Source organism: Ranitomeya imitator, chromosome 2 (genome assembly GCF_032444005.1).
Source record: "Ranitomeya imitator isolate aRanImi1 chromosome 2, aRanImi1.pri, whole genome shotgun sequence".
Lineage (NCBI taxonomy): Eukaryota > Metazoa > Chordata > Amphibia > Anura > Dendrobatidae > Ranitomeya > Ranitomeya imitator.
Window position 1 is genome coordinate 558000900 of NC_091283.1, and position 72089 is coordinate 558072988.

General features: G+C 45.6%; 1 protein-coding gene across 1 annotated transcript; it reads left to right on the top strand.

The window, feature by feature from the left end:
• Positions 1 to 27870: 27870 nt before the first annotated feature.
• Positions 27871 to 34825, top strand: LOC138666728 (avidin-related protein 4/5-like). The gene is made up of 4 exons (XM_069754913.1): positions 27871 to 28011; positions 28963 to 29212; positions 30154 to 30268; positions 34780 to 34825. Exons 1-4 carry the CDS (start codon positions 27871 to 27873, stop codon positions 34823 to 34825), a joined length of 552 nt encoding a protein of 183 aa, XP_069611014.1.
• Positions 34826 to 72089: the final 37264 nt, after the last annotated feature.

Sequence of the window (72089 nt, forward strand, 5' to 3'; positions counted from 1 at the left end):
GCCCCAGGAACAGGTTAGCATAGGACGGCGCAAAGGCCGCCCCCATGGCTGTTCCCTGGAGCTGCAGGAAAAAGGACCCCCTAAACGTGAAGAAGTTATGAGTAAGGGCGAAGTTGAGAACCTCCAACAGGAAGACGACAAAATCTGGGGACCAACTGGACGTGGATAAATAGAATTGAGTAGCCGCCAAGCCGTCGCAATGGCGAATGCTTGTGTATAAAGATTCAACATCCATGGCCCCCATGACCATGTCGCTCCCCAATTTCAAGTCATCCACTCTACATAACAATTGATTAGTGTCCTTTAGAAAAGAGGGAAGTTCCTCCACCAGGGGTTGTAAGATCGAGTCAATCCATTTATTTATCTGTTCAAGATAGCTGCCATTCCCCGACACTATAGGACGCCCAGGTGGAGTAGACAAGTTCTTGTGTGTCTTGGGAAGTAGGTAAAATGTCGGTATTGTGGGTTCAACCACCACTAAGGCCGTATATAGCTCCTTAGTGATGACCCCCCTTTCTATGCCCCTTTGAAGGATCTCCCTGAGTTGTGAACAGTAGGCGGACAAGGGGTTATAAGTCAACTTTTTATAACATGTAGAGTTAGATAGCTGACGTGTGGCCTCCTTCTCGTACATCACCTTAGGCCATATCACAATGTTACCCCCCTTGTCCGCCGGCTTGATCACAACATCAGGGAGATCCCTAAGCTGTTTGAGGCGTGCTCTCTCCTGTCTTGTCAAGTTATCATTTTTAATAGATTGGGGGATCTTCGTTAGTTCTTCACTGACCACTTTTACAAACGTATCAATGGCGCTACAACTCGATAAAGGAGGAAACTTCTTAGATCGTACTCGGATCGCTGGTGGAATCCTACCTCCTTCCTCTGTCTGATGCTCCCTGGACAGCTCCTCTAGGATTCTCAGGGCCGATTGCTCGCTTTCTGTAGGAAACAATTCATGAAGACTATTATCAAAAAAATGTCGTTTGAATAATAAAGACCGGGCAAATAAATGTAGATCTTTAATAACCTTAAACCGGTCTATACCCGTAGTCGGTGAAAAAGATAGTCCCCTTTCTAGAAGCGAACAATCAGCCCGAGACAAAGAGTGTTTACTCAAATTTATTACCTTATTATCATCCCTTGGGGCTTCGAGATGACGTGCTTTTTGCCTCCTATAGGGATGATAATTCTGTCTTCTAGTTCTATTGTAAGGTGTTCCCGACCGTGTAACTGCAGACATCCCTGAACCATCAGACTGCGAGCCGTATGAAGAGAGAGACGTGCTAGATGCACTGCGTGATATGGGATGTTGTTGAACAGATGGTTTTCTCCATAAATATACACTTTGAGACTGATAATCTTTCAGATCTCTATTTAATTTAGACGTCTGTGTATCACTAATCCGTTTAACAGTAGATTCCACCGCTTTCTCCATCTGTGTATCATAGTTCTTAAATTGCTCCTCCGAGCATTTACCACGTAGTTCAGATAGAGCCAAATCAATCTCTTTATCCAGGCCCTCTATGGTCTTAGTATTAAGACCAATCAGTAACTTCATCAGAACTCCTGAGCAGGCTCCACAGGCCTCCTCCCATCTAGCTATAAACTCCACGTCATCCACCGGAAAGGTTGGCACAACCCGAACACGGAGGCCCCTGGGGATCATATTCTTCGAGAGGTATTTCTCCAGGAACAATCTGTTCCACCAGAGTCTTGTGCGTTGTAATAGCATTTTTTTCATGGATTCAAACAATATATCGCCACTGTGATCTTTGGCCGGTACGCCACCTGTCCCATCGTGTCCAAAAACCTGCTCGATTTGTCCCAGCCAGGATTGTTCCCTGGCCCTAAAATCCATAATACCTAGGAACGTGCCTGTGCAAAACACAGAAAAATATAGTGAAACAATAAAGGTATTCGATGGCAACATCACGTAAATCTCCAATGTATATATCTCTGTTACCAGAAAATGGATATAATTACGCCCAGTCGTTAAAGCAAACACTAAGAGAGGTGTGGAAACCACAGAAAAAACGACCAATACTGGGTATATCACATATAAAGATAATTTTTATTAGTACAAATACAACAAATTTAAAAGCATACTAGTTCCTGGACAACAAAGAAACATAGTGAACTAATGGTGGCGGTCGCCGCAGCAAGTCGCCACTGTACAACAGGACGTGTAGACCTAAAAGACCCCAGGCTACCATATGGTAGAAACACTCATTAGTAGATACAAATACACGTAAATAATGCAAGCTAGAAAGTTATATTGTGTGCCCGCGCTGTAAGTCAAAAGATCATGTAGTAAAATGCTGTATCCAAAGTATTACCACAGTGGGTTTAATGTCCAGATGTGCTATATAGCGCAGGACCACACCGTATTAACCAACCAATAAAGCAGCAAAAGAATCCGTGTAACAATGACTGCCTACCATAATATTATCTCTCTCCCATGGCCGAACACGACCATTAATCCTATCATACACTTATAACTGCCAAAACTGTAGCAAGGCGGCATGGCCATAAACACAGCTGTACGTTACCTGTAGCAGGGAGGTCAAAAAGTAGCTTAGGTCCGGTGCACACGTCTGCCCGACGCGCGTTTCGGAGCGGAAGCTCCTTCGTCAGGGGGCGTGTCGGCTAGTGCTGATGCCGGGGTTTTTATGCGACCAGATCGGTAGTTGCTGAAGCCGCCGCCGGAAGTGACGCAGGCGACGCTATGGGAACCGGCAACTGCAGTCAGCGGTGGCGTCATGCAGAGGCGTCGCCAAAAACCAAGGCAACCGCCCATGCATGATGACGCCACAGGCCGCCCAGAGTGACCGGGCAAAGCGCGCATGCGTGCAGGCAGCGTCCCAGCAACTACCACAGGTCAACCACAATGGATAAACAAATCATATGGGACAAAAATAATAAATCGAACCCACAAAAGAAAATACATAGAAAAACACACTAATGAAAAAGGGAAACTGGGAAAACATATATGTAAAAAGAACAGATAAATTAAAAATAAAGAAAAAAAGGAAAAGAAAACATCCCATCGCTTGTGATCACCGCAGAGTCCACAAGAAATGCCCACATTGATCTTAGTGTTAGCTTTAACGACTGGGCGTAATTATATCCATTTTCTGGTAACAGAGATATATACATTGGAGATTTACGTGATGTTGCCATCGAATACCTTTATTGTTTCACTATATTTTTCTGTGTTTTGCACAGGCACGTTCCTAGGTATTATGGATTTTAGGGCCAGGGAACAATCCTGGCTGGGACAAATCGAGCAGGTTTTTGGACACGATGGGACAGGTGGCGTACCGGCCAAAGATCACAGTGGCGATATATTGTTTGAATCCATGAAAAAAATGCTATTACAACGCACAAGACTCTGGTGGAACAGATTGTTCCTGGAGAAATACCTCTCGAAGAATATGATCCCCAGGGGCCTCCGTGTTCGGGTTGTGCCAACCTTTCCGGTGGATGACGTGGAGTTTATAGCTAGATGGGAGGAGGCCTGTGGAGCCTGCTCAGGAGTTCTGATGAAGTTACTGATTGGTCTTAATACTAAGACCATAGAGGGCCTGGATAAAGAGATTGATTTGGCTCTATCTGAACTACGTGGTAAATGCTCGGAGGAGCAATTTAAGAACTATGATACACAGATGGAGAAAGCGGTGGAATCTACTGTTAAACGGATTAGTGATACACAGACGTCTAAATTAAATAGAGATCTGAAAGATTATCAGTCTCAAAGTGTATATTTATGGAGAAAACCATCTGTTCAACAACATCCCATATCACGCAGTGCATCTAGCACGTCTCTCTCTTCATACGGCTCGCAGTCTGATGGTTCAGGGATGTCTGCAGTTACACGGTCGGGAACACCTTACAATAGAACTAGAAGACAGAATTATCATCCCTATAGGAGGCAAAAAGCACGTCATCTCGAAGCCCCAAGGGATGATAATAAGGTAATAAATTTGAGTAAACACTCTTTGTCTCGGGCCGATTGTTCGCTTCTAGAAAGGGGACTATCTTTTTCACCGACTACGGGTATAGACCGGTTTACGATTATTAAAGATCTACTTTTATTTGCCCGGTCTTTATTATTCAAACGACATTTTTTTGATAATAGTCTTCATGAATTGTTTCCTACAGAAAGCGAGCAATCGGCCCTGAGAATCCTAGAGGAGCTGTCCAGGGAGCATCAGACAGAGGAAGGAGGTAGGATTCCACCAGCGATCCGAGTACGATCTAAGAAGTTTCCTCCTTTATCGAGTTGTAGCGCCATTGATACGTTTGTAAAAGTGGTCAGTGAAGAACTAACGAAGATCCCCCAATCTATTAAAAATGATAACTTGACAAGACAGGAGAGAGCACGCCTCAAACAGCTTAGGGATCTCCCTGATGTTGTGATCAAGCCGGCGGACAAGGGGGGTAACATTGTGATATGGCCTAAGGTGATGTACGAGAAGGAGGCCACACGTCAGCTATCTAACTCTACATGTTATAAAAAGTTGACTTATAACCCCTTGTCCGCCTACTGTTCACAACTCAGGGAGATCCTTCAAAGGGGCATAGAGAGGGGGGTCATCACTAAGGAGCTATATACGGCCTTAGTGGTGGTTGAACCCACAATACCGACATTTTACCTACTTCCCAAGACACACAAGAACTTGTCTACTCCACCTGGGCGTCCTATAGTGTCGGGGAATGGCAGCTATCTTGAACAGATAAATAAATGGATTGACTCGATCTTACAACCCCTGGTGGAGGAACTTCCCTCTTTTCTAAAGGACACTAATCAATTGTTATGTAGAGTGGATGACTTGAAATTGGGGAGCGACATGGTCATGGGGGCCATGGATGTTGAATCTTTATACACAAGCATTCGCCATTGCGACGGCTTGGCGGCTACTCAATTCTATTTATCCACGTCCAGTTGGTCCCCAGATTTTGTCGTCTTCCTGTTGGAGGTTCTCAACTTCGCCCTTACTCATAACTTCTTCACGTTTAGGGGGTCCTTTTTCCTGCAGCTCCAGGGAACAGCCATGGGGGCGGCCTTTGCGCCGTCCTATGCTAACCTGTTCCTGGGGCTGTGGGAAAGGGACCTCCTACAGTCAGATGGTCTGTCTTCTATGGCGCGCGTTCTGCTTTGGACGCGCTACATAGACGACATTCTTATCATCTGGCAGGGCAGTGGCGAGTCTTTTGCCGAATTTGTGACCACTCTAAATGACAATTCCCTCAACATCAGACTGACAGCGGTATGTAGTAGATCGAGCATTGAATTTCTAGATGTGACCCTTAGGAGAGACTGCACAGACACAGTACAAACAACGGTTTATAGGAAGCCAACGGCGACGAATATGTTGCTCCATGCTTCCTCCTCGCACCCGACCCACATGATACACGCGGTCCCTATTGGGCAATTTTTACGTATACGCCGCATTTGCTCCACAGACTCAGAGTTTGAAACCCAGGCCAAGGACCTTTGGTCCCGGTTTAAAGAAAGGGGATACAGCAATCGGGCTATCAAAAGAGCATATTTTAGAGCTAAATATAGCAATAGAAATGAATTGCTCTATGGTAGCCGGATTGGAGGCAATGAGTCTGAAGTTGTGAGGTTTATTACCAACTACAATTCTAGGGCAGGAGCAATAAGAAATGTGTTTGAACGTGCTTGGCCGATCCTAAGAACGGATGTGACTTTGGCTAAATTATTGCCCAATCGGCCATCCATTACGTTTCGGAGGTCTAAAAACATACGTGACCATTTGGTGCGCAGCCACTATGTGGACAACTCGCCTAGGACGTTTTTGGATGATCCACGTAACAAACCTAGGGGTGGCTGTCGCACCTGTGGTAGATGTGTGGCGTGTTGTAACATCTCTAGAGAAGACACGTTTGTTGATTCAAAAACTTTAAAATTACAAAATCTATTACATGTACATCAAGGAACGTTATTTATTACGCGGTTTGCCCTTGCCCACTAATTTATGTGGGGCTAACTACTCGGCTATTGAAAACAAGGGTGCGCGAACACGTCCTTGGGATTGAAGCAGCTGTGCATGTAACTGATTTGAATTTGTTAAAAACGATACCCAGGCACTTTAAGTCACACCACAACTGTGACAGCAGTGTCCTGCGAGTTAAAGGGATTGACAAGATAGAGACGGGTATTAGGGGTGGTAATATCTCCCAGAGGTTGGCACGGCTCGAGACGAGGTGGATGTGGACCCTTAATACAGTCCACCCCCATGGATTAAACGAAAGTATTAGTTTTGCGCCTTTTCTGTGATCTTGGCTCTTATATTGGTGTTGGCGGTACTCCGCACGATGTTGCTCCCGTACTTGATTTTAACTTTCTATTATTTTATCTTTAGTGTTTGATTTTATCCGGTTATGTCGAATGACTCTGCTATGGGGTTCAGGCTCTTCCTGTTTTCTGGATATTGTGGAAGACTCATGAAGATTTGGACTAGAAAGACATCATCGCCCTACATGACCACTTTGTATATATCTTTGTATTTGTATGTGACATGTATAGATTTAAGATGTACTTTATATCTCTCCTTTTTTTGTTATGTATTAAGTGATACCCGTTACCTGCGGTAATATGCCTGTATATAGTGTCCATATGTCCAGGGGCGCCTTTATATCTAGGCACAGGGATTATACATGTCCTTTTGATCACGTGTCATGACCATCTATGGTCTTGGATCAATGTGGGCATTTCTTGTGGACTCTGCGGTGATCACAAGCGATGGGATGTTTTCTTTTCCTTTTTTTCTTTATTTTTAATTTATCTGTTCTTTTTACATATATGTTTTCCCAGTTTCCCTTTTTCATTAGTGTGTTTTTCTATGTATTTTCTTTTGTGGGTTCGATTTATTATTTTTGTCCCATATGATTTGTTTATCCATTGTGGTTGACCTGTGGTAGTTGCTGGGACGCTGCCTGCACGCATGCGCGCTTTGCCCGGTCACTCTGGGCGGCCTGTGGCGTCATCATGCATGGGCGGTTGCCTTGGTTTTTGGCGACGCCTCTGCATGACGCCACCGCTGACTGCAGTTGCCGGTTCCCATAGCGTCGCCTGCGTCACTTCCGGCGGCGGCTTCAGCAACTACCGATCTGGTCGCATAAAAACCCCGGCATCAGCACTAGCCGACACGCCCCCTGACGAAGGAGCTTCCGCTCCAAAACGCGCGTCGGGCAGACGTGTGCACCGGACCTAAGCTACTTTTTGACCTCCCTGCTACAGGTAACGTACAGCTGTGTTTATGGCCATGCCGCCTTGCTACAGTTTTGGCAGTTATAAGTGTATGATAGGATTGATGGTCGTGTTCGGCCATGGGAGAGAGATAATATTATGGTAGGCAGTCATTGTTACACGGATTCTTTTGCTGCTTTATTGGTTGGTTAATACGGTGTGGTCCTGCGCTATATAGCACATCTGGACATTAAACCCACTGTGGTAATACTTTGGATACAGCATTTTACTACATGATCTTTTGACTTACAGCGCGGGCACACAATATAACTTTCTAGCTTGCATTATTTACGTGTATTTGTATCTACTAATGAGTGTTTCTACCATATGGTAGCCTGGGGTCTTTTAGGTCTACACGTCCTGTTGTACAGTGGCGACTTGCTGCGGCGACCGCCACCATTAGTTCACTATGTTTCTTTGTTGTCCAGGAACTAGTATGCTTTTAAATTTGTTGTATTTGTACTAATAAAAATTATCTTTATATGTGATATACCCAGTATTGGTTGTTTTTTCTGTGGTTTCCACACCTCTCTTAATAAAAGTAACATCGTAGTTACCTTGATTAGGGAACTCATTGATGCTATAGATGTTCTCCCGCTTTCCTCCAGCCTTTTCCTCAATAAGGTCACGTACAATAAAGACCACGCTGTTCCTTGCCCGGATAGATGGCTCCAACGTCACTCGGATGGTGTTCTTCACATAACTCATCTTCAAAGCTGTCGGTACAAACGACCACAGAAAAAAACAGAATTCTCTGCAAAAGGGTCTGGATTGCTCCAGAAAACCTCACTCCAGACAGCTGTTTCGGGGTTTTTGCCCCTCATCAGTGTGGAGTAGGAAACTGGCTATCAGGAGCCGTGCCTAGTAGACAGTCTATAAAGGCACGGATGATTGACCTCATGGAGACCAAAACATCCAACACCGCGGAGACACCATCACGTGATTCTCAACGCAGCGATACAGAACACTGCCCCCAAATATGCAAATGCATGTAGAGGAGCTGCGGAGACACCATCACGTGTTTCTCAACGCAGGCAGTGAATAGCCAGGCCTTTCCCCAGGAAGAGCAGCATCCAATAAAGGAAAACATCCAATAAAGGAAAACCACCTATGCCAAGTATGGTATCCATCCACAGACAGCTGTTTCGGGGTTTTTGCCCCTCATCAGTGTGGAGTAGGAAACTGGCTATCAGGAGCAGTGCCTAGTAGAAAGTCTATAAAGGCATGGATGATTGACCTCGTGGAGACCAAAACACCCAACACCGCGGAGACACCATCACGTGTTTCTCAACGCAGTGATCCAGAACACTGCCCCCAAATATGCAAATGCATGTAGAGGAGCCTTTCTACTAGGCACTGCTCCTGATAGCCAGTTTCCTACTCCACACTGATGAGGGGCAAAAACCCCGAAACAGCTATCTGTGGATGGATACCATGCTTGGCATAGGTGGTTTTCCTTTATTGGATGGTTTCCTTTATTGGATGCTGCCCTTCCCTTGGTTGTTCCTTCCCGGGGAAAGGCCTGGCTATTCACTGCCTGCGTTGAGAAACACGTGATGGTGTCTCCGCAGCTCCTCTACATGCATTTGCATATTTGGGGGCAGTGTTCTGGATCACTGCATTGAGAAACACGTGATGGTGTCTCCGCGGTGTTGGATGTTTTGGTCTCTACGAGGTCAATCATCCGTGCCTTTATAGTCCTGCGTGTGTGGCATCTGTCTCATTTTGTGCCACAGAAAACCGAGTGTGTAACATTGTGCCTGATTTTCCTTGCAGTCTCACCCACCTATAAAGGGATATTTAAATCCTACAGAAGTTTGAGTTCACCTTGTAAGTTGTTTTACAGTAACAAATACCATTGCTCTGGTTACGTTTTTAAAACAATGAAGAAGTCTGGTGGAAGAGGTCGTTGTCGTGGGCGTTCATTGCCAGCTGGTAATGATGGTAGTGGGGGTGGAGCATCAGGTGGTCGTGGGAAAAACAATATAGCACCTAAGTCTCGAGCTGTGGAGCCAGGTTCGTCGTCTGGCTACACAAGGCCTCGAACGCTCCCTTTTCTGGGAGTAGGAAAACCGCTTTTAAAGCCGGAGCAGCAAGAGCAAGTTTTGGCTTTCCTTGCTGACTCAGCCTCTAGCTCTTTTGCCTCCTCTTCTGAAACTGGTAAATGTAAAAGCAGCGCGTCGTTAGTGGATGTTCACGCTCAGGGACAAGTCGCTCCATTGTCCTGTTCAGCAAAAACAACAACAGAGAAGGATGCGTCAGGCGACACAACGGGTTACTCCATGGAGCTCTTTACACATACCGTTCCTGGGTTAGAAAGTGAAACAGTTAACAGGCCATGCCCATTACAAGTTGAATCGGACATGGAGTGCACAGATGCACAGCCACAGCCAGATTACTATGCTGTTCCTTTGACTCAGACCACCACATTGCCCCGCAGTGTACTGATCCAGAATCAGACCCTGATGAGACTATGGTGCCCCGTCACAAACGCTATACCACCGGCTTACACGGTAACACAGATGAAGTTGCACATGAGATAGAAGAGGAGGTCATAGATGACCCAGTTGTTGACCCCGATTGGCAGCCATTGGGGGAACAAAGTGCAGGCGGCAGTAGTTCTGAAGCGGACGAGGAGGGGCCGCAGCAGGCATCAACATCGCAACAGGTTCCATCTGCCAGACCCGTATCTGGCCCAAAACGCGTGGCAAAAATAAAAACCAGTTGGAGGACAGCGTGGCCATCTGGTTAAAGAAGCTCAGTCTGCAATGCCTGAAAAGGTATCCGATGGTAGAAAGAGTGCAGTCTGGCATTTTTTTTAAACAACATCCAAATGATCAGCGCAAAGTCATCTGTCAAAAATGTTCAACTACCTTAAGCAGAGGTCAGAATCTGAAAAGTCTAAATACAAGTTGCATGCATAGACATTTAACCACCATGCATTTGCAAGCCTGGACTAACTACCAAACGTCCCTTAAGGTTGTAGCACCCTCAGCCAATGAAGCTAGTCAGCAATGCTACATCCCTTCCATCACTGTAAGGCCACCATTTTCCGCACCACCTGCAGTATCTGTGCAGGTTTTGTTGCCAGGCCAAAGCAGTCAGGGTCAGGGAATCACCAGTTTCATAGTAGGAAACACTGCATCTAGGGCACCGGCAAGAATACCGTCTCCAACCATCTCTCAGTCTGCCATGTCCACCGGCACCCCCGCTAGTTCCACGATCTCTAGCTCTCCAGTCCAGCTCACCCTACATGAGACTCTCTTTAGAAAAAGGAAGTGCTCATCCTCGCATCCGCGTACACAGGGTTTGAACGCCCACATAGCTAGACTAATCTCGTTAGAGATGATGCCCTACCGGTTAGTTGAAAGCAAAGCTTTCAAAGCCCTGATGGACTACGCTGAACCACGCTACGAGCTACCCAGTCGACACTTTTTTTTCCAGAAAAGCCATCCCAGCCCTCCACCAGCATGTTAAAGAGCGCATCGTCAATGCACTCAGGCAATCTGTGAGCACAAAGGTGCACCTGACAACAGATGCATGGACCAGTAGGCATGGCCAGGGACGTTACATGTCCATCATGGCACACTGGGTAAATGTGGTGGATGCAGGGTCCACAGGGGACAGCAAGTTTGGGACAGTTCTGCCTAGCCCACGGTCTAGGAAACAGTTGGCTGTAGCCGTTCGCACCCCCTCCTCCTCCTCCTCGTCCTCCTGCAGAAGCGAGAGCTCGTCCACAGACCGCAGTCGCACAACCACTCCATCCGCAGCTGCCACTGTTGCACACCAGGTCTCCCATTATGGGGCAGCTACTGGCAAACGTCAGCAGGCTGTATTGGCTATGAAGTGTTTGGGCGACAACAGACACACCGCGGAAGTTCTGTCCGAGTTCTTGCAGAAAGAAACGCAGTCGTGGCTGGGCACTGTAGATCTTGAGGCAGGCAAGGTAGTAAGTGATAACGGAAGGAATTTCATGGCTGCCATCTCCCTTTCCCAACTGAAACACATTCCTTGCCTGGCTCACACCTTAAACCTGGTGGTGCAGTGCTTCCTGAAAAGTTATCCGGGGTTATCCGACCTGCTCCTCAAAGTGCGTGGACTTTGCTCGCATATCCGCCGTTAGCCCGTACACTCCAGCCGTATGCAGACCTATCAGCGGTCTTTGAACCTTCCCCAGCATCGCCTAATCATCGACGTTGCAACAAGGTGGAACTCAACACTGCACATGCTTCAGAGACTGTGCGAACAGAGGTGGGCTGTTATGTATTTGTGGGAGGATACACATACACGGGCAGGCAGTAGGATGGCAGACATGGAGTTGTCAGGTGTGCAGTGGTCGAAGGTACAAGACATGTGTCAAGTCATTCAGTGTTTTGAGGAATGCACACGGCTGGTAAGTGCAGACAATGCCATAATAAGCATGAGCATGCCCCTAATGCATCTGCTGATGCAAAGTTTGACGCACATAAAGGAGCAGGCGTCTGCAGCAGAGGAAGAGGAAAGCCATTGTCTGGTCAGGGCAGTATACAGGATGAGGTAGCGGGCGAACAGGAGGAGGAGGACGAGGAGGATGATGGGAATGAGTATTTTTTTCATGAGGAAGCTTCTCCGGGGCCACTGGAAATTGGTGGCGTGGCAAGGCCGGGTTCTGGTTTTTTGAGGGACACAAGTGACGTAGATTTGCCTGAAACTGCCCCTCAACCCAGCACAACCGCAGATTTGACAACTGGAACTTTGGCCCACATGGCGGATTATGACTTACGTATCCTCAAAAGGGACACACGCATTATTAAAATGATGACCGATGACGATTACTGGTCGTTTTTCTGAAGAGGTGGGTGTGCACGCTTTTGGTCGATGGCACTGCCACTGGGTCCCTCATAGTACAATAAAGTGTCTCTGGCGGTGGTGGCACGCAACCAACGTCAGACACACCGTTGTAACATGAGGGGCCCTGGGCCTGTACCGCCGGCCACAAGACAGTTTTCACCCCCCCAAGCTGAAACAGTGCTCTACGATTTGCAAAATTATCTCTCACAGCTCCACCAATGTTTAGTCTATGAGCTGACATCCTTCAATGCCTGGCACTGACAATAGCAATGTGTTGACATGTATGATGCTACTTAAAATAGTCAGGGGCAGTGTCCTATATTTACACCAGTAAATACTTTGCGCCAAATTACTAGGTCTGAAACTCAGCAGAGGAGCCCACCCCTGTACCTAAGTATGCCAACCTTTTGTTTTTTGTTTTTGTTGTATTGCGAGACATTAACATCTATTTATTTTTTGGGAGTACTAACTGTCAGACACTCATTACAATCGGCCTCTGCTGACAACACCAATGCTGCTTGTGTACCCCTGCAAGATAATTCCAAGTGCATAGAGCCTACTTTTGTTATGTTAGGCCTACTAAGCCTGTCTGCGGTCCCTCCTTCCAATAGTCCTCCACTGACCACACCACTGCTGCCCGTGTACCCCTGGAAGCTATTTTAAAGTGCCTACAGCCTACTTTTGTTATGTTAGGCCCACTAAGCCTGTCTGCGGTCCCTCCTTCCAATAGTCCTCCACTGACCAGACCAATGCTGCCCGTGTACCCCTGGAACCTATTTTAAAGTGCCTACAGCCTACTTTTGTTATGTTAGGCCTACAAAGCCTGTCTGCGGTCCCTCCTTCCAATAGTCCTCCACTGAACAGACCACTGCTGCCCGTGTACCCCTGGAACCTATTTTAAAGTGCCTACAGCCTACTTTTGTTATGTTAGGCCTACTAAGCCTGTCTGCGGTCCCTCCTTCCAATAGTCCTCCACTGACCAGACCAATGCTGCCCGTGTACCCCTGGAACCTATTTTAAAGTGCCTACAGCCTACTTTTGTTATGTTAGGCCTACAAAGCCTGTCTCCGGTCCCTCCTTCCAATAGTCCTCCACTGACCAGAACACTGCTGCCCGTGTACCCCTGGAACCTATTTTAAAGTGCCTACAGCCTACTTTTGTTATGTTAGGCCTACTAAGCCTGCCTGCGGTCCCTCCTTCCAATAGTCCTCCACTGACCAGACCACTGCTGCCCGTGTACCCCTGGAACCTATTTTAAAGTGCCTACAGCCTACTTTTGTTATGTTAGGCCTACAAAGCCTGTCCGCGGTCCCTCCTTCCAATAGTCCTCCACTGACCAGACCACTGCTGCCCGTGTACCCCTGGAACCTATTTTAAAGTGCCTACAGCCTACTTTTGTTGTTAGGCCTACTAAGCCTGTCTGCGGTCCCTCCTTCCAATAGTCCTCCACTGACCAGACCACTGCTGCCCGTGTACTCCTGGAACCAATTTTAAAGTGCCTACAGCCTACTTTTGTTATGTTAGGCCTACTAAGCCTGTTTGCGGTCCCTCCTTCCAATAGTCCTCCACTGACCAGTCCAATGCTGTCCGTGTACACCTGGAACCTATTTTAAATTGCATAGAGCATCCTTTTTTTAATTGTAGGCGTACTAAGTCTGTCTGCGGTCCATAACTGAAATTGTCCTCCACTGACCAGAGCAATGCTGCCTGTGTACCCCTGTAACCTTTTTTAAACTGCATTGAGCCAAATTTTTTGTTTAAGGCCTACTACCTGTGTCTGTCTGCGCCACTCAATACAGCTATTCTCCTCTGAAAAAAGCTGAGTGTCAATAGTCTGGTTTTCAGCCTATAGGAATTTGAAAACTGCATTGGGGCTACTACTTCGGTAGGGCCTACTAACGGTGTCTGCCGCTCCAAGGTGTTCCCTGACGAAGGAGTTTAGCGTCCGAAACGCGCGTCGGGGTGCACCATAATCGATCTGGCGACCAGTCCATCTATTTCATATACCCTAAAGTAAGTGACTCCATATGTGAATTATTGCACTTTATTTGAGAGTTTCTCTCCTTCCTTTGCACTTTCAGCAGTTGCACTTTCACATTCACTTTAGTTTACACATTTTTTACTTGGAATCTTGGATGCACATTGTTGCACTTTATTACGGTTTTATACACATAATTTTTTTTTTTTAATTTTTTAACCCCTCCCCCCCTTTTTTTCATAATAGTCCTTACGGGTACTTAATATAATTATATAAATAGGTCAGCCGAATAGATATGGGCACTAATTGATATTGCATACATATATATTAATTGATATTATTTTTTGTTTTTAATAATAAAATATATTTTTAATGTATACCATGTAATAAATAAAATATGAATTATTTATATTCGTTGCTGTGAATGATTTCTTGGGCTTAAAACATGTTATAAGCACGATTCTTTTAGCTCTTTCGTAGTGTTATACTACGGTGTTGACACACTTTGGTGATCCTGGGTATCGTAATTTCAGGGTTTTATATATATATTTATTATTTTAATTTGTGTGGTACCCCAGTTTAACTAGTGTGTTTCTTACTAGCTCTCGTTAAGTAGTTGTTGAAACAACACTGCATTAGGCCTACAAGTTGGGTCTGGGTTGTAGAGACGGTGTCTGCCGCTCCAAGGTGTTCTCCAGGTTGACTCTCCATAGCTTTGATCTTCTAGCTCTCGTTAAGTAGTTGTTGAAACAACACTGCATTAGGCCTACAAGTTGGGTCTGGGTTGTAGAGACAGTGTCTTCCGCTCCAAGGTGTTCTCCAGGTTGCCTCTCCATAGCTTCAATCTTCTAGCTCTCGTTAAGTAGTTGTTGAAACAACACTGCATTAGGCCTACAAGTTGGGTCTGGGTTGTAGAGACGGTGTCTGCCGCTCCAAGGTGTTCTCCAGGTTGCCTCTCCATAGCTTCGATCTTCTAGCTCTCGTTAAGTAGTTGTTGAAACAACACTGCATTAGGCCTACAAGTTGGGTCTGGGTTGTAGAGACGGTGTCTGCCGCTCCAAGGTGTTCTCCAGGTTGCCTCTCCATAGCTTCGATCTTCTAGCTCTCGTTAAGTAGTTGTTGAAACAACACTGCATTAGGCCTACGAGTTGCGTCTGGGTTGTAGAGACGGTGTCTTTTGCTCCAAGGTGTTCTCCAGGTTGCCTCTCCATAGCTTCGATCTTCTAGCTCTCGTTAAGTAGTTGTTGAAACAACACTGCATTAGGCCAACAAGTTGGGTCTGGGTTGTAGAGATGGTGTCTGCCGCTCCAAGGTGTTCTCCAGGTTGCCTCTCCATAGCTTCGATCTTCTAGCTCTCATTAAGTAGTTGTTGAAACAACACTGCATTAGGCCTACAAGTTGGGTCTGGGTTGTAGAGACAGTGTCTTCCGCTCCAAGGTGTTCTCCAGGTTGCCTCTCCATAGCTTCTATCTTCTAGCTCTCGTTAAGTAGTTGTTGAAACAACACTGCATTAGGCCTACAAGTTGGGTCTGGGTTGTAGAGACGGTGTCTTCCGCTCCAAGGTGTTCTCCAGGTTGCCTTTCCTGAGCTTCTATCTTCAGGCTCTTGTTAAATAGTTGTTAAATGGAACAACTGCATTTGGCCTACTAGTTGGGTTGGGGCCTACTAACAGTGTCTGCCGCTCCTTGCTGTTCTCCTCCACTGAACAAAGCTGTGCCGCCTGTTTACTACTGTTGCCAATTTTGAACTGCATTTAGACTACTTACTGATTTGGGCCTACTCTCTGTGTCAGCCTCTCATTACGGTTGTCCTCCACTGAACAAAGCAATGCCCCCTGGTTAGTCCTGTTACCAATTTTGAACTGCATTTAGCCCACTTTATTCTTTGGGCCTATATCTGTGTTTCCTCCTCATCCTGCCCATTGCCCAGCCACTGATAGATGAGTCTGCTGGTACATTGACCCATAACGCAACATTCCCCATGCACGCTACACAGCAAGATTGTGACCCTGCTGAAAGTCAGGTTCCTCTTCACGCATACCATACCACCTTACACGGGGACAAAGAGGAAGGTGCAGATGAAAGTGCAGGTTCCTTCATCAGGTGGGGGGAGGAATACTCGTTGGCGACGTCAGTGGCACAGGGCCCCTCATAGTGTTAATTTTTCGTAGTTTCACCATCTGGCTGTATGGCAGTCCTTTTTTTGTATGTGCAGGATGTGCACTATCATAATGCAACATATTATTTGTTGCTGTAGGTTTTCTATATACTTGTGTATTAATGCTACCATCAATAATATCGACTTTAACGTCTAAAAACTCAAATAATGCCTTAAAATTTTTGGACAAATGGTACGAACAGAAAGTCGGGACTGCAATGGGTACGCCCACTGCATGCGTGTTCGCAAATTTATTTCTAGCAGCCTTTGAAGAGACTTACATAACTAACATATCTAATCCATTTTTGAGGCATATACGATTATACCTGAGATTTGTGGATATTTTTATAATAAGGGATGGCACTGGCTGTGAGCGTCGGTCAGCCGGAAAGCACAGCGGTGACGTCACCGCTCTGCTTTCCGGCCGCTGTGCTCACAGCCAGTGCAGGAGGAGTGCAGAGAAGCAGAGCGCCGGGGACAGACAGCGGTAGGTAAGTATGTAGTGTTTGTTTTTTTTACCTTGACACTGGTAACCAGGGTAAACATCGGGTTACTAAGCGCGGCCCTGCGCTTAGTAACCCGATGTTTACCCTGGTTACCCGGGGACCTCGGGATCGTTGGTCGCTGGAGAGAGGTCTGTGTGACAGCTCTCCAGCGACCAAACAGCGACGCTGCAGCGATCGACATCGTTGTCGGTATCGCTGCAGCGTCGCTGAGTGTGAAGGTACCTTAACTCTGGGTGTGCCCCTCAGAGCGCAGGACCTGGGGCGACCATGCCCTCAGCCCGCCGGTAGCTACACTACTGTACTAAGCAAAGAATAAAGCTGTCTTGTCCATTTTACCATGCAGTGAACAGGATAAAGAAATCCCTGAATTGCTGGTGTTTGTTCATTCTGTTTCCCAAAAATTGGAATATAAAGCGATCAAAAAATGTTATGTGCCTGAAAATGATACCAACAAAAATGTCAACTCGTCCCACAAAAAACAAGCCCTCACATTAGTCTCTTGGCAGAAATATAGAAGAATTATAGCTCTTTGAATCTGGCGATAAAAAAACTACCTTTCACCAAAAAAAGCGTCTTTTAGAGTGTCACAGCAGCCAAACATAAAAACTGATATAAATCGGATATCGTTGTAATCGCACCAACCTAACGAATAAAGTTGTCTAATCACTTAGGCGAGTCTCACACGTCCAGATTTTTCCGGTACGTGAAGAAACGGTACCGGAGCTATCCTTGTGTCCATGTGTGCACGTAGGCCATCTGTGTGTCATCTGGATTAAACTCGTTCACAATACCAGGTAATAGGCCAAATGGCAACCATAAAATGAAGAAAGCCCAACATATATAGACAGATATTAATATATTTACATAAACCAGATAACAGGCCAAAAGTGCTTTAATAAAGCACAGAATCAAGCTCTAGATAACATATTCTGAAAAGCACAAATGTTAGAAAAGTTACCTGAGGGCACAATAGCCCAATCTGGGAATCACAAGAGCCCTCAGATCCTCAGTAGAGCCATAGACGCTGAGAGGAAATAGATGTGGGAAAGAACCCACGTGTATCGCCACAATAAATGTGGCTTCCTCAGGGAAGGTGATGGAGGAACTATGGACGCCGTCTGACCTGTGATCCGCCGGTGTCCATCTACAGTTTTGCACATTTCTGAAAAGGAAACCACTGAACAGAGGCTAGATGGACAGTCAGACACCCCATTACTAACCCAGCAAACAATAAAAACACACACAGAAAAAAACACTATTTGAATACAGAATCCCGCACAGTATCCCGTATCCCTCATTAACCAATTTATTAAAAAAAACCTATGCAGGTCTGCAGTAATCCACCGAATCCGATTAAGCCAAAAGTGGATACCTGAAAAATATAAAAATACAGAAATAGAAGAGACAGTTCTTTGTTCGACAATTTATTTGTAAAAATGTTAGCACTAAGTTCTGTCGTCATCCCCATTTCTTGAATCTGGCTCCAGTGAGTGTGAATAGCAGTAAAGTTTCTGCTATTCACAGTTGCCAGGTAGTGACGTTCAGCACTCATCAAACTGTTTCTCTCTATGTGTTTTTCAAGTTTCCACATTTGGAACGAAACGTCACTCTGACATGATGGGTCAATAAGCCACTGTATTTTGGACTTTTGGAGTGCTGCCTTTATCATTTGTGGATACATTGAGGTTTGATTTTGCCTGGTAGGCTTTGCATCCCCTTATAATCTTTTCCCTTGTTAATGCTGCACCTATATTTTTCTATTTATATCTATCTACCTTTGCACATCTAACACCCAAACATCTGTGATATGTATTCTACATTCTATTCCAGTATGTATCACACGGATGGTGCAGATGTAAACACAGACAAGGATACCACTGGTGCTGGACCGCTACCGGAAATATCAGGAAGTATGAAGGGTGCCTTAGGCCATGTTCACACGTTCAGTATTTAGTCAGTATTTTACATCAGTATTTGTAAGCGAAAACCAGGAGTGGGTGATAAATACAGAAGTGGTGACGTGTTTCTATTATACTTTTCCTCTGATTGTTCCACTCCTGGTTTTGGCTGACAAATACTGATGTAAAATACTGACCGAATAATGAACGTGTGAATGTGGCCTTAGGCTGTGTGCCCACGTTGAGTTTACAACGCTGCATATCTGTGCTTCTTTTTTATTCAGCGTAAACTGACCTGTGGTTTGTATTTCAAATCCGCAACAATTTGGCCGGCGTCACATTAGAGAGTTTTACGGACTTATTAGAGTCGCAAATAATACGCATTGCACACGGACCAATGATTCTCTATGGGGCAGCTCCTATCTGCCGTATTTTACGGGCTGAGAAAATCGCAGCATGCTGCGTTTGTCAGCGTATTGCGCAAAAAATCCGCCAATGAAAGTCTATGGGGCGAGAAAAATATGGACTACACACGGACCATCAGTGTGACTTGCGAGAAATATGCAGCGGTGTGGTATAGAAAAGCCGGCAATTCAATGCGGTGTATAGTAAAATCACACCGACAGGTTAGATAGAATAGAATAGATAGAATAAATATCTACACATAGTATAGGTATATATATATATATATATATATATATATGTCATTGAGACACATATATATATATTTATATTTAATACAGCGCTAGATAGCAGAAAAGCCAGTAATTCAATTGCCGGCTTTTGCTCTCTCCTTATCAAACCCGATAGGATATGAGACATGGTTTACATACAGTAAACCATATCAAATCCCTGTTAGTAGAGTCTTTGTGCAAAATTTGGGGGCTCTAGCTTTTAAAATAAAGGGTTAATTCACGGAAAAAACTGGAGTCGGTTCCCCCGCAATTTTCTCCGCCAGAGTGGGAAAGCCAGTGACTGAGGGCAGGTATTAATAGCCTAGAGAGGGACCATGGTTATTGCCCCCCCCCCTGGCTAAAAACATCTGCCCCCAGCCACCCCAGAAAAGGCACATCTGTAATGTATTCTGGCACTTAGCCTCTCTCTTCCCACTCGCCTGTAGCAGTGGGATATGGGGTAATAAAGGGATAATGTCACCTTGCTATTGTAAGGTGACATTAAGCCAGGTTAACAATGGAGAGGTGTCAATAAGACACCATGTTAGGGTTAGCGGAACGCACCAAATAATAAGATAGATTAAGGTGCGTTCGCAGCCCGGGGTCCACCGTGCAGAGATGGAACCTGCTGCCAAGTAATGACGGACTATATGGTGGTACAATGTGAATACACACACGGGTTAACTTCACCATGTGTGAAGGAAGCGAACGCTGTTAAGTCACAGGGCCGCGGTACCGCACACAAGAGCGCAAGCAAGGAGTCACCGAGCTCAGTCCCAAGACTTGGGATCCGAGTCCGTCTAGACTACTTGCGCTCGACACCGCTAATGGGGTGTCAGCGTAACGAAAATAATAATTAAAGATGCACGAGAGTGCATGCGGTGCCGCACTGATGGACGCCACTAACCACCCAGGCTTAGGTCAGGAAAGCGCTGTGAAAGCGCACGGCGCCGCACTGGTGGTCACAGCAAATAGACACTGTATGGTGTGTAATGTGCTGGTGGCTAAGTGGGGCGCTAGATAGCAATCATCCACCTTCTGTGAACAGTCATCCAATAGGGAAGGGATTTTAAAGAACGATTTTCACACACATGTTAACAAATGTACACTAGCGCATGGCCGTGCGGTCATGCGAGGCTTATATAGCTGCAGCACATTCAGGAACTTCCAATAAAGGGCCAATGGGAAGCTGCCACAGAAGTTTAGCACCTTCAAGACCTTCCTGGAGGACCAATGGTAACCGCTGCAGCATCTGAGCATGTGACCCTCGATCTCCAACGGGAGATCTCACCCTGGACATGCTCAGAAGGGAAAAAGCAGGACTTAGTCCCAAAAGCGTCTGCTCGCTGCTGCCCAGCATTGACTTCAATGGAAGAAGCAGAAAAGGCAGCAGTAATCCTATGCACAGAGTGAGACTGAGCAAGATGCTGGGAACAATGTCTCCGCTGAGCAAACTCCACCGTGGATGGAGAAGAATGGGAGACCGCAGCAGAGATGGTTTGAGATTCCCCCTGTGCAGAGGTGGGAACTCGACACCTAACACACCTATCCATTATTAATCCTATGTTCTAAAAGGGTTAAAAAAAAACCACACACATTAGGAAAAAAGCATTTTATTGAAATAAAGACACAGGGTGTTGTAATAGTTTATTATACTCTTAATCCAAATGACAACCCTCGTTCTGTAAAAGAAAAGAAAATTAAAAAGCAACAATATCCCATACCTTTCCGGCGTTCAGTCATGTGCCTCGCTGTAAATGAATGGAAAGCAGGGGAACGTAGCATCGTAGACTTGCGGTGCTGCGCCCCCTGCTGGTACGCTTTAGAAGACTGAGCAAGACGCTGGGAACGACGTCTCCGCTGAGCAGACTCCACTGCAGCTGGAAAAAGAATGGGAAACCGCAGCAGAAATGGTTTGAGATTCCCCCTGTGCAGAGATGGGAACTCGAAACCTAACATTGCCCCCCCTCCTTGGACCTCGCCATGCTCGAAGGCAGCAATGAGCTGTGGAGCTCAAATGTGTTCAGCAGGCTCCCAGGACCTGTCCTCTGGGCCATAACCCTTCCAATCCACCAAATAGAATTTTTTGCCACGTACCACCTTGCACCCCAAAATAGCGTTCACCTCGTAATCGTCCATAGACGAACCCGATGTCCCAGCAGATGTATACTGGGTTCATGTATACGGGTTTCAAAAGGGACACATGAAAGGTGTCAGTGATACCCAAGCGTGGAGGAAGGGCCAGACGGTAAACCACAGGGTTTACCTGTTCGAGGACCTTGAAGGGACCCAAATAGTGAGGTGTAAACTTAGTGGACTCAACACACAGCCTGATGTTACGGGCGGAGAGCCACACTAAGTCGCCAGGAGCAAAGGTCAGAGCGGGACGCCTATGAGCATCGGCGGAGGACCTCATTCTCTCCTTGGAGGCCTGAATGGCATCCTGAGTGCAGTCCCAAATATCCCGTGCCTCCACAGCCAGTCTGCCACACTGGAGTCGGCGGAAGACACAGGCATGGTCACAGGGACACGCGGATGCTGGCCGTAATTTAGGAGGAATGGAGTCTGACCGGTGGAGTCGGCTACGGCGTTGTTAAGCGCAAACTCTGCCCACGGTAGCAAGGATGCCCAGTCATCCTGCCTGGCAGAAACAAAATGTTGTAAATATGTGACCAAGGTCTTGTTGGCCCTCTCTACCAACCCATATGTCCTCGCCAGTAACTCAGATGTACTTTTGGAACCAAAATGTCCACCCACCCTGGACGAGTGTGCCCAAGAGAGAACCTCCGGTCGCAAATTGGATGGTACAAAAGTCTTGCCAGGAGGCACAGACTCTAGTGAAACCGGGGCCACAGTTCTCAAGCTCTCGGTGGGGACAATAAGCCGAGGCTCCTCTTCCTCCTCCACAGATGACACAACGGAGCGAGAGAGAGCGTCGGCCTGAATGTTCTTCTCCTCAGAAAGAAAATGGAGGGTGAAATGAAACCGGGAGAAGAACAAGGACCATATGGCCTGGCGAGAATTTAACCGCTGGGCTGTCTGCGGGTGCACCAAATTTTTATGGTCTGTGAAGACTTGGAAGGGAAAACGAGCTCCCTCCAAGAGATGTCTCCACTCCGAGAAAGCCAAATTCATGGCTAGCAACTCCCTGTCCCCGATGGAATAATTCCTCTCTGCAGGTGAGAAGGTCTTAGAAAAGAAGAAGCAAGGATGCTTCCGACCTTGAGCATCCTTTTGGAAGAGGACTGCTCCAGCACCAACAGATGAGGCATCCACCTCCATGATAAATGGCTTATCTACATCGGGGCGATGTAGGATGGGAGCGCTAACGAAATGTGACTTTATGGAGTTAAAGGCCTTGGAGACCTCCTCAGACCACAATTTGGGATTTGCCCCCTTCTTGGTGAGGGCAACAAAGGGAGCTACCAAAGTTGAGAAGTGCGGAATGAACTGGCGATAATAATTAATGAACCCCATAAAGCGCTGCACCGCTTTAAGAGAATGGGGTTCCTGCCAGTCCATCACAGCCTGTAGTTTGGCAGGATCCATAGCCAATCCCTGGGCGGAGATGATATAGCCTAGGAAAGGTAAGGACTACTGCTCGAACATACACTTCTCCAACTTGGCATAGAGGGAGTTTGCCCGTAGGAGGTCGAAGACTTTGCAAACATCTCTCCAGTGGGAGTCAATATCTGGAGAGTAGATGAGAATATCATCCAGATAGACTACGACCGAGGTGGAAAGTATATCCCGGAAGATGTCGTTCACAAAGTCTTGGAAGACGGCTGGGGCATTACAGAGCTTGAAGGGCATCACCAGATATTCATAGTGCCCATCCCTGGTGTTAAAAGCCGTCTTTCATTTGTCCCCTTCATGGATGCGAATCAGGTTGTAAACACCCCACAGATCGAATTTAGTAAATACCCTTGCTCCCCGAAGCCTATCGAAGAGCTCAGATATCAAGGGCAAAGGAAACTTATTCTTAACGGTGATGGCGTTAAGACCCCTGTAGTCTATGCATGAACGCAATTCCCCATTCTTCTTGTGCACGAAGAAGAACCCTGCCCCAGCAGGTGACACTGACTTCCTAATGAATCCTCTTGCCAGATTTTCCTGGATGTACTGTGACATTGCCTCCGTCTCCGGGAGAGATAACGGATAGACTCGACCCCGGGTAGGCTCATCACCAGGCAAGAGAACAATAGGACAGTCATAGGGGCGATGGGGCGGAAAGGACTCCGCCGCCTTTTTGGAGAAAACATCTGCATAAGACCAATATTGCTTGGGGAGAGAGGATAGATCTGCGGGTACCTCTGTAGTAGCAACCTGAACGCACTCCCTCTGACACCTACTCCCACAAGATTCACCCCATCCCAGAATTCTGCCTGAGGACCACTCGATATGAGGAGAGTGGTACCGTAGCCAAGGTATTCCCAACAGGACCTCATCAATTCCCTCAGGAATGATGAGCAGAGATATAATCTCCTGATGGGATGGCGACATGGACAGAGTAAAAGGGATGGTCTGGTGTGTTATCTGTGAGGGCATTGTCGACCCATTCACCACTCGTACCAGTACTGGTTGAGCTAGCATAACCAGGTGTATTGTGTGACGTTGTGCGAAGGCAGAAGACATAAAATTGCCCTCTGCCCCAGAATCCACGCAGAGCTCTACCGAGTGGGAGGATGAGCCTATAATAATTGTCCCCTTAAAAGACAATTTGGAGGCAAATGTCGCCGTGTCTAGTGTACTTCCACCTAATACCACTAGACACTGACGTTTCCTTGATCGCTGGGGACATCTGGTGGCAAGATGTCCTGACTGCTGGCAAACATGACAGACCTTGAGTGCACAAGCGGTCCGGGACTTAGATCCCGCTCGTGACACTTCCATGGCCTCATGTGACTCAGGAACCAGGACCGGAGATTCCAGAGGTTTGGCGAAAGTAGGAGCCAGCCGAAACCTCTGCCTACACTGGGCTCATTCTAACCTTCGCTCGTTAAAACGGAGGTCAATACGAGTAGAGACAGTTATTAACTCCTCCAGTGTGGCAGGAATCTCCCTAGTGGCCAGAGCGTCCTTCACGTGATCAGCCAGCCCCTTCCAAAATATGGGGATAAGGGCTTTATCCGACCACTCCAGATCAGATGCTAAAGTGCGGAAGTGGACGGCAAAATGGCTGACCAAGGACTCACCCTGAGTTAATGCCAGCAGTTGGAGCGCAGTATCATGGGTGACTTGATTTCCTAAAAAGACCTGTTTCAGAGGGCTCAGAAACAGCGGAGCACTCTGCACCACATGATCACCACACTCCCACAGCGGCGTAGCCCATTCCAGCGCCCTGTCCGACAAGAGAGACACTATAAATCCCACTTTAGCCCACTCTGTGGGAAAACGTGCAGCCAGGAGCTCGAGGTGAATAGAGCACTGACTCACAAATCCCCTACAAGATTTGCTATCTCCAGAAAATTTTTCTGGCAGCGGGAGGCGAGATAATGTCGGAACAGGGGTGGCAGTTGACAAGGTTGCTGCTGCCATGCTCGCAGCCTGTACAGCAACTGCGGTAACATCCACAGCTGAGGTTGAGCTCTCGAGAGCCGCCAACCTACCCTCCAGCTGCTGGATATACCGCAAGGATTGCTGTATGTACGTCATTACTAGCCAGACCCTGTCGCTAGTGTAATGTTAGGGCTAGCGGAATGCACCAAATTATAAGATAGATTAAGGTGCGTTCGCAGCAATCCACCGTGCAGAGATGGAACCTGCTGCCAAGTAATGATGGACTATATGGCGGTACAATGTGAATACACACACGGGTTAACTTCACCCTGTGTGAAGGAAGCAAACCCTGTTAAGTCACAGGGCCGCGGTACCGCACACAAGAGCGCAAGCAAGGAGTCACCGAGCTCAGTCCCAAGACTTGGGATCCGAGTCCGTCTACACTATTTGCGCTCGACACCGCTAATGGGGGTGTCAGTGTAACCAAAATAATAATTAAAGATGCACGAGAGTGCATGCGGTGCCGCACTGACGGACGCCACTAACCACCCAGGCTTGGGTCAGGAAAGCGCTGTGAAAGCGCACGGCGCCGCACTGGCGGTCACAGCAAATAGACGCTGTGTGGTGTGTAACGTGCTGGTGGCTAAGTCGGGCGCTTGATAGCAATCATCCACCTTCCGCGAACAGTCATCCAATAGGGAGGGGATTTTAAAGAATGACTTTCACTCACAACACACAAATGTACACTAGCGCATGGCCGTGCGGTCATGCGAGGCTTATATAGCTGCAGCACGTTCAGGAACTTCCAATAAAGGGCCAATGGGAAGCTGCCACAGAAGTTTAGCACCTTCAAGACCTTCCTGGAGGACCAATGGTAACAGCTGCAGCATCTGAGCATGTGACCCTCGATCTCCAATGGGAGATCTCACCCTGGGCATGCTCAGAAGGGAAAAAGCAGGACTTAGTCCCAAAAGCGTCTACTCGCTGCTGCCCAGCACTGACTTCAATGGCAGAAGCAGGAAAGGCAGCAGTAATCCTATGCACAGAGTGAGACTGAGCAAGACGCTGGGAACAACTTCTCGCTGAGCAGACTCCACTGTGGCAGGAGAAGAATGGGAAACCGCAGCAGAGATGGTTTGAGATTCCCCCTGTGCAGAGGTGGGAACTTGACACCTAACACACCTATCCATTATTAATCCTATGTTCTAAAAGGGTTTAAAAAAACCACACACATTGGGAAAAAATTATTTTATTGAAATAAAGACACATGGTGTTGTAATAGTTTATTATACTCTTAATCCAAATGACGACCCTCGTTCTGTAAAAGAAAAAAAATGAAAAAGCAACAATATCCCATACCTTTCCGGCGTTCAGTCATGTGCCTCGCTGTAAATGAATGGAAAGCAGGGGAACGTAGCATCGTAGACTTGCGGTGCTGTGCCCCCTGCTGGTACGCTTTAGAAGTGGGAAATCCACGCGTAAAAGATGCACGTGTTTTTAGCACGTTTGTAATCCGCACATGACTATATCAATAAAATCTGTCAAAGACAAATACCAGGAAGTATCAAAGACAAAGCAACTTTATTTAAGACATGACTTACCAACAGCAGACAAAAAACAGCATCAAAAACACGATAAAGACGCTTGTAAAAAAAAACGCGCACAAAAACGCAATTAAAAAATGAAAATAACCTAATTTACAGGATAGATGATGAAATGGTGCAGAAAATCTGCAACAACAAAAACTCACCAAAAGCCCATCACGGAACTGTAGCCTTAGGCCACATTCACACGTTCAGTATTTGGTCAGTATTTTACATCAGTATTTGTAAGCCAAAACCAGGAGTGGAACAATCAGAGGAAAAGTATAATAGAAACACATGCACCACTTCTGTATTTATCACCCACTCCTGGTTTTCGCTTACAGATACTGAGGTAAAATACTCACCAAATACTGACCGTGTGCACGTGGCCTTTATTTTTTTGTCATTTTAAAACTCTATTCACTTCTATAGTGCAGGGATGTACAGCTGCAAGGAGCGAACTTTGGTCATGCACCATTTGCCTCTGCCAGAATCACCGTGTAGCCATAATATTACTAATTTCCTATCAAGAGACTTTCCATTCAGTGATAAAACACAGCTGCAGATCTTGAAGAGGTTTGTTAAGCAATCAGCTTCACTCTTTATATGGCATCACCGTGACTCTAGTACAGGCTGTGTGCTAAACTGAAAAGTAAAATGATGGGTGTAGGTGTGCAGGGATTAGTGTTGGCTATTTTTTTGGTCACTGGACACAACAATGACGTGGTAAGTTTCTAATGCCTCATAATTGAAAGTTTTATTTGCTGAAGTGAAGGAATTGCTGACTTGCATACCTCTGCACACAGCACTGCCTTGGGGCAGAAATGCATGTCATACTGCAGGGTGTTTTTTTTTTTTTTTGTATCTTATTAACTGTATTTGTCTTCTCTCCTACATGTCAATCACCGCTTATTATGAAGGCTTTTGTGACTATTGTACAATGGGGGTAAAACCAATGTGTTAATTCTGCTGAAAAACTTTACTCCAATAGTAACAGAATTTTATTTATTTTTTTTTTTCTCTAGCAGGGCAATGGTTGTTGCTAACTCTTTACAACTGCATAATAGTAATGTACAATAGCCATATTTCCTTGTGCATAAGACCAGGCTCTCTCCAGTTTTGTAGTATGGCACCCATAGATTACTACTAGGCCCCAATGTATATCCGTATACAGAATATCTAACTTCATATGGAGACAAGCTGAGGTTTATCTGTAATGCCCTAAAGTTGTAGTGCATGTGCCTTTCAGATGTAGCCGAGCTGGTAGCTACCTTAAGTGGTTCCTACATGTAGAGTGATGCATTTATGATCTGCCAATGGAGGTTAAAGAATCTGTCATCACAATGTAAAGGGGTTGTCCACTCCAAATTAAGTCTGTGTGACTGCAAACTTATGAAATGTGCTGTTTGACATGGTACCGGTGGGTTTGTATGCATTATGTGCCTTAATCGTTTCCATACAGGGGGAAAATGCGTGAGGGAAATGTAATGCATCATAGGAGTGCTGTGGTGACGGATAGGAAATCCTTGAGGCTGACAAGGGGGTCAAGTGTCGGTATTGTCCAAGCTGAATGTGAGCAGGAGCTTGAAATGTACTATGTTGATATAACCGTAAGGCTTCTTTCACACTAGCGTCGCAATGCGTCGGGGAGAGATTCCGACGCTAGCGTTTGCTGCATTGCACAATGGGTGCAGCAGATGAATTTTTCCGGCGCATCCGCTGCCCCATTGTAAGGTGCGGGGAGGTGGGAACGGAGTTCCGGCCGCGCATGCGCGGTCGGAAAAAGCGGTCCGTCGGGAGAAAAAAAAGGTTACATGTAGGGTTTTTTTCTCCCGACGGTCCGCCAAAACACGACGCATCCGTCGCAAGACGGATGCGAAGTGTGCCAATCCGTCGCAAATGTGTCGTCAATAGAAGTCTATGGGGAAAAACTCATCCTGCAAGCACTTTTGTAGGATACGTTTTTTCTGCAAAACAACGCATTGTGACGGATTTAAAAAAACGCTAGTGTGAAAGTACCCTAAGCAGACCCGTCTTCTACCCTCTATAAGGGTTATTGAAGCAGTTCTGTTTTCCATATTTGGACATAAGGGGGACATGGTTAAACCACATGATCTGGTTCTGGGGCTTTCGGTGAAGTGAAGGAGACTTTAGGCCACGATCACATGTTCAGTAATTGGTCAGTATTTTACCTCAGTATTTGTAAGCCAAAATCAGGAGTGGATGATAAAAAAAAAAAATACAGAAGTGGTGACATGTTTCTATTTTACTTTTTCCTGTTCCACTCCTGATTTTGGCTTACAAACACTGATGGAAAATGCTAAATGTGACTGGCCTTAATGAGTCTTCCTGGAGAAGCGGAGGGAGCAGGTAGGAGAGTGGCCTCAATTTCCTGGACTACTTGGGAGTGCACCACAGAGGTTAAGTGGACCCTGGCGTCACAAACTTTATTTTTGTGCACTCAAAGGATAAATGCTCAGAATCTTAGGGGGGACTGTTGAATACTATGTTGCTGGGCTGTTAACATGCTTTTTATTGTGTTCTCTAAATTATGACTATAGAAGACACAATGTGACTTCCATAACCTCCTATGCCAGCAGGGAGCCCACTGTAATGTGACTGGAGTCTGGGTGAATACCATGGGATCAGTTCTTAAACTCTCAGCAGAAGGATCCCAGCTTAAAGGCTCACTACACTCTTCAGTAGAGCTCTATCCAGGTGCAGCAGGTGATCTAATGACCGGTAAGCTGATTGGGCTCATAGGACAAGGAGATCAACCAACCTTCACAATGACCATAAAATGGAGAGAAGGTGAGATGTATGTCTAAATTGTCTGCAAATGTTTAGTTCTTCACTTACAAGAGGTTGTCTGCTGAAGGTGCTGACTAACCTTGGGGAATGCAGACTTGTTACTTGATATTGTTTTCAATGTTACTCACCTAGTCTGTGTTGGGACTAGTCATGACCAATAATTCATGCTTGTCAATGAGGCATAACCAACAAAATAAAGTAGTGCTATAGCAGGGAAACATGAAATTTTAATTGCATTGCAGCACTAGGAAATATAAAATTAAGAATATTTGGAGCATAAACTTGCCAACTCATGTGTTCCCGGCAGCCATAATAAGGCAATTCTCGTTGCTGGGACGTATCATGGGCTGATGACCTATATTTATATGGGAAGATATTCCTGCTGTAATTAAAACTGAAACGGAGGGGTGGAGTGCTCAGTCAGTGCCTATGCATACAAAAGACTGACCATTACTTCCAAACATAAATCATGTGTGAATAGGTGCTTACTAAGGGTAGCCATCTCCATACAGGCAACAAAATAATGTAGCACTCTAACACTATAGCATGCAAATATTAAATTTGAATTGCGTTACTGCAGTAAAAAAAACACGAATTTCCACCTTCCCATATAAATCTGGGCTCAGCTCATGAGGAATAGCCACAGAATAGTTCCTAGTAGCGAAAATCTCCATATTGTGGCTGCTGAGGAATGTTCTGAACTTTTCTAGGGCAGTACCACAAATCAAACTTCATGTTTGCATGCTATAGCATTACAAAATGCTACTTTATTTGTTATATATAGATGGCTACTCATTGTTTGAACCTGTACACACCTAATTTCTGTTTGGACGGGATGGCTTTGCTTTAATGTTTAACTTGAATAAAACTGCATGCTCTTATTTTTTTGGAATATATGGATTTTGCTTCTAACTTGAGGTTTTTTTTTTTTCTTGCTGCAGGCTCAGTCACTGCTTGGGTTGGCCAGTGTTTCCAAATGTCAGATTGCCCTGTTTTGAAAACTATGTGGTTGTTGCGATCAAAGGCCACAGTAGAAGATAATTGGAAGGCAACCAGGTAAATGGCATTGTTCAATGCAGTAAATCTCAGAAAAATCTAGGGGGAGAATAACTTTCTCTCTTGCCTCAAACTGCACTATTTTGTCCAGTTGTGATGGGTCAAGTGAGGTGATTTAAAGGGATCCGGTCACCTGTTTTGGCCATTACAAGATGCAGCCACATCTTTCAGGGCTTATCTACAGCATTCTATAATGCTGTAGAAACGCCCCCGGTCTGACCTGCAAGTGAAGAGAAATTTTATTATACTCACCCGGGGAGTGATCCGGTCCGATGGGTGTTGCAGGTCCGGCGCCTCCCATCCTCTTGTAGAAGGTTGGCATCACTTGCTTCATCACTCCTTGGCATCGTGCTCCTGCATAGGTGTACTAACCACGTCACCGCGCCCTCTGACCTGAGCGTCACTGCAGAAGACGCTGAAGACGGAGCAGCGCCCGGAACGAGGAGAGGTGAATATCGCGCAGCGCTGCGCTCCCCCTCCCCACTATACTCAGGTGCTCCTGGAGCTGTGCAGTCCGTTTTCCCAGTGCTGCTGCTTCCTGTACTGAGCTGTCGCTGTTACCGCTCATTACAGTAATGAATATGCTTCTCATTTCAAAAACCTGACCTGCACATCCAAACATAGACTGAGTGTGAACAGGTGCTGAACCCAGAGTCGCCAACTCGTATATAGTTAAGTAAAAAGGGCAGCACACTGCAGCGCCAAAACATGCAAACTTGAAAACACGAAATTTGAACTGCATTACTGCGCTAGAAATATGAAAAATGAGAGCTTTTAGCGCATAAAAATGGCCATATTTATGTGTACCTCGTAGCCACTTTACGGCATCTCTCTTATACGAGGTCCTACGCTTGACCTACCTCGCTGAGAATAAACGTCTCCATCTGAATGGGTACATGTGAAACCTCTTCTTGGACTCAAATTCTTTCTGTGGAGGGGTATTGGACCTACTATAATTAAAACACCTGTGGCTAGGAGGCGGGGAGTGCACGATCAGAAGGCTAGAGAATACATTTCAAAAACCTGACCTGCACATCCAAACGTGCACTCCCCGCCTCCTAGCCACACGTGTTTTAATTATAGTAGGTCCAATACCCCTCCACAGAAAGAGAGAATTTGAGTCCAAGAAGAGGTTTCACATGTACCCATTCAGATGGAGACGTTTATTCTCAGCGAGGTAGGTCAAGCGTAGGACCTCGTATAAGAGAGATGCCGTAAAGTGGCTACGAGGTACACATAAATATGGCCATTTTTATGCGCTAAAAGCTCTCATTTTTCATATTTCTAGTGCAGTAATGCAGTTCAAATTTCGTGTTTTCAAGTTTGCATGTTTTGGCGCTGCAGTAATGAATATGCGGCTCCACCCCTATCATTACTCATTACTGTAATGAGTGTTACCATGTGACTGCTCAGTGCAGGAAAAAGGTGCCAGGGACCTGCAGGGACAGGAGCAGGTGAGTATAATTAGACAGCCCCCGCTCCCCCTCCCCTGCCGACCCCTGGGTATGACTTGAGTATAAGCCAAGCGAGGGACTTTCAGCCCCAAAAATGGGCTGAAAATCTTGGCTTGTACTCAAGTATATACGGAATCTTTATTTAAATAGAAGTATTGAGCAGTGACAATAGAAAGGCACACAATGGATGTGCACATATCAAGATATACATTAAAAAATGACAATTATTAGAGCTTTTGCATATGGTGGATAAGGTATAATTATAAAGATATGATATATATTTGCATCAAAGAAAATAATAAAAAATAGTGAAGAAATATTATACAAAGTTCATGTGTATAACTGCAATGCACAGGCAAATAAAAATATGGGTCACACTCGTGGGCTAAACAAAATAAATATATACAAAGTGTATACAAACAAGAAAATAAATGTATTACCATCTCGGTGAACAAGGTATAAAAGGATAGAATAAACGATGTTCAACTGTCAACACTATGGACAAAAAGTGCATATGTAGAAGGGTCAGCAAGGCGCTATATAATGTGCATTTTAAAGTGCCATGTGCATAGTGCTCAAAAATAATCCTAAAAGAAAAATGGAGTAATATACCTTTAAATGCCACTGGGTTGTGATACCACGCACCCAATGCGCATTTCAGAACTGAATTATTTCGTCAAGGGGTGTATTTTGGGCACGATCAGTGGGTTTTTATACACACATTTTAAATTGGCGCCGATGCCAGTGACTCCTGATGTGAATGGCGCTTGCGACGCCCAGGAGACCCAGAAGTCAAAGCCACCGCATCACATGATTGGACGCATGGGATGTGTCCCTAGCGTTGCCAAGGGCATGAAGACACTGCAACCCAGACAACAGGGCAGCGACTGCACAATCGGGGATATGGTATGGGTGAAGTTGGGGGTTTTTATACAAAAACTTTTATTAATTTCTTATGTATATCTTGATACGTGCACATCCATTGTGTGCCTCTCTATTGTCACTGCTCAGTACTTCTACTTAAATAAAGATATATCTTTTTATTATACATAGAAAGGAAAAATGAGCAATTGGAAGTACAGTACAATTTATTTCAATATATTAAAGACAAACCCCTTAATGACCACCGATGTGCATTAAAACTGCAGCTAAGGGGCCTTATTCCCTCATTACCACTTTAAAACTGCAACTGGTGGGAGAAGCTTATAGTGCCCCAGCATGAGAATATCTCTAAAGTTTCAGCTGGAGAACACAGTAGACGTACACCTGATATCTGCCAGTCAGCAGCGGAGATTTTTTTTTTTCTCCTACTACTTCATGTTGACCCCATCAGTGATCAAAAGCCAGTAATTGTCATCTCTCCCTAGTCCGATTACTGTTTTTGTTTTCATTCTTTGCTGTTAGGTTTTTTTTTTTTTTTTTTTTTTTCAAAGGTGGGGGTGAGGAGGAATGATGGTGAAATGACTGGTGTTGTCGTCATTTCTCGAGTTTGCATCAGCAGCACTCGAGCACCAGTGATACTTGGCTCATACTGGAGTACCCTGCTGCAAACTGGAGTAGCGATCACTTGCACTCGACAATAATGAAAGCATATTGAATAGGACAACCTAATGTTAATAAATTCTGTGCAGTACCTCTGGGTTACAAATCCTCACTATAGTCCAGAATAAAATCCTTGAGGGGTGGTTCCAAACTTAAGTTACTTGTGGGAGTTGCCACTGTTTAGGCACATCAGGGGCTCTCCAAACACAACATGGCATCCACTCTCAATTCCAGCCATTTTTGCATTCAAAAAAACTTTTTTCCACTTTCCATTAATTCCTGTGAAGCACCTGAAGGGTTAATAAACTTCTTCTTGAATGTGGTTTAGAGGGGTGCAGTTTTTAGAATGTCACTTTTGGGTATTTTCTGTCGTATAGACCCCCTCGGTCACTTCAAAGGTGATGTGGTCCCAAAAAAGTTTTGTAAATTCTGTTGGAAAAATTAGATTGCTGGTCAACTTTGTACCCTTCTAACTTCCTAACAATTTATACTTAAATTCTGCTGATCTAAAGTAGACATGTGGGAAATGTTTAATTTTGTGATAGAACCATCTGACTTAAGGGCATAAAAATTTAATATTTTGAAAAGTACAAAATGTTTAGGTTGTCAAATTTTTGTAAATATACACAAATTGTAGTGACCAAAGTCTACCAATGACGTACATTGTCCTGAAAAATTGTCTCAGCAGCATCACTGGGATCCATTGAATTGTTCCAGAGTTATTACCACATAGTGACACTAGTCAGATATTAAAAAAAAAAAAACCTTTGGCCTGTCAAAATGAGCTCAGTCACTAAGGGAGGGTTACAGCTCCTTTTGAACAAGGATCTGGTATATAAAAATTAATTGCCTTGTTCCTCAGCTGACGAAATATGTTTGGCTATATCTTGATCATGGTATTTTGTCCCCTTTCCTCAATTATCTGCTTTATTTTACTATGACATCTACTATGATGGCATTGTCCTATGACACTCTTCTTCTCCCTTAGGGTATGTACACACGTTGCAAATTCTCTGCGGATCCACAGCGTTTATTGCAGTGCAGAAATGCTGCAGATCCGCAATTGAGTTGAGTTACAGTACAATGTAAATCAATGAGAAAAAAATGCTGTGCACACTTTGTGGAAAATACGCTGCGGTTTAAAAGAAGCATGTCACTAATTTTTTGTGAATCTGCAGTGTTTTTGTACCCATTCCATTATAGAAAACTGCAGGGGTAAAAAACGCAGCAAATCCACAAGAAAACCGCAGCAAAAAACACTGCGGAACCTCAAACGCGACCAATCAGCAGGTGCGTTTTCTCCCAGGAGAGGCAGAAATTCCTAAGCCTAATCCGCAACGTGTGCACATAGCCTAAATGTTGTCTGTCCGTTTGAATCTAAACCATATTGCATTAAAAGGGTTGCCCAGGTTTCTTCCAAATTGGCCATGCTCTTCCCTCCCCCCCACTAATGTTTAACTTGGCCACTAATTTGAGACTCCTTAAAGTAATTTCTATCTTTTCTTTCTTTTGCAGGATTGGTGAAGATGTGTTTCATCCACAGAAATGTCTTTTAGTTTAAAAAAATAAAAATAAACATTGCTTGGCCCATGGTTCTTGTCTATTTTATCCTACAATGTCAACGTTTGTTAGAATGGTTTCAGTTCATAAGCTAACAATTTCATGGCAACCTTTTCTAATGCTACAAGGCCAGTAATGGGAGAACAATCATGAGTTCTGATCACAATGATCTTGTGACAATACTATAGCTTCCAATCTAATATGAAAAGCTACATAATTGTGCACACAAAGTTCAGGTCTATTTGTGATTTTAAAATGCCATACTTTCCATGACTCTGTGCAGGCCACTCAAGGGTCACAGCTGGCTTCAGAAGTTATGCCAGCTCCATTCAGAAGTCAAAAGACTACTGCAGCAATCTGGTTATTAGAAGAACACTAGCAAAGACATAGCTGATGTGCTCATATAGTCATCTTATCATTGCAGTGCTCCAACTTCTGAATGGGGCAGGTGCTTTGGTGCCCCTACCCTGAAACCCTCAGCTCCTCCAAGCAAAGGATTGGGTTAGACTAAGGTGTAAAGTTTTAGTGATGTTCCATGTTGTGATGGTGGCTCTGGTGCTGTTCTTGTACTACTGATTGCTCTGGTAATGTAGTCAACACTAAACCCTCAATCAGTACAAGAATGCATGACCAGCAGCAAGCTCAATACAGCTATCAATTGTAATGTCAAATCGCCTCATATACAATTGTATAGTGCATGAGACTGCACCTCCCAGTATAGCCTTGGCAATGATGGGAGTTGTTGGTGCTACCAGCCATCAGACTGGTTTCTTTAGGGTTCACACAGGACTAATGAGACTTGGTCAGTATCACAAACTTTTTTACATCCGGACACCATTTTATAAATTACATCTTCTGATTCCAGTTGTTCATTCTGTCATTCTTGTCCAGCTGCCAAGACTCCTCCCAACCATAACTTGTCTCTGTAGAACCCTTCATTTTTCTACAGCACCCCCCCCCCCCAATGGTGCTTTGCATAAAAATACCTGTCAATACTATGATCTAAATTTCTTGTGGAATATGGCCTTCACACATGCCTGCCTTAATGATCTATTACCATCCCACCATCTGCCACTATCAGCTAGAACTACAACCCATCTAGGCTTATGAGCCACAGCCTAGGCCATGGCTGGCCCTGCTGCAGTCTCCTCCCCCCCCCCCCCCCCCCCCCCCAACACTCCATCACTACTCTGTGCCCCACACCATGCTAACCTCTTTATCTTTCACATGGTCCCTGCCTCAAGATCTATTATGTGCCCCCTATTCACACTATGCCCACTCTGCTGTCTTGCCAAGTTGTGTATCCCTCAGTTCCCCCTACACAACATGGTCAGCACAGCAACCATATAGTGAGATATCCACAATAGCCATTTATACATTTAAACTTTATTTTTTATCACCAACACATGCTGCCACAGCACTCATCATGGTGATATCCACCACAGCCCCTATACAGTATGATGATCCCTACATAGTATGTCATCACAGCCCAGATGTGATGTTCCCCCACAGAACTCTGTAGAATGTGGTGGCAGCCATTCAGTTGCAAACTATTAAGTAAAATTAGGGGCAAAAAAATCATACTTGCCTAATCCTGACAGCACAACATCTGTCTCCTGTTCTCTCTGATACTGCAATGGGTGCTGGATAGTGCAATACAGTGATGTTACGAAATTTGATATGCAATCTTTTGCAGATCAGTCTGATCGTCTCTACCACCCATCTCAGTATGGGAAAATCTGCTTTTAATGCAGAGAAATTTTACCTCTGAATTGAGAATAAAAAATTGGCCCATGAGAAATTTCTCTACTGTATAAGATGCCTTTCATGTATTAATGACAAATGGGTTATTCAGATCATTAACTTTTATGGCTGAGACTAGAATAATGCAGTCCAGACACCTATCACAGAATGCAAGGTGACAATCTATGGCTGGCATGTGCTGTTCATGAACTGCAAATGCTTGTTTGACACTGCATGGTTCAATATTTGATTACGGTAACCAATTTATTTGGGTGCTGCAACTAATTGCCTCAGTTCCTGTATCTCACATCCAACGTTGGTGCCAGGACTTAATAATAATCTTTATTTATATAGGGCCAACATGTTCTGCAGCTCTTTACAGTTGAACAGTTTCAAACACAACAGTCATAGGTAACATTAACAATACAATAAAGCAAAATAAGACAACCCTGCTCGTGAGAGCTTACAATCTACAATGAGGTGGGGGAGATACAAAGTACAGGTGTGTATTTACAATGATGTTCCAGCCATCTTCAGGGGGTGGGGGGTAGATGGAGATAGTGAATGGGCTACACACACAAACACAAAATGACTTTGATTAGTTAATGTGGTAGGATGCTCTGAACAAATGTGCTTTGAGCGAGCACCTAAAACTATGCCAGTTGTGGATGGTCCTAATATCTAGGGGTAGAGCATTCCAGAGGATTGGCACAGCGAGGGAGAAGTCTTGGAGTTGGGAGTGGGAGGTACGGATTAGTGCAGAGGTTAGTCGAAAGTCATTTGCAGAGCGCAGCGGTTGGCTAGGCCAATAGACCGAAATGAGGGAGGAGATGTATGGGGTGCCGCACTGTGGAGAGCTTTGTGGGTGAGAACAAGCACTTTGAATTGTATCCTGTAATGAATGGACAGCCAGTGTAATGACTGGCGAAGAGCGGATGCATCTGAGTAATGATTAGCCAGATGGACCACCCTGGCTGCCGCATTAAGGATAGACTGGAGAGGGGAAAGTCGAGTAAGGGGGAGGCCAATAAATAGAGCATTGCAGTAGTCCAGGCGGGAGTGGATTAGGGCGACAGTGAGGGTTTTTGTTGTCTCCATGGTGAGAAAAGGGCGGATTCTAGAGATGTTCTTTTGTTGTAAGCAGCACGAGCGGGCAAGAGGTTGTATGTGGGAGGTGAAGGAGAGATCTGAGTCAAACATAACACCCAGACAGCATGCCTGCTGCCGGGATGTTATGGTGCCACCCACAGAGAGGGAAATGTCAGATTTAGGGAGGTTAGTAGAAGGCGGGAGCAGAAGAAGTTCAGTTTTGGAGAGGTTGAGTTTTAGATAGAGCAGACATGATGTTGGAGACTGCAGACAGTCAGTGGCGTTCTGTAGTACAGCAGGGGTAAGGGGATGATGTGTATAGTTGTGTCATCGGCATAAAGATGGTACTGAAAGCCAAATCTGCTGATGGTCTGTCCAATTGGGGCTGTGTAGAGGGAGAAGAGAAAGGGGGCCAAGGACTGAGGTACCCCAACAGTGAGAGAAAGTGGAGCCAGAGAACAGAGCACTGAAGGAGCGGTCAGAAAGGTAGGATGAGAACCAGGAGAGAGCAGTGTCCTTAATGCCTAGAGAATAATAGAGGGTGGTCAACAGTGTCAAAAGCTGCAGTGAGTGGTCACCGTTACATTTTGCTGTTAGGTCATTGGTCACCTTGATGAGTGCAGTTTCTGTCGAATTTATTTCAGTCTATAAAGGCACAGATGATTGACCTTGTGGAGACCAAAACATCCAACACCACGGAGACACCATCATGTGTTTCTCAACGCAGTGATACAGAACACTGCCCCCCCAAAATGCAAATGCATATAGAGGAACTGCGGAGACACCATCACATGTTTCCCAACTCAGGCAGTGAATAGCCAGGTCTTTCCCCGGGAAGGAACAACCAAGGGAAGGGCAGCATCCAATAAAGGAAAACCACCTATGCCAAGCATGGTATCCATCCACAGACGGCTGTTTCGGGGTGTTCTGGATCACTGCATTGAGAAAGACGTGATGGTGTCTCTGCGGTATTGGATGTTGTGGTCTCCACGAGGTCAATCATCCGTGCCTTTATAGACTTTCTACTAGGCACTGCTCCTGATAGCCTGTTTCCTACTCCACACTGATGAGGAGCAAAAACCCCGAAACAGCTGTCTGTAGATGGATACCATGCTTGGCATAGGTGGTTTTCCTTTATTGGATGCTGCCCTTCCCTTGGTTGTTCCTTCCCGGGGAAAGGCCTGGCTATTCACTGCCTGCATTGAGAAACACGTGATGGTGTCTGCGCAGCTCCTCTACATGCATTTGCATATTTGGGGGCAGTGTTCTGGATCACTGCGTTGAGAAACACGTGATGGTGTCTCCGCGGTGTTGGATGTTTTGGTCTCCACGAGGTCAATCATCCGTGCCATTACAACCTCGTGGTTCATCATTTTCTGAAAAGTTTCCCGGAGCTGCCGGATCTGCTAGTGAAAGTACGCCATCTGTCTGCCCATTTTAGAAAGTCGGCTACAGCTTCCGCTGCCCTTGTCGTGCTTCAGCAGTGTTTGCAGCTTCCAGCTCACCGGCAGGTGTCTGATGTCCCCACGCGCTGGAACTCTACGCTGCATATGCTGGAAAGGATTTGTGAGCAGAAGAGGGCAGTTGTTGACTACCAACCACAACAAGGCCATCGATATTCAGTTCAGACTCCACACATAAGACCTCAGGAGTGGACATGGATGTCCGACATATCTACCTTCTGCCAAAACTTTGAGGACTGCACCAAGATGATGAGCGGCGATGATGCCATCATTTGCATTACCATCCCGCTTCTCAGCATTCTGAAAACCTCTCTGCTCACAATAAAAGAGGATGCATTGCAGGCAGAGCATGAGGACATGGAGCAAGGAACCATATAGGGGGATTACACTCAGCCCAGCCTCATGTCTTCTCAACGTTGATTGGTAGTCAATGAGGAGGAACAGGAGCTACTTTCATGTGCTATAGACAAACACAGCTGTCATACCGTCTGATCGAGGGGATGGCCCGAGGACAGGGAGGAGAAGGATGAGGAGGAGGAGGACAGCAAGATCAGTCATCCTGTTGGTGAGGACACGGAAGTCTTGCCTGTTAGAAGTCTGGCACGCATGGCTGACTTTATGTTGCGCTACTTTTCACATAACCCTCGCATTATGAAAATTTTGGGTGACACTCATTACAGGTTGGTGACACTTGTAGACCCATGCTACAAGGGAAAATTTCAATCTCTTCTACCAGAGGTAGAGAGGTGTACTAAAATGTTGCAGTGCCAGAGGGCCCTTGTAGCGGAATTACTTAGAAAATTCCCATGTGAGAACGCTGGCAGCAGTAGTCAGAGTTTGTTGTACAACCAAGGAGTCCAAGCGAGAGAGACAGAAGTACAATTCAGCTCATGCAGGGGAACAATGGCCAAGTTCTGGGACAGTTTTCTCAGACCCTCCTGTCGTGATGGCACAGAGGCTAGGGGTGCTGTCACAAGAAGTGCAATGTTTGGGAAGATGGTCATGGAGTACCTTGCAGATCTTGCAAACGTCCTCCATGCCTTTTAATTATTGGGTTTCCAAGCTGGACACGTGGCTTGACCTGGCTCTCTATGCCTTGGAGGTGCTGGCCTGCCCTGCTGCTAGTGTTCTGTCAGAGTGGGTTTTTAGTGCCGCTGGTGGAATTATAACAGATAAGCACATCTGCCTGTCAACTGAAAATGCTGACAGGCTGACTCTTATAAAAATGAACAAGGGCTGGATTGAGAAAGACTTCTGTACGCCACCAAGTGAAAACAGCGACACATAACCTCAAATACATTCTCTCTTTTGGGGAGGTGTCTTCTCATGCACGTCTTCACAACCACAAGTGGGTATACGCTTTCAGATTTGGTCTCCTTATCCTCATTCTCATCATCCAGGACCACTAGATGACAAGGGTGAACGTGCTCTGCACTGTTATAGGCCGGTGCATTTTGGGCAAGGCACGTAGTGTGATGGCACTATTTTATTTAGTAAAAACAGGACCCCACATTGGGGAATTGGACTGATTACGGCGATAAAGGGGCAGGACGGCGTATTTGGAACCTGCACCTGTCCCTGCCACTATAAGGGGCCTGGCTTTGCCTTATCTCGGGGGGTACGTATGAAGGTTAGGAGGCCCGAGCCGCCAGCGTATCCCTGTCTCCTATGCAGGCCCTATAGTGACCCCCACTCCCCCCAAGAGAGGTGGACTGCACCAGTGAATAACTATACAATAAACAGGAAAACAGACAATGTAAAGGAAAACCAAACTTAGCTTAATGCTGCAAGGCACAGCACAGCAGAAAGAAACACCAGATACAACGGACTCGGCTGTAGAACAGCAGTTCCCAGCTAGCTCCTACTCCTGGCTTGGTCGCTGAAGAATGAACTAACACCGACAGTCAGCTGATGAACCAGGTGACCTCTTAAAGGATGGAGGGGGTGGTCATCACAAGCATCAGCTGAGCCAGCAGCAATGCAGTAACATCAAGGCCACCGGTGGGAAGAAACTGCATTAACCCCCGATGACCAGAAAGGAAAAAAGGTCTTAAACTGAGGCAAACCAGATCTGCCACAGATCCAAACATAGATCGTGACAGTACCCCCCTTTCAATGAGGGGCCTCTAGACCCTCAACACTAGACCTCACCAGTAAACAACCTACAGTGAGAACGTCTCGATTCACCAGAGTTCACCTCCTCAGTCACCTGACCCTTAGGTTTACGGTGGACACAGCACATTGGAGATGACAACGTAGGCGGCACAAATCTCCAGAGCGCCGACCTGTGGAATGAGTTGTGTATGGGCATTACAGAGGGTAACTCCAACTGGTAAGTTTTCGGACCGACAATGGCTGACACACGGTATGGCCCGATTACCCACGAACTCCAGATTCCAGTTCCACACTTCCACCTGATATTTTTGGTGGACACCCATGCGTAATCATTCACACACAGCTCCGGACCTGAACGTTTATATTCACGCATGCGTCTGCCACAAGATGGTGAACTCTTTATAGAACCAACAACAGAGGTGTCCCCCTATGTCACCAAACTCAAACCCCCACTATGCACCGAGGGAACACCCCTCTCCTCCGACCCCTCCTCCTAAGACGTCTCTGACATACCGGGTTAGAATGTAATGAGGGTAGAGTCTTGCCCCTACTCCCTTTAAACACCTCTAATGCCCCCACAGAAGAAGAAGGGGTAGGTTGTAGAAGGATGGCAGAGATCGTAGCTCCTGGACAGCAGTCCTTACACGACTGACCCCAGCTGACTACTTCTCTGGACCACCAGTCTATGACCGGGTTGTGTTTGCTCAACCAAGGGAGACCTAAGACAATGGGAGTTGGTATGTTCTCCAAGAGGTAGCATGACAGGAACTCTTCATGACAAGCCCCTATATGCAAATGTATCTTGCCAGCGACTTGGGTAATGCTTCCCTGGCTGAGCGGGACAGAGTCAATGGCCTGAACGCTTAGGGGTCCAGCTAGCGACCTACTCATCAGGCCATGGTTCTGGACAAAATGAGCATCCACCAAATTGACTCCTGCTTCATTGTCCACAAGCACCGGAATATTCTCAGTTACTCCACTTACAACCACCTCAGCAGGTAAGGTACACTGAGACGAGAAAATGGAGGAAATATACACTCCCTGGTCGCTTCCTTCCACACAACCAGGGGAACGTGGCTTTTTAGATGGAACAGATATCTTGGCGCGAGCTGGGCAGACATTAATAAAATGACCAGTCTGCCGACAGTAAAAACATGCCCCCACACCACGGTGAACCCCAGACAACCCCGTTTGGGAAGCAACTCCTCCCACCTGCATGGGTTAATCCACCTGGTCAGGTGTGTCCTCCTCCCTAGCAAGGACTACCGGGGGCACATTTGGTGTATGCCTCTCCCTCAAACGTCTATCCACCCGAATGGCAAGGGACATGGCGTCCTCCAATGACTTGGGAGCGGCGTACTGTACCAGAGTATCTTGCAACTTAGGGGACAGACCCTGCACAAAATGACTCCTAAGGGCTGGGTCATTCCACTGTGTGTCAGTGGCCCACCTCCTGAACTCTGAACAGTACTCCTCCGCCGGCCGAGCCCCCTGCTTGATCTTACGGAGTCGGGATTCCGCCAAGGAGATGCCGTCCGGGTCACCATATACCAGTGCCAGAGCCACAAAAAACTCGTCCACTGACCGTAGAGATGGGGAACCGGTCGGCAGGGAGATGGCCCAGGATTGGGGATCACCCTTAAGAAGGGAAACGATGATTCCCACCCGTTGTTCCTCACTCCCTGATGAACGAGGGCAGAGCCTGAAGTATAACTTACAGGCCTCCTTAAAAACCAAAAATGTATCTCTCCCACCAGAGAAATTGTCAGGAAGAGATAACTTGGGCTCAGGATGAGCATTTACCTGGGCCGAAGCCCAAAACCCCACCAACTGCTGCAGCTGCTGCACCACCTCACCACGCAGCACCTTAAACTCGTCGGTGAGGGTCTGAAGCAGTTGGGCAAAGGCCTGCATTTGAGCCATAGCTCATCAGAAAAAATTTGAAGGTCGGTGTTAATGTCACGCCGATTACGGCGATAAAGGGGCAGGACGGCGTATTTGGAACCTGCACCTGTCCCTGCCACTATAAGGGGCCCTGGCTTTCCCTTATCGTGGGGGTACCTATGAAGGTTAGGAGGCCCGAGCCGCCAGCGTATCCCTGTCTCCTATGCAGGCCCTATAGTGACCCCCACTCCCCCCAAGGGAGGTGGACTGCACCAGTGAATAACTATACAATAAACTGGAAAACAGACAATGTAAAGGAAAACCAAACTTAGCTTAATGCTGCAAGGCACAGCACAGCAGAAAGAAACACCAGATACAACGGACTCAGCTGTAGAACAGCAGTTCCCAGCTAGCTCCTACTCCTGGCTTGGTCGCTGAAGAATGAACTAGCACCGACAGTCAGCTGATGAACCAGGTGACCTCTTAAAGGGTGGAGGGGGTGGTCATCACAAGCATCAGCTGAGCCAGCAGCAATGCAGTAACATCAGCGGCCACCGGGGGGAAGAAACTGCATTAACCCCCGATGACCAGAAAGGAAAAAAGGTCTTAAACTGAGGCAAACCAGATCTGCCACAGATCCAAACATGGATCTTGACATGGACATTACAATACATTGGGCCTACTTCTTAACTTTGTCTCCTGCAATGTGTCCTTTAACTGCCACTAGATCACCTGGGTGAAGTGCTCTGTACTGTGAATTTTGGGCAAGGGGGTTGTGATGGCACTATTTTATTTATTAAAAAAATGACTCCACATTGGGGAATTGTTTGTCAGCACATGCCCTCCATTACAAGTCTCAGAGACCCACACTGTTATGATCTGATGACCTTGGAGCTGCATGAGAACTTTCACTGGAGAAGGTGGCCACTATACTGACCGCAATCCTGAACTGAACACCTCAACTAGAAGTAGCCGTGGAGTGTACCTAACACACCTAGACACATCGTCACAGCCGGAGGACTAAATACCCCTAAAGATGGAAATTGGAATACTATCTTGCCTCAGAGAAAATCCCCAAAGGATAGACAGCCCCCCACAAATATTGGCGGTGAGTCAGAGAGGAAAAAACATACACAGGCAGAAAAACAGGATTTAGCACAGGAGGCCACTCTAGCTAGATAGGACAGGATAGGACAGAGTTCTGTGCGGTCAGTATTAAAACCCTTCAAAATCATCCACAGCAGAATATACAAAAAACTTCCTACATCTAACTAAAAGATGTAGGAGCGTAAATCTGCAACTCCAGTGAATCCTAGAATCAGAGCAGGAATAAAACTGAAACAAGCACACAGCAGTGTGCCACAGATACAAAAACCAAACACTTATCTTTGCTGAAATTGGCAGCAAGCAGGAGATGCCAGAAAGTGATCCAACACTTCACAAGGAACATTGACAACTGGCAAGGGCTAAAGGATCCTGCACACCTAAATATCCCAGTCAGAATTGTAATCATCCGATACACCTGGCCAGGACTGCGAGTCAGAGACAACTGCATTCCCACCTACAACCACTGGAGGGAACCCAAGAGCAGAATTCACAACACCACACCCCTTCATTGGGCATACTTCTTAACTTTGTTTTCTGCAATGTCTCCTCCTTATCTCCGACGACATGACCTGGGTGAACGTGTTCTGTACTTTTATAGGCCACAAAATTTTGAGCCAGGGGGGTTGTGATAGCAATAGTATATTTTTAAAAAAGGTACCCCCCCATTTGTGAAAACATATCCTTGTTGGCAAACAATTCATAACATTTGTGTACCTTAAAGAGCTCACTTGAAAAGCTCCTTTTTGTGTTGCCTGGTTGCTCACATTGGACACAATACACTTCATATAAATTTGATAAAGCTATGCTGCTAGATTGGCTCAGTAGTTCATTACAAATATTTCTTTGTTGACTATATTAGTTTCTCTCCTTGAGAGCAATAACTTTGGCTGCCCAAAATGTACAAATGGCGAATATACAATTGGCGATTTGGAATCCATATTAAAATACTGTATACCAAATGCTTTCAGACAATCACATAGCTGCATTTCTTGTAAAACATTTACAGATGTGACAGACAATGCTCATAGTAACACAATCTTGAGAAATGTTTGTTTATTCACTTCGCAAACAGTTCTAAGCCTCTATATGTTTGCTGTTTGTCATTGTAAAACATTAAGGTTTACTGAAACTCTGCCTGTGGTGGTTTGATCTAAATCCTTGTGGCTTTTATTTACTAGGGGTCTATGGTCTGATGATTCCATGATATCTCAGTTTCATACAACCTTGAAAGCTGGCCACTTGAAGGTATGGGCGAAACTAGAGTTACTACATAGTGTAAATCACTATATAAGTCCAGAGAAACATGACTAAAACAGGTGCCAAAACTTGGGTACCTGTACATGTACAGTATGCTGATGCCTGCATAAATGGGGACGCCCATGCAGCGTAGGTAATCTCCCAGGGGTTCTCTGTCTTGGTCTTGCTTCTCTGATATTCCAGACGGATGAAGTTTAAAAGCCTCTTGTGGATGATGTAAGTATACTGTATGTAGTTAATCTTCATATATACGTAATCACTAGAGTTGAGCGACCTTGACCTTTTTAGAGTCGAGCCGGGTTTCGCGAAACCCGACTATCTCAAAAGTCGGGTCGAGTGAAATCGGCCGATTATGACGTAAAGTCGGGATCGACCGAAACACGAAACCCAATGCAAGTCAATGGGGCAGCATAGTCGGCAGTGAGTGGGGGCCAGGAAAACACCTAGAGTGCCCATTTTAATGTCAAAACCATCCATTCTTCTTAATGAAGCTTGTCAAGCGTAATTTACCTTATAATAATTGGAAGGCATTTGAAATTGGGGGTCATTTGGCTAAAGTTGTGGTGGGTAGGGCTGGTTCAAGTAATTAGTGGGCCCAGGAAATCTGGACCACGTCACGGCAGTGGAGCAGGGAGAGGTAAGTATTTCAACTTTGCAAGTGCTGTGAACCTGAGCAAGCAGGGGGGGCCCACTCGTTGGCATTGGCACTGGCACAGGGTCCCTCAAAGTACAGCGGTGTGTTTGCACGGCGGGGGCGCCTCCCACCGGCAGCAACACTTTTGCGTACTATGAGAGGCCCTGTGCCAGTGACGTCGCCAACTAGTATTCCTCCCCCCACCTGATGAAGGAACCTGCACTTTCATCTGCACCTTCCTCTTTGTCCCCGTGTAAGGTGGTATGGTATGCGGGAAGAGCAACCTGACTTTCAGCAGGGTCACAATGTTGTTGTGTAGCGTGCACGGGGAATGTTGCGTTATGGGTCAATGTACCAGCAGACTCATCTATCACTGGCTGGGCAATGGGCAGGATGAGGAGGAAACACAGATATAGGCCCAAAGAATAAAGTGGGCTAAATGCAGTTCAAAATTGGTAACACAGGAATAACCAGGGGGCATTGCAGTGGAGGACAACTGGAATGAGAGGCTGACACAGAGAGTAGGCCCAAATCAGTAAGTAGTCGAAATGCAGTTCAAAATTGGCAACCGTAGTAAACAGGCGGCACAGCTTTGTTCAGTGGAGGAGAACAGCAAGGAGTGGCAGACACCGATAGTAGGCCCCAACCCAACTAGTAGGCCAAATGCAGTCTAACATTAACAACTACTTAACGAGCGCCTGAAAACGGAATTTCAGGACAGGAAACCAGGAGAACAGCAAGGAGCGGCAGACACTGTTAGTAGGCCCCACACCAACTAGTACGCCAAATGCAGTTGTTCCATTTAACCACAATTTAACGAGAGCCTGAAGATAGAAGCTCAGGAAAGGCAACCTGGAGAACACCTTGGAGTGGAACACACCATCTCTCTCCACCCCATACCCATTTTGTAGGCCTAATGCAGTGTAGTTTTCTACAACTACTAAACGAGAGTCGGAAGACCGAAGCAATGGCAAGGAAACCTGGGGAACACCTTGGAGTGTAACACACCATCTCTCTCCACCCCATACCCAATTTGTAGGCCTAATGCAGTGTAGATTTCTACAACTACTAAACGAGAGTCGGAAGACCGAAGCAATGGCAAGGAAACCTGGGGAACACCTTGGAGTGTAACACACCATCTCTCTCCACCCCATACCCAATTTGTAGGCCTAATGCAGCCTACTTTCCGACAACTACTAAACGAGAGCATTAAGATCGAAGCTCTGGAAAGGCAACCTGGAGAACACCTTGGAGTGGAACACACCATCTCTCTCCACCCCATAGCCAATTTGGAGGCCTAATGCAGTGTAGTTTCCAACAACTACTAAACGAGAGCATTAAGATCGAAGCTCTGGAAAGGCAACCTGGAGAACACCTTGGAGTGGAACACACCATCTCTCTCCACCCCATACCCATTTTGTAGGCCTAATGCAGTGTAGTTTTCTACAACTACTAAACGAGAGTCCGAAGACCGAAGCAATGGCAAGGAAACCTGGGGAACACCTTGGAGTGTAACACACCATCTCTCTCCACCCCATACCCAATTTGTAGGCCTAATGCAGTGTAGTTTTCTACAACTACTAAACGAGAGTCGGAAGACCGAAGCAATGGCAAGGAAACCTGGGGAACACCTTGGAGTGTAACACACCATCTCTCTCCACCCCATACCCAATTTGTAGGCCTAATGCAGCCTACTTTCCGACAACTACTAAACGAGAGCATTAAGATCGAAGCTCTGGAAAGGCAACCTGGAGAACACCTTGGAGTGGAACACACCATCTCTCTCCACCCCATACCCATTTTGTAGGCCTAATGCAGTGTAGTTTCCAACAACTACTAAACGAGAGCATTAAGATCGAAGCTCTGGAAAGGCAACCTGGAGAACACCTTGGAGTGGAACACACCCTCTCTCTACACCACGGAAGGGCTGATTCTTAGGAAGGAAGGCTGTCATAAAGAAGCAGGGCGCGTCCGAGGGTGATTATATTCTTATTAGGTATATACTCACCCTCGGACGCGCCCTGCTTCTTTATTTGTAATGAATGTTTATTTGCAATGTGGTTTTGACTTACTCTATTTTTTGGGTAAATAATGATTTTATTATTTTCATTGTTTTGCATCTTCTTGGCAATAATATAAAGAAGACGCGACAGGACAACACTCGGTGGATGCCATATCTGTGTTTTAAATTGCAAAAAACTTTCAGTTAACTACTTGCAGGAGAAAGTTATTGTAGCTGGTGGCCATTTTTAGTACTGTACCAGACTTTTGTTGTATGTGTTTGTTTTTAATGTTAAAATGTCTGCATTTGATATCTCTCCAGTATTTTCTTTTTTATAAGCAAAATACTTATTTTTATATTTTCTGATGTTGGTTCCAGGGGAACACGGGCAGCAGTAGACAGGTCAGTGGAGGCCTAGTGGAAGGAGGGACCGCAGACAGGCTTCGAAGCCCTAACATAATAAATTGGGCTGGCTGTAGGCAATTTAAAATTGGTTCCAGGGGAACACGGGCAGCAGTAGACAGGTCAGTGGAGGCCTAGTGGAAGGAGGGACCGCAGACAGGCTTCGAAGCCCTAACATAATAAATTGGGCTGGCTGTAGGTAATTTAAAATTGGTTCCAGGGGAACACGGGCGGCAGTAGACAGGTCAGTGGAGGCCTAGTGGAAGGAGGGACCGCAGACAGGCTTCGAAGCCCTAACATACCGGTAATAAATTGGGCTGGCTGTAGGCAATTTAAAATTGGTTCCAGGGGAACACGGGCGGCAGTAGACAGGTCAGTGGAGGCCTAGTGGAAGGAGGGACCGCAGACAGGCTTCGAAGCCCTAACATAATAAATTGGGCTGGCTGTAGGCAATTTAAAATTGGTTCCAAGGGAACACGGGCGGCAGTAGACAGGTCAGTGGAGGCCTAGTGGAAGGAGGGACCGCAGACAGGCTTCGAAGCCCTAACATAATAAATTGGGCTGGCTGTAGGCAATTTAAAATTGGTTCCAGGGGAACACGGGCAGCAGTAGACAGGTCAGTGGAGGCCTAGTGGAAGGAGGGACCGCAGACAGGCTTCGAAGCCCTAACATAATAAATTGGGCTGGCTGTAGGCAATTTAAAATTGGTTCCAGGGGAACACGGGCGGCAGTAGACAGGTCAGTGGAGGCCTAGTGGAAGGAGGGACCGCAGACAGGCTTCGAAGCCCTAACATAATAAATTGGGCTGGCTGTAGGCAATTTAAAATTGGTTCCAGGGGAACACGGGCGGCAGTAGACAGGTCAGTGGAGGCCTAGTGGAAGGAGGGACCGCAGACAGGCTTCGAAGCCCTAACATAATAAATTGGGCTGGCTGTAGGCAATTTAAAATTGGTTCCAGGGGAACACGGGCGGCAGTAGACAGGTCAGTGGAGGCCTAGTGGAAGGAGGGACCGCAGACAGGCTTCGAAGCCCTAACATAATAAATTGGGCTGGCTGTAGGCAATTAAAATTGGTTCCAGGGGAACACGGGCGGCAGTAGACAGGTCAGTGGAGGCCTAGTGGAAGGAGGGACCGCAGACAGGCTTCGAAGCCCTAACATAATAAATTGGGCTGGCTGTAGGCAATTTAAAATTGGTTCCAGGGGAACACGGGCGGCAGTAGACAGGTCAGTGGAGGCCTAGTGGAAGGAGGGACCGCAGACAGGCTTCGAAGCCCTAACATAATAAATTGGGCTGGCTGTAGGCAATTTAAAATTGGTTCCAGGGGAACACGGGCGGCAGTAGACAGGTCAGTGGAGGCCTAGTGGAAGGAGGGACCGCAGACAGGCTTCGAAGCCCTAACATAATAAATTGGGCTGGCTGTAGGCAATTTAAAATTGGTTCCAGGGGAACACGGGCGGCAGTAGACAGGTCAGTGGAGGCCTAGTGGAAGGAGGGACCGCAGACAGGCTTCGAAGCCCTAACATAATAAATTTGGCTGGCTGTAGGCAATTTAAAATTGGTTCCAGGGGAACACGGGCAGCAGTAGACAGGTCAGTGGAGGCCTAGTGGAAGGAGGGACCGCAGACAGGCTTCGAAGCCCTAACATAATAAATTGGGCTGGCTGTAGGCAATTTAAAATTGGTTCCAGGGGAACACGGGCGGCAGTAGACAGGTCAGTGGAGGCCTAGTGGAAGGAGGGACCGCAGACAGGCTTCGAAGCCCTAACATAATAAATTGGGCTGGCTGTAGGCAATTTAAAATTGGTTCCAGGGGAACACGGGCGGCAGTAGACAGGTCAGTGGAGGCCTAGTGGAAGGAGGGACCGCAGACAGGCTTCGAAGCCCTAACATAATAAATTGGGCTGGCTGTAGGCAATTTAAAATTGGTTCCAGGGGAACACGGGCGGCAGTAGACAGGTCAGTGGAGGCCTAGTGGAAGGAGGGACCGCAGACAGGCTTCGAAGCCCTAACATAATAAATTGGGCTGGCAGTAGGCAATTTAAAATTGGTTCCAGGGGAACACGGGCGGCAGTAGACAGGTCAGTGGAGGCCTAGTGGAAGGAGGGACCGCAGACAGGCTTCGAAGCCCTAACATAATAAATTGGGCTGGCTGTAGGCAAATTAAAATTGGTTCCAGGGGAACACGGGCAGCAGTAGACAGGTCAGTGGAGGCCTAGTGGAAGGAGGGACCGCAGACAGGCTTCGAAGCCCTAACATAATAAATTGGGCTGGCTGTAGGCAATTTAAAATTGGTTCCAGGGGAACACGGGCAGCAGTAGACAGGTCAGTGGAGGCCTAGTGGAAGGAGGGACTGCAGACAGGCTTCGAAGCCCTAACATAATAAATTGGGCTGGCTGTAGGCAATTTAAAATTGGTTCCAGGGGAACACGGGCGGCAGTAGACAGGTCAGTGGAGGCCTAGTGGAAGGAGGGACCGCAGACAGGCTTCGAAGCCCTAACATAATAAATTGGGCTGGCTGTAGGCAATTTAAAATTGGTTCCAGGGGAACACGGGCGGCAGTAGACAGGTCAGTGGAGGCCTAGTGGAAGGAGGGACCGCAGACAGGCTTCGAAGCCCTAACATAATAAATTGGGCTGGCTGTAGGCAATTTAAAATTGGTTCCAGGGGAACACGGGCGGCAGTAGACAGGTCAGTGGAGGCCTAGTGGAAGGAGGGACCGCAGACAGGCTTCGAAGCCCTAACATAATGAATTGGGCTGGCTGTAGGCAATTTAAAATTGGTTCCAGGGGAACACGGGCGGCAGTAGACAGGTCAGTGGAGGCCTAGTGGAAGGAGGGACCGCAGACAGGCTTCGAAGCCCTAACATAATAAATTGGGCTGGCTGTAGGCAATTTAAAATTGGTTCCAGGGGAACACGGGCGGCAGTAGACAGGTCAGTGGAGGCCTAGTGGAAGGAGGGACCGCAGACAGGCTTCGAAGGCCTAACATAAGAAAAATGTCAATACAATGGTATTGACAGTGCCAGGCATTGAAGGATGTCAGCGCATAGACTAAACATTGGTGGAGCTGTGAGAGAAAATTTTGCAAGTGGTAGAGCACTGTTTGACCTGGGGGGGGGACTGTTTTGTGGCCGGCGGTACAGGCCCAGGGCCCCTCATATTACAACGGTGTGTCTGACGTTGGGTGCGCACCACCACCGCCAGACACTTTATTGTACTATGAGGGACCTAGTGGCAGTGCCGTCGACCAAAAGCGGGCACACCCACCTCTTCAGACAAACAGTACTCTCACGGGTGCTGGCGCCAAGTGGCGATACCACGGCCCCGTGTGGGGACTTTGGCCATTTAGGGAGGTGTTAACATGTCGGATGCTGGACAATCAGGTGCTGCAAATTACGAGATTGGAAAAGTCGTTCAGAATAGTCCACAGGCAAGACCTTTACATAGGAAAGCTAGGTGTCAGCCGGGCAAGGTGGGGCAAAAGATTTCGAAATCCAGTTGTGGTTCATTTTAATGAAGGTTAGATCATCTACATTTTGGGTAGGCAGACGAGTCCTTTTTTCTGTTAGTATTGAACCTGCAGCACTGAATGCTCTTTCTGATAGGACACTAGCTGCCGGGCAAGCAAGCTCCTGCAATGCATATTCTGCCAATTCTGGCCAGGTGTCTAATTTTGATGCCCAGTAATCAAATGGGAATGACGGTTGAGGGAGAACGTCGATAAGGGATGAAAAATAGTTAGTAACCATACTGGACAAATGTTGTCTCCTGTCACTTTGAATTGATGCTGCAGTACCTGTCCTGTCTGCGGTCATAGCAAAATCACTCCACAACCTGGTCAGAAAACCCCTCTGGCCAACGACACTTCTGATTTCTGCCCCTCTAACACCTCTGGTCTGCTGGCCCCTGCAGCTCGTGTTAGAACGATCACGGGCGCTGTGTGCAGGGAATGCCAGAAGCAAACGGTCAACAAGAGTTGATTGTTTGGTTGCTAATATTAGTTCCAAGTTCTCATGTGGCATTATATTTTGCAATTTGCCTTTATAGCGAGGATCAAGGAGGCAGGCCAACCAGTAATCGTCATCATTCATCATTTTTGTTATGCGTGTGTCCCTTTTGAGGATACTTAAGGCATAATCCGCCATGTGGGCCAAAGTTCCAGTTCTCAAATCTGTGGTTGTGCTTGGTTGAGGGGCAGTTTCAGGCAAATCCACGTCACTTGTGTCCCTCCAAAAACCAGAACCCGGCCTTGCCGCGCCAACAATTTCCACTGGCCCCGGAAAAGCTTCCTCATTAAAAATATAATCATCCCCATCATCCTCCTCGTCCTCCTCCTCCTCTTCGCCCGCTACCTCGTCCTGTACACTGCCCTGGCCAGACAATGGCTGACTGTCATCAAGGCTTTCCTCTTCCTCAGCTGCAGACGCCTGATCCTTTATGTGCGTCAAACTTTGCATCAGCAGACGCATTAGGGGGATGCTCATGCTTATTATGGCGTTGTCTGCACTAACCAGCCGTGTGCATTCCTCAAAACACTGAAGGACTTGACACATGTCTTGAATCTTCGACCACTGCACACCTGACAACTCCATGTCTGCCATCCTACTGCCTGCCCGTGTATGTGTATCCTCCCACAAAAACATAACAGCCCGCCTCTGTTCACACAGTCTCTGAAGCATGTGCAGTGTTGAGTTCCACCTTGTTGCAACGTCTATGATTAGGCGATGCTGGGGAAGGTTCAAAGAACGCTGATAGGTCTGCATACGGCTGGAGTGTACGGGCGAACGGCGGATATGTGAGCAAAGTCCACGCACTTTGAGGAGCAGGTCGGATAACCCCGGATAACTTTTCAGGAAGCACTGCACCACCAGGTTTAAGGTGTGAGCCAGGCAAGGAATGTGTTTCAGTTGGGAAATGGAGATGGCAGCCATGAAATTCCTTCCGTTATCACTCACTACCTTGCCTGCCTCAAGATCTACAGTGCCCAGCCATGACTACGTTTCTTTCTGCAAGAACTCGGACAGAACTTCAGCGGTGTGTCTGTTGTCGCCCAAACACTTCATAGCCAATACAGCCTGCTGACGTTTGCCAGTAGCTGCCCCATAATGGGAGACCTGGTGTGCAACAGTGGCAGCTGCGGATGGAGTGGTTGTGCGACTGCGGTCTGTGGACGAGGTCTCGCTTCTGCAGGAGGACGAGGAGGAGGAGGAGGGGGTGCGAATGGCTACAGCCAACTGTTTCCTAGACCGTGGGCTAGGCAGAACTGTCCCGAACTTGCTGTCCCCTGTGGACCCTGCATCCACCACATTTACCCAGTGTGCCGTGATGGACACGTAACGTCCCTGGCCATGCCTACTGGTCCATGCATCTGTTGTCAGGTGCACCTTTGTGCTCACAGATTGCCTGAGTGCATGGACGATGCGCTCTTTAACATGCTGGTGGAGGGCTGGGATGGCTTTTCTGGAAAAAAAGTGTCGACTGGGTAGCTCGTAGCGTGGTACAGCGTAGTCCATCAGGGCTTTGAAAGCTTCGCTTTCAACTAACCGGTAGGGCATCATCTCTAACGAGATTAGTCTAGCTATGTGGGCGTTCAAACCCTGTGTACGCGGATGCGAGGCTAAGTACTTCCTTTTTCTAACCATAGTCTCATGTAGGGTGAGCTGGACTGGAGAGCTGGAGATCGTGGAACTAGCGGGGGTGCCGGTGGACATGGCAGACTGAGAGACGGTGGGAGATGGTATTGTTGCCGCCGGTGCCCTAGATGCAGTGTTTCCTACTACGAAACTGGTGATTCCCTGACCCTGACTGCTTTGGCCTGGCAAAGAAACCTGCACAGATACTGCAGGTGGTGCAGAAAATGGTGGCCCTACACTGCCGGAAGGGATGTTGCGTTGATGACTAGCTTCATTGGCCGAGGGTGCTACAACCTTAAGGGACGTTTGGTAGTTAGTCCAAGCTTGCAAATGCATGGTGGTTAAATGTCTATGCATGCAACTTGTATTGAGACTTTTCAGATTCTGCCCTCTGCTTAAGGTAGTTGAACATTTTTGACAGATGACTTTGCGCTGATCAATTGGATGTTGTTTAAAAAAATGCCAGACTGCACTCTTTCTAGCATCGGATACCTTTTCAGGCATTGCAGACTGAGCTTTAACCGGATGGCCACGCTGTCCTCCAACAGGTTTTGACTTTGCTACGCGTTTTGGGCAAGATACGGGCCCGGCAGATGGAACCTGTTGCGATGTTGATGCCTGCTGCGACCCCTCCTCCTCCGCTTCAGAACTGCTGCCGCCTGCACCCTGTTCCCCCAATGGCTGCCAATCGGGGTCAAGAACTGGGTCATCTATTACCTCTTCTTGTAGCTCGTGTGCAACTTCGTCTGTGTCACCTTGTCGGTCGGTGGTATAGCGTTCGTGATGGGGCAACATAGTCTCATCAGGGTCTGATTCTTGATCAGCACCCTGCGAGGGCAATGTTGTGGTCTGAGTCAAAGGACCAGCATAGTAGTCTGGCTGTGGCTGTGCATCAGTGCACTCCATGTCAGATTCAACTTGTAATGGGCATGGACTGTTAACTGCTTCACTTTCTAAGCCAGGGACGGTATGTGTAAAGAGCTCCATGGAGTAACCCGTTGTGTCGCCTGCTGCATTCTTCTCTGTTGTTGTTTTTGCTGAAGAGGACAAGGAAGCGACTTGTCCCTGACCGTGAACATCCACTAACGACGCGCTGCTTTTACTTTTACCAGTTTCACGAGAGGAGGCAAAAGAGCTAGAGGCTGAGTCAGCAAGATAAGCCAAAACTTGCTCTTGCTGCTCCGGCTTTAAAAGCGGTTTTCCTACTCCCAGAAAAGGGAGCGTTCGAGGCCTTGTGTAGCCAGACGACGAACCTGGCTCCACAGCTCCAGACTTAGGTGCAATATTTTTTTTCCCACGACCACCTGATGCTCCACCACTACCACTACCCTCATTACCAGCTGACAATGAACGCCCCCGGCCACGACCTCTTCCACCAGACTTCCTCATTGTTTTAAAAACGTTACCAAACTAACGGTATTTGTTGCTGTCACACAACTTACACGGTGAGCTATAACTTCAGTATGATTTAGCTACCCCTTTACAGGTGGGTGAGACCACAACGAAAATCAGGCACAATGTTACACACTCTGTTGTTGGTGGCAACAAATGAGAGAGATGCCACACACGCAGGACTGTCACTGAAGCGCAAATGTAAATATTAATCTCCCACTGATTTGTGTTTTTTTTTTTTAAAAAGGAGACTTTAGAAAAAAAAAAAAATGATTTTTTAAGGAAGAATTTATAAACTAAATAAAATGAAATGATTTTTTCAGGGAGAATTTAGAAAACAAATAAAACATAAAATAGCCTTTCTAGGGCCCAGTGAGTGAGAGAGGACGCACACAGGAGTCAGGAGTGGCACACAAGCCCAGAGGCCAATATTTATCTCCCACTGATTGATTTAGTGATTTTTTCAGGTAGATTTTGGAACCCAAATCAAGCAAAAAAATTAATAGGCTTTCTATGGCCCACAATTGGAGAGAGAGAGATGGCACACCCAGGAGTCAAGACTGGCACACAAGCAGAAAGGGCAATATTAATCTCCCACTGATTTGTTTTTTTGTTTTTTTTTCAGGGAGACTTTAGAAAAAAAAATTAAAAAAAAATGATTTTTTTCAGGAATAATTTAGAAACCAAATAAAATAAAATGATTTTTTCAGGGAGAATTTAGAAAACAAATAAAACAAAAAATAGGCTTTCTAGGGCCCACTGAGTGAGAGAGGACGCACACAGGAGTCAGGAGTGGCACACATGCCCAGAGGCCAATATTTATCTCCCACTGATTGATTAAGTGATTTTTTCAGGTAGATTTTGGAACCCAAATCAAGCAAAAAAAATAATAGGCTTTCTATGGCCCACAATTGGAGAGAGAGAGATGGCACACCCAGGAGTAAAAACTGGCACACAAGCAGAAAGGGCAATATTAATCTCCCACTGATTTGTTTTTTTGTTTTTTTTTCAGGGAGACTTTAGGAAAAAAAAAAAAAATGATTTTTTCAGGAATAATTTAGAAACCAAATAAAATTAAATGATTTTTTCAGGGAGAATTTAGAAAACAAAAAAAAAAAAATAGGCTTTCTAGGGCCCACTGAGTGAGAGAGGACGCACACAGGAGTCAGGAGTGGCACACAAGCCCAGAGGCCAATATTTTTCTCCCACTGATTAAGTGATTTTTTCAGGTAGAATTTAGAACCCAAATCAACCAAAAAAATAAATAGGCTTTCTATGGCCCACTATTTGTGAGAGAGATGGCACGCTCAGGACTGGCACACAAGCCCAGAGGCCAATATTAATCTCCCACTTTTTTTTTTTTTTTCCAGGGAAAATTTATAAACCCAATAAAAAAAATAATAAATAGGCTTTCTATGGCCCACTATCTGAGAGAGAGAGATGGCACGCTTAGGACTGGCACACAAGCCCAAAGGCCAATATTAATCTCCCACTGATTGATTTATTGATTTTTTCAGGTAGATTTTGGAACCCAAATCAAGCAAAAAAATAAATAGGCTTTCTATGGCCCACTGAGAGATGGCACACACAGGAGTAAGGAGTGGCACACAAGCCCTGAGGCCAATATTTTTCTCCCACTGATTGATGTAGTGATTTTTTCAGGTAGATTTTAGAACCCAAATCAAGCAAAAAAATAAATAGGCTTTCTATGGCCCACTGAGTGAGAGATGACACAGACAGGGATGGCACTCTAGCAGAAATGCCAATCTTAATCTCCCACAAAAAAAAAAAAAAAAAAAAAGGAACTGTCCTTCAATTGCTATCTCCCTGCAGTAATCTCAGCCAGGTATGGCAGGCAGCAATAAGGAGTGGACTGATGCACAAATTAAATAAAAAGTGTGGACAAACAAACAAGATAGCTGTGCAGAAAGGAAGGAACAAGAGGATTTGTGCTTTGAAAAAAGCAGTTGGTTTGCACAGCGGCGTACACACAGCAATGCAGCGATCAGGGAGCCTTCTAGGGCAGCCCAATGAGCTACAGCGCTGAGGGAAAAAAAAAATAAAAATGTAGCTTCCACTGTCCCTGCACACCGAAGGTGGTGTTGGGCTGTAGAAATCGCTACAGCACAAGCGGTTTGGGGGTTAATGGACCCTGCCTAACGCTATCCCTGCTTCTGACGAAGCGGCAGCAACCTCTCCCTAAGCTCAGATCAGCAGCAGTAACATGGCGGTCGGCGGGAACGCCCCTTTATAGCCCCTGTGACGCCGCAGACAGCAAGCCAATCACTGCAATGCCCTTCTCTAAGATGGTGGGGACCAGGACCTATGTCATCACGCTGCCCACACTCTGCGTTTACCTTCATTGGCTGAGAAATGGCGCTTTTCGCGTCATTGAAACGCGACTTTGGCGCGAAAGTCGCGTACCGCATGGCCGACACCGCACAGGGGTCGGATCGGGTTTCATGAAACCCGACTTTGTCAAAAGTCGGCGACTTTTGAAAATGTTCGACCCGTTTCGCTCAACCCTAGTAATCACTATATGTAATTAATCCTTATATGTACTTATTAACCTTTGTATGTTAACATATACAAAAGTGCATGCACTCACACTATTCAATCATACTATTCCTTGAATTTTGTAGTTTAGTTTGGAAAAAAATTGCATTGCATTGCAAGTATTAGCCTTATTTAAAGCCGTATCTGTACCTTAGTGTTAAAAACATAACAAATAAAATCGCCAAATTTTCCTGTAAATAATTCTGGAAAGAGGGAACCATCATACCATTAAAAAATACGAGTGGATTTTCATGGGCCTATCCAGTTTGTGGGTTCCAAGGCGTAATGGGGTGCATATGACTATGCAGCAGGGCTGGCCTTGCTGTCAATGTGTAAAACAATGGAATACGGGAGTACAAAATGAATATTGTGAAGTGGATTTTCATGGGCCCATCCAGTAAGTGGGTTACAAGACATAATGGGGTGCATAGGACTGACTATGCAGCAGGGCTGGCCTTGCTGCCAATGTGTAAAACAAAAGGAGTACAGGAGTACAAAATGCATATTATGAAGTGGATTTTCAGGGGCACATCCAGTATGTGGGTTCAAAGGTTTATTGGGGTACATATGAATTGCTTGCAGGGCAGGCCTTGAATTCAATGCAACACTTTTTCAGGAGTCCCCCAAGGGGTGACCAGAAAAATGCCCACAGGAAGATTGCCCACATGGAAAATTGCCCACATGGAAAATTGCCCACATGGAAAATTGCCCACACAGAAAATTGCCAATTGCAGCATCACAAAGTTTCAGATCAATGATATTTGAGGTGCAAGGTGAAGAATGCCCACAGAAAATTGCCCACAGGCTGAATTATAGGTCAAATGCTCTGTAGGACAGGGGGATAGTATATGCATGTATACATGAGATGCTCTGCAGGGCAGAAGAATAATATATAATTATAGGTGAGATGCTCTGCAGAACAGAGAATAGTAAAGACCTATAGGTTAAATGCTCTGAGGGACAGGGGGATAGTATGCAGGTATACGTGAGATGCTCTGCAGGGCAGAAGAATAATATAGAATTATAGGTGAGATGCTCTGCAGAACAGAGAATAGCAAAGATATATAGGTTAAATGCTCTGCAGGACAGGGGGATAGTATGCAGGTATACGTGAGATGCTCTGCAGGGCAGAAGAAGAATATGAAATTATAGATGAGATGCTCTGCAGGACAGAGAATAGCAAAGAGATATAGGTTAAATGCTCCGCATGACGGGGATATTATGCAGGTATACATGAGATGCTCTCCAGGGCAGAAGAATAATATAAATTATAGGTGAGATGCTCTGCAGGACAGAAGAATAATATAGAATTATAGGTGAGAAGCTCTGCAGGACAGAGAATAGCAAAGTGCTATAGGTTAAATGCTCTGCAGGACAGGGGGATAGTATGCAGGTATACGTGAGATGCTCTGCAGGGCAGAAGAATAATATAGAATTATAGGTGAGATGCTCTGCAGGGCCGAAGAATAATAAAGAATTATAGGTGAGAAGTTCTGCAGGACAGAGAATAGCAAAGAGATATAGGTTAAATGCTCTGCAGGACAGGGAACATTATGCAGGTATACGTGAGATGCTCTGCAGGGCAGAAGAATAATATAGAATTATAGGTGAGTTGCTCTACAGGATAGAGAATAGCAAACATCTATAGGTTAAATGCTCTGCAGGACAGGGGGATATTATGCAGGTATACGTGAGATGCTCTGCAGAACAGAAAATAGTATAGAATTATAGGTGATATGCTCTGCAGCACAGAAGAATGTCGGCGAAAATTGCCCACATAAAAAAACTACCGACAAGTTTATTGAGAACAGTTTATTAAGGAGTTCTAATAACAACTATAACTTAAGTTTATTAAACAATCATTGCACACCCGCAAATAATTAGCTGCCGGGTGATTGTCCTTCACTTCAATGAGCTCCATTGAAATACAATACAGCACAACACAGGCAGCAAAGAAAATGCAGAATGGATTTAATCAAAGGTCTCTGGGCCCAGTTTACTTCTCTAGGTTCGACAAGTTCGGTTCACTCATCCCTAGTCCCAGAGTACGGATTCTGTTCTTAGGAGTTGTCATTCCACTGTGCTAACAATAATTCTACTCTCATTGTGGTGTGTGTGGGCCTAGAGACCCTTATTTCACTCTCATTGTGGTGTGTCTGGGCCTAGAGACCCTTATTTCACTCTCATTGTGGTGTGTCTGGGCCTAGAGACCCTTATTCTACTCTCATTGTGGCGTTTCTGGGCCTAGAGACCCTTATTCATATCCACTCTGCATTTTATTTTATCCTATGCCTGCCTGCACCTGTAGTATATGTGTATGATACATAAATAGGTAGGGTTTGTTCACTCTTACTCTTGGTAGTCATAAGTGGACAGGGAAGGAAGTGCATGCCCCAGATTCACCGCCACTGAAGTCAATGGGAGAGCGGAGCTGCTATGGCACTTCCACTCCTCTGACCGATTCTGAGAGAATCTCACCTTTCTGCGGTGCCTTCTGGGCTTCCAGGACCATCTATCTCAGCCAGCAGCACCCTGCTTTTGGTGGGCACCCACTGAGATGATAATGTATTAGATCTGACCTGCAGTTCCATGTAACTCCACAGATAATACAGTGATTCTTTTGTGGGTACTGTCCTGATAGCAGTGATGGCTCCTCTGGATCATACTGCTGCTGTTTCTGCAAGCGCTGCTGTTCTGGGCTGGTGGGAGGGGTAAGGCTACTTTCACACTCCCGTCTTTATAAAGACGTTGCAATGCGTCATTCTGTGCAAAAAACGCATCCTGCAAAGTTGCCCACAGGGTGCATGTTTTGCACATAGACTTGTATTACCGACGCATTGCGACATATGGACACACGTTCCATACGTCGTGCACTGGATGCGTCGGTAATTGGTGGACCCTCGTCACAAAAAACGTTCAATGTAACGTTTTTTTGTGCACCGCGTCCGCCATTTTCGACCGCGCATGCGAGGCCAAAACTCTGCCCTCTCCCCCCCTGAACTCATAATCAGCAGCGGATGCATCTGAAAACAGCATCCGCTGCCCACGTTGTGCACTATTTTGCACAAATCTGTCGGTACGTCGGGCCGACGGTTTGCGACGGTCCCGTACCGACAGAAGTGTGAAAGTAGCCTTAGGCAGAATCAGTGAGAGAGGAGAGCAGACTAGATCTATATATTGCTGATAATGACAGACTGCTACAAACCACAGATCTTCAGCATGTTTGCAGTTGTGCACTAGGTCGGCTGTAAATCACAAGTTGATCACACATCATGTGAACATCCTCACCTTTCACCTCAAATATCATAGATCTGAAACTTTGTGATGCTGCAATTGGCAATTTTCCATGTGAGCAATTTTCCATGTGGGCAATATTCCGTGTAGGCAATTTTCCGTGTGGGCAAATTTATGTGTGGGCAATATTCCATGTGGGCTATTTTCCGTGTGGGTAATTTTCCATGTGGGCAATTTTCCGTGTGGGGAATTTTCCTTGTGAGCAATTTTCCATGTGGGCAATTTTCTGTGTGGGCAATTTTCCTGTGGGCATTTTTCCTGTGGGCAATTTTCCTGTGGGCATTTTTCAGGGAACCCCCCAAGGACATCTTATGAAAGGGGTATTGTGGTGCATCGTAATTCTTGGCAGCCCATCCACTCATAGCATAAGCTACAACAGCTTAGGAGACCCAATATTTATTAATGTCCGTTTAAGAAGATTAATGCTGCCTGATGCACCAGTAAAAATAGGCTCTGTGACTTTAAGAGTCCCTCCTTCATAAATGAAACAAGATGGGTCTGTTTATGTGTCACACACCACATGGCCAGCTAGGGTTGTTAAATGTTACAATTACATTTCCCAGTGAATGCATTTGTAGTGGTTGAAAGCAATGTTAAAGTTGAAAAACGCTTCAAAAATGCTGCGTCTGAACTAAGTGTAAGTGGGGGGAGGAAATTTTCCATCTGGGGTTAAATATTTGGCCTTACAGGCAAGTCATTAACCTGCTAAGGATGTACCTTGAAATATTTCCCAGAAAAATCCATTTTGGTTTTGTTTTAGTGTGTTTTTTGTTGCACCGAGTAAAATGGCATGATTCTTGGGAAAAAAAAGTTTACAGCTGTGAACTAGGAGTCAGGAATGCTTCCAGGGACGATCCCCATGTTGTCCCTGTGTCATTTGAGCAGTGTTTCCATCATTTTCAGACGTTTTTAGACCTTAAAAGGACCCCCAGGGAGGATCACGGTAAAAATACTCGGGTCTCTCATAGACTTACGTTGGGCTCGTTGCTCTGGCCGAGTACCCGAGTATACCAATCTGCTTGACCTGAGCCACGAGCACCCGAGCATTATAGTGCTTGCTCATCACTAGGGTTCAGCGAAACGGATCGGACAATTTCATAGGGCAGAGGTTATAGCATAGGGAAAGGTTGCTGCAGCTTCATCAGAAGAAGGGATATAGTTAGGGAGGGAAGATTAACCCCCGAAACTGCTTGTGCTGTAGCGATTTCCACTGTCCAACACCACCTTTTGTTTGCAGGGACAGTGGAGTTTTTTTTTTTCGTGCATCAGCTCTGTAGCTTATTAGGCTGCCTTATAAGGCTCCCTGATAGCTGCATTGCTGTTTGTACGCCGCTGTGCAAACCAACTGCTTTTTTAAAAGCAAAAATCCTGTTGCTCCTTTCTGCACTGTTCTCTTGTTTCTTTGTCCACACTTTTGTGTGCAGCAGTCCTTTTTATTGCTGCCATACTTGTCCTTTGATCATTGTAGGGAGATTGAAATTGTACTACAGCCCTTGTATTTTTTAATATATCTGCCAGCGACGTTCTGCCACTTACATTGTGTAGTGTAATACACAGGGCCTGTTTTTTGCTGCAGTCTCCACCCCAAAAAAGTGAGATTTAAATTGACAACAAGCTTCTATACGTCAGTTCTGTTGGCCGTATATCTGCCAGCCACGTTGTGCCACTTACATTGTGTAGTGCAATACACAGGACCTGTTTTTTGCTGCAGTCTCCCCCCCAAAAAAATGAGATTTAAATTGACAACAAGTTTCTACATGTCAGTTGTGTTGGTTGTATATCTGCCAGCCACGTTGTGCCACTTACATTGTGTAGTGTAATACAAAGGGCCTGTTATTTGCCTCAGTCTCCCCCCCAAAAAAGTGAGATTTAAATTGACAACAAGTTTCTATACGTCAGTTCTGTTTGTCGTATATCTGCCAGCCACATTGTGCCACTTACATTGTGTAGTGTAATACACAGGGCCTATTTTTTACTGCAGTCTACCCCCCAAAAAAGTGAGATTTAAATTGACAACAAGTTTCTATACGTCAGTTCTGTTGGTCGTATATCTGCCAGCCACGTTGTGCCACTTACATTGTGTAGTGTAATACACAGGGCCTGTTTTTAGCTGCAGTCTCCCCCCAAAAAAGTGAGATTTAAATTGACAACAAGTTTCTATACGTCAGTTCTGTTTGTCGTATATCTGCCAGCCACGATGTACCACTTACAATGTGTAGTGTAATACACAGGGCCTGTTTTTTGCTGCAGTCTCCCCCCCCAAAAAAGTGAGATTTAAATTGACAACAAGTTTCTATACGTCAGTTCTGTTTGTCGTATATCTGCCAGCCACGATGTGCCACTTACATTGTGTAGAGTAATACACAGGGCCTGTTTTTAGCTGCAGTCTCCCCCCAAAAAAAGTGAGATTTAAATTAACAACAAGTTTCTATACGTCAGTTCTGTTTGTCGTATATCTGCCAGCCACGTTGTGCCACTTACATTGTGTAGTGTAATACACAGGGCCTGTTTTTTGCTGGAGTCTCTCCCCAAAAAAGGGAGATTTAAATTGCCAACAAGTTTCTATGCGTCAGTTCTGTTTGTCGTATATCTGCCAGCCACATTCTGCCACTTACATTGTGTAGTGTAATACACAGGGCCTGATTTTTGCCGCAGTCTCCCCCCAAAAAAAGTGAGATTTAAATTGCCAACAAGTTTCTATACGTCAGTTCTGTTTGTCGTATATCTGCCAGCCACGTTCTGCCACTTACATTGTGTAGTGTAATACAAAGGGACTGTTTTTTGCCGCATTCTCCCCCCAAAAAAAGTGAGATTGAAATTGACAACAAGTTTCTATACTTCAGTTCTGTTTGTCGTATATCTGCCAGCCACATTCTGCCACTTACATTGTGTAGTGTAATATACAGGGCCTGTTTTTTGCTGCAATCTCCCCCCCAAAAAAGTGAGACTAAAATTGCCAACAAGCTTCTATACGTCAGTTCTGTTTGTCGTATATCTGCCAGCCACTTTTTGCCACTTACTTTGTGTAGTGTAATACACAGGGCCTGTTTTTTTCCGCAGTCTCCCCCCCAAAAAAAGTGAGATTTAAATTGCCAACCAGTTTCTATACGTCAGTTCTGTTTGTCGTATATCTGCCAGCCACGTTCTGCCACTTACTTTGTGTAGTGTAATACACAGGGCCTGTTTTTAGCTGCAGTCTCCCCACAAAAAGTGAGATTTAAATTGACAACAAGTTTCTATACGTCAGTTCTGTTGGTCGTATATCTGCCAGCCACGTTCTGCCATTTACACTGTGTAGGGTAATACACAAAGCCTGTTTTTTTCTGCAGTCTCCCCCCCAAAAAAGTGAGATTTAAATCGACAACAAGTTTCTATATGTCAGTTCTGTTTGTCGTATATCTGCCAGCCACGTTCTGCCACTTACATTGTGTAGTCTAATACAGGGGTCCCCAACTCCAGTCCTCAAGGCCCACCAACATGTCATGTTTTCAGGATTTCCTTAGTCTTGCCCAGGTAATAATTGCATCACCTGTGCAATGCAAAGGAAATCCTGAAAACATGACCTGTTGGTGGGCCTTGAGGACTGGAGTTGGGGACCCCTGGTCTAATACACAGGGCCTGTTTTTAGTTGCAGTCTCCCTCAAAAAAAGGGAGATTTAAATTGCCAACAAGTTTCCATACGTCAGTTCTGTTGGTCGTATATCTGCCAGCCACGTTGTGCCACTTACATTGTGGAGTGTTATACACAGGGCCTGTTTTTTGCTGCAGTCTCCCCCCAAAATAAGTGAGATTTAAATTGACAACAAGTTTCTATACGTCAGTTCTGTTGGTCGTATATCTGCCAGCCACATTCTGCCACTTACATTGTGTAGTGTAATACACAGGGCCTGTTTTTTGCTGCAGTCTCCCCCCCAAAAAAGTGAGATTTAAATTGACAACAAGTTTCTATACGTCAGTTCTGTTTGGCGTATATCTGCCAGCCAAGTTGTGCCACTTACATTGTGTAGTGTAATACACAGGGCCTGTTTTTTGCTGCAGTCTCCCCCCCAAAAAAAGTGAGATTTAAATTGACAACAAGTTTCTATACGTCAGTTCTGTTGGTCGTTGTAATGTATAAGAATTAGATCTGTCTCTTTAAGAAAGCGAGGGCGGGAGATGAGAGTAGTTTCAGTTTCAGTTGTGGCCTGAGGAGGAAATCTTATGCTGCTGTATCCAATCAATGAAGAGAAAAAAGTATTGCTGCACAGCCTGAATGTAACGTACTGGTAAGAACACAGTCATTTGTGGGTGTAGGGCTTCAGTAACTGGAGGTGCTCGCATACGAAAAAACAAACAATCCAGTATAAATATGAAAAAAGAAGAACTGCGGCAGCACTCACCAGATAGCGTAGATCAAACCTTTATTGAAGGTAAAAAATCCATCATGACGTGTTCACGGCTCTGGGGAGTGCAGACATAGTGGAAGTGAGCAGGGGAAGACAGATCTACGCTATCTGGTGAGTGCTGCCGCAGTTCTTCTTTTTTCATACTTATGCTGCTGTATGTTGTGTGCTGGAGGAAAAGAGGAGAATAAAATACAGTTAAAGCTTACTCTCTCTTAAATTCCTTACACCGTGTGGACATTACAACTGGCGACAAGGATGGGATGAACAGAAAAAAAGCCGTGTTCCTTCATTGTGCGGGCACAGGAGTCTATGACATATACAGCACATTACCAGCAGCGGAGACAGACACGTACAGCAAATGCTCCAAAGCTCTCACTGACTACTTCAACCCTAAACAAAACATCAGATATGAAAGATACAAGTTCAGGATTGCTAAGCAGCTTCCAGAAGAATCCATAGACACCTATGTCACCCGGCTAAAAGAACTAGCACATGGGTGTGCATTTACTGACGTAGATGATGAAATCCTACCTCAAGTAATTGTCACCTGCTCATCTAATACCATAAGGCGTAAAGCTCTGCAGCAGGATCTCTCTCTGCATGATTTACTCAAGATGGCCCGTGCTATAGACATAGCAGATCAGGCAAGTGCAATGGAGAGTGGGGATAATTTACATGTACATAATCTCAAACATAACAGTGCACAAGGCAAGCAAGCCCCGAAACAGAAGAAATGTTATAGATGTGGACAAGATTTCCCTCACCACATGAACAAATGTCCAGCTATAGGACAAACTTGCAGTAAATGTGGAAAAGGGAACCATTTTGCAGTTGTCTGCAAATCAGCGCCCAACAAGTCTCCTCTGCCAATTACAAAGCCTGCAAATATAAAAATGGTAAATCAGGATATAGAAGAAATGTCTGTGGCTGAGAACTATGTGTTCACAACTTCTGTCACTGGCTCAGTGCAGTCTCCATGTATTAGGCTATATTCACACTTTGCGGATTTTGCTGCGGATCCGCAGCGGATTTGACCGCTGCGGATCCGCAGCAGTTTCCCATGAGTTTACATTTCAATGTAAACCTATGGGAAACAAAAAACGCTGTGCACATGCTGCAGAAAAATCCGCGCGGAAACGCTGCGGATTACATTCCGCAGCATGTCACTTCTTTTCTGCGGATTTTCACCTGCTCCAATAGAAAACTGCAGATGAAAATCCGCAGAAGAAAACGCAGTAAAAACCGCGATAAATCCGCAGTAAAAACCGCGATGGGTTTTCACTGCGGATTTTGCAATTCTGCTGCGGAAAAATCCGCAGTGGAATCTGCAGAGTGTGAACATAGCCTTACACTCACCATCTGCAACACGGATATCACCTTTACAATAGATACAGGAGCTTCAGTGGATATCATAGACAGCAATACTTATGAACAATTGAAAACAAAGCCAGTCTTACAGCAAGTGCATACTAAAATCTTCCCATATGGATCTAAAACACCTATAGTTACAATGGGACAATTTGATGCTGAACTTAGCTATAAAGAAAATAGGCAGAAAACCATTTTTCACACATTACAAGGATCAGGAGGCTGTCTTCTCAGCTATCACACTGCCTTGAAGCTAGGACTCATCCAGATTGTTCATACCATAACCGACCCTGCGGACCTGGATGTACAAGCTATGGTGAACAGTTTTCCCTCCCTATTTAGTTGATTGGGAAAATTAAAGGACTCTCAAGTGCATCTTCATGTGGATGACAGTGTCCGTCCAGTAGCCCAGGCTCACAGGCGTATTCCATTTCACCTGAGAAAGAAGGCAGAAAAGGAACTCCAATTACTCATGGATGATGATGTCATTGAAACTGTTTCTGGTCCCACTCCGTGGGTCTCTCCACTTGTGGTAGTTCCAAAACCAAAGACTCCAGAGCAGGTAAGACTGTGTGTTGACATGCGCCTGCCCAACACTGCTATTCAGAGGGAAAGACACATCTCACCCACAATTGATGACATTATTAATTTATTAAATGGAGCAACTGTTTTTTCAAAGCTCGACCTCAATAAGGGCTATCATCAATTAGAATTGAGTCCAGAATCCAGATACTTAACAACATTTTCCACCCATGTGGGTCTCAGAAGATACAAAAGATTGACGTTTGGGGTCTGCTCAGCAGCAGAAATTTTTCAAGATACGATAAGGAGCGTCATTCAACATATTCCAAATGCCTTTAATTACAGTGATGACATTCTGGTTTTTGGGAAAACTCAAGCTGAACATAATCGTGCTCTATATGCTATCTTTGAATGTCTGCTCTCTGCTGGACTCACTTTAAACAAAGAAAAATGCGAATTTGATAAAAATTCATTGGAGTTCTATGGTCACATTTTCTCGGCGGAAGGAGTACGACCTGATCCCAAGAAAGTGGAATCCATCAGAGCAGCTTCAATTCCACAGGATGCCAGTGAAGTGCGCTCTTTTCTTGGAATGGCAAGTTACTGTGCTAGATATATTCCAAATTTTTCGACAATCAGCACTCCATTAAGGGAACTTACGAAACAAAATTGCGTTTTTCAATGGTCCCAAGATTGTCAGGCCTCTTTTGAAACAATCAAAAACGAACTTTGCTCAACAACCACTATGGCCTATTTTGATCCAGCTCTTCGAACCGAACTGATTGTGGATGCTAGTCCCGTGGGACTGGGTGCAATTTTAGCACAATACAAGGATGACAATCAAAGTCCCCACATCATTTCCTATGCAAGTAAAAGCTTAACAAGCACTGAAAGAAAGTATTCACAACCTGAAAAAGAAAGCTTGGCAGTCGTCTGGGGATGTGAACACTTTCACTTATTTCTCTATGGCGCTCCCTTCACTATTGTCACAGATCATCAAGCTCTCCTTACAATTTTTGGAAATCCCCAAGCTAAAATGCCAGCACGGATTGAACGATGGGGTCTACATCTTCAGGACTATAATTACAAAATTGTTCACAAACCTGGAAAATACAGCAATCTGGCTGATTATCTCTCAAGACATCCCACGAATGATGATTTACCTGTGCATTCCTCCATTGAAGAATACATCCACTTTGTTGCAGCTCACGCCGTGCCAAAAGCACTTTCTGTTGATCAGTTTGTGAATACAACAACAAGTGACAAGACACTCTGTGCCTTAATACAAATTATCCAAAATAGAAGGTGGCATGAAATTCAAAAGAAAAAATTTCCTGAAGATGGGATTGATCTGAAAGAGTTAAAAATATTTTCAAATGTATGTGAGGAATTATCAGTCACTGAAGATCAACTCATCCTTCGTGGTACCAAACTGGTTGTACCTAAGGCCTTGCGCAACCTAGTCATACAGATAGCACACGAAGGTCATCTAGGAATTGTTGGCACAAAAAAGTTACTCAGAGAAAAAGTGTGGTTCCCAAATATGGATAAATTGGTGGAAGAGAAGATTGGACATTGCTCCACTTGTCAATTAATTACTCCATCATCAACTCTAGAGCCATTACAAATGTCTCCGTTACCCACTGCTGTATGGGAGGAAGTGGCAGTCGACATATATGGACCATTACCAAATGGCCCATACATTCTAGTAACAATTGATGAATATTCTAGATACCCTGTCAGTAGTGTATAATAGCCATGATTCGTCAAACTCAATCTGACAGGTGCCCCGCCCCTATCAAAGTGTATCAAAGTGTGTAACCCCTCCCCTCCTCCTGTCAGCCAGCTGTCCCTGAGGCTGGCTGATTTCCCCTTTTGATATCGTTTGATATACTTTAATTTGTTGCAGTTTGATATTATTCACGTATTTGTTTTATATTTTTATACGTAGCTCGAGTTTGATTCTGTAAGCTGTATTTTATTCACAGTGTATCCATATAGTTCAGAGCTTATAACACACCAAGCTGTTTATTTGTGTCTCTACACGTATTTGTTTTATATTTTTATACTTAGCTCGAGTTTGATTCTGTTAGCTGTGTTTTATTCATGTATCCATATAGTTCAAGGGAACCTGTCACCTGAATTTGGCCGGACTGGTTTTGGGTCATATGGGCGGAGTTTTGGGGTGTTTGATTCACCCTTTCCTTACCCGCTGGCTGCATGCTGGCCGCAATATTGGGTTGAAGTTCATACTGTGTCCTCCGCTCTTTCAGCGGAATCCTGCCTTTTAAGATATTTAAAGCAATCTCGCCTATGGCTGTAATTAAATCATTGCTTGCATCGCGCAAAATAGACTTTATGACAGCGGGGGTTGCTTTCACTAGGGTTTTTAAGAGAGCCCAGTTACGCCGGAGCCTCTCAGACATCTTTACAGCACAACGCACACAGCGTAGAATGTCTGATACCGGGTAAAATTCACTTTTTAGAAGTGTTTTTCTTTTGAACATAGACAGCGGGCAACGCGGGTGGAAACAACCCAGTCCTTAAACGCAGATCCTCAGGAGTATTAGCTCTTAAATCTACAAGCAAATATCCGTAAGGCTCCCGCGTGGCATCCTCAAAAGCTTCTAGGAAAAAACGTGTTTTTCCGGGATACATCTGACGAGCTAGAGTTAAAATTTGTAATTTATCTCGGGGGTTATTAAAAAGCACCATGTACTTTGTGTTTAAATTTATCGTACGGCTTTTCTTACCCTGACAAAATATGTTTTGCACCAGGTAGAAAATGCTGAGATTTCTGTGGTGCACATACTTGGTAAATGCTTTTTCTATCTCACAATTCTCACTAGCACTCTCCATGAGATCATCAACAATAGCCAAATTCACCTTCTCCGGTGGGAATAATTCGTCATCTACGAATGTATTCGGCAGACCCTTCATAAATCTGGCGTGGGGAAAAGAGAGAGAGATTTCATCATATAGTTTTTGCCAACACGAATAAAACCATACAATATTATCAGGTTTCTGAGAAAAATTAGCTTCAATATTATATAGCAGCTGTTTTACAAAATAGCTCTTTCCAGAATTAGATGGGCCTGCTAGAATGCACGAGAATGGGTGCTGCAGACGCGTATCCATCACAATACTCGACTAATACCCAAAAGGTAATGTTGTGAAATCGTCTAATAGTCGGCGCTTTGTATAATGGCCTTGTGTTTTGCGTAATGGCCTTGTTTCAATATCCCAGTACTTTTTATTTCTCACAATGGCCGCCTGCTGTACGACAATACGTTTCTGAGTTTCTGCGGCAGAATTGCGCGGGTAGTCCAGAACTAGATCTTTCAGACTGTTGAAATTAATAGATTGAGAGTTACCAACATTTAGTGTTATCCCCTTAACTTTTAAGACAGTTTTACCGGTGTTGAGTTTGTAGCCGTAAGTTTTGGGGCCCGCGGATACAAATTCTGTGATGTGTGTACCATCGGGTATTTCACTGGTCAGCTCCCCCAGGTAATCGCCTAAAGGCGGTTGCCACTCACCAGCTCTCTGTACAAAAATAACTGAGTCTGTGTCGTGATAAAGGCACCTCTCCTGCAGCCAGTCCAGCAGCGAATAGAGCTCTAACCGAGCATACGCTGTTGTAAAACACGCTATAAAAATGTTTGTGTTTTTGTTGAGTGTGTGGTGGCCTTTTGCATATTTCCAGTTAACGGTTGCGGTGTCATCATCAAGGAAATGTAACATCGAAATGTCATAGTAAGGCAGGAACAAATACTTAAAAAGCTCATCTGGATCCCTAACAATGCTGGTACATGATAGATTAGATCTCTGGGCAAACTTTCCCCATAAAGAATTTAAGAAAAGCTTGGAGATCTGTCGCTTAGCAGGATTGACAGCTATATTTTCAGGCCGTAATTGGACACCTTCTTTTTCAAGAAAAGAGTCAATGTACTGCCGTTTCTTGGCGTCCTCAGTGCACCAGCTAGGATAACCAGAGGCTTCCTGCTTATCCCTAAGATGTAATTTAATGTAAGGCGCAAACAGATCATCAGTGGTTTTAGGAAAATGCCATATTTCATAGATGTGAGCGATCCGATACCCTTTTTCTATAGCCATCTCGAGCTCTATAGTGCACCAGGTGCCTGTCAGCGCCCATTCTTCATCACTGTGGGCACAAATATCTGCCTGGGAATTTGCAGCGCATGTGTAGCAAAGGGGAAACATTAATTTTTTGTTGAGTTTTACCGGTAGAACTGGAAAAAATAAATCTCTCGGCGGGTAGACCTTGACTCTAGCAATACCAAAGTATTTTTTAATGAATCCAAAATTGTCGTAGATGATGTCTGGATGGCCTACAGGGTATGTTTTAGTTTTGTTTACAAAGGGGTACAGACTGGTGAAATCGTAGTAATGTAAAGT

What these genes read in the sequence shown, in the direction of transcription:
- LOC138666728 (XM_069754913.1), top strand. Translation starts at nt 27,871, where the DNA reads ATGCGTGAGGGAAATGTAATGCATCATAGGAGTGCTGTGGTGACGGAT. An exon ending in GACCATAAAATGGAGAGAAG is followed by an intron (nt 29,213 to 30,153) that starts GTGAGATGTATG and finishes TTCTTGCTGCAG; the next exon opens with GCTCAGTCACTGCTTGGGTT. An exon ending in GATAATTGGAAGGCAACCAG is followed by an intron (nt 30,269 to 34,779) that starts GTAAATGGCATT and finishes TTTCTTTTGCAG; the next exon opens with GATTGGTGAAGATGTGTTTC.